This window comes from Martes martes (assembly GCF_963455335.1).
Source record: "Martes martes genome assembly, chromosome: 8".
Taxonomy (NCBI): domain Eukaryota; kingdom Metazoa; phylum Chordata; class Mammalia; order Carnivora; family Mustelidae; genus Martes; species Martes martes.
The window spans coordinates 113,264,228-113,336,316 of NC_137895.1; the positions used below are offsets into that span (position 1 = coordinate 113,264,228).

General features: G+C 37.2%; 1 protein-coding gene across 1 annotated transcript; it reads left to right on the plus strand.

The window, feature by feature from the left end:
• Positions 1-8,036: 8,036 nt before the first annotated feature.
• Positions 8,037-52,574, plus strand: KIF5B (kinesin family member 5B). The gene is made up of 27 exons (XM_080810371.1): positions 8,037-8,262; positions 8,410-8,585; positions 17,108-17,195; positions 23,788-23,861; positions 24,779-24,883; positions 25,552-25,600; positions 26,151-26,206; positions 26,299-26,386; positions 26,551-26,675; positions 27,977-28,081; positions 28,362-28,507; positions 29,257-29,405; positions 29,849-30,042; positions 31,259-31,327; positions 33,020-33,226; positions 35,474-35,617; positions 39,409-39,597; positions 40,177-40,294; positions 40,802-40,863; positions 40,965-41,074; positions 41,965-42,066; positions 43,093-43,153; positions 43,266-43,337; positions 43,510-43,614; positions 44,742-44,958; positions 45,485-45,634; positions 49,690-52,574. Exons 2-26 carry the CDS (start codon positions 8,460-8,462, stop codon positions 45,613-45,615), a joined length of 2,892 nt encoding a protein of 963 aa, XP_080666497.1. The 5' UTR covers positions 8,037-8,262; positions 8,410-8,459; the 3' UTR covers positions 45,616-45,634; positions 49,690-52,574.
• The last annotated feature ends 19,515 nt before the right edge of the window (positions 52,575-72,089 follow it).

Genomic DNA, 72,089 nt, shown 5'->3' on the forward strand with positions numbered 1-72,089 from the left:
ACATGAAAGAATCTTCCAAAGAGAAGAACAAATTCCAGAGATGTCAAATAAGAAAGACATCACATACAGATGATCAGGACCAGAGGGCATCAGACTTTTCAACAATAAGAGAAGAAGACAGTTAAAAAAAAAAAAGTTGCAAAAGAAAGAAAATGTAATTATAATGCACAATTTAGCTAAGCTGTGAATAATAATTACTTAGAATGTAAACACTGGGGGTGCCCAGCTGGCTCAGTCAGTTAAGCAAACAACCGAACACCTACTCTTGATTTCAGCTCATGGTCTCAGGGTCATGGGATGGAGCCCTGCATAGGGCTCTGTACTCAGAGGGGAGTCTGCTTGAGATTTTTCTCCCTCTTCCTGCTCCAGCTCTCTCTCAAAATAAAGAAATAAAATTAAATAATAAAAAAAAGAAGAATGTAATTGCATGCTAATTAACTAACACCGGTGATGGAAATAATGTTGGAAAGATAAGGAGAAGAAAATGTGTATGTTTAGTCAGATGAGGGGCAGTATGAAAGAGTTATAATTTCATTTAAGAAGAATAATAAATCAAAAAGTAGTAGTAAAAAATGTCATTTAGGACATGAAGATAAACATCAGAAAAACTGCTACAAGAGTTAAAGTGATTGCTCTGAAGAATAGAAATGAGGATTGGGGGGGGGCGCGGCAAGAACTTCTGTTTTTCGTTGCTGTAATTTTATTTTTAAAACATGAATGTGCGTTATTTTGATAAAAACATTTTACAAGTATGTTCTAAAGAATTAAAATATGGTAACAAATAGAGTGCATGGGTTTTCTGTCTGATTTGTGAAAGAATTCTAGTCTGGGAAACCAACTGCACAAGGTGAGATTTGGGGAAAGATAATAGGATTTGGATGGACAGAAGGTAAAGAAGTTCAGGGTGGGATCACAGGACCTTGAAATTAGCAAAATAAAAGGGGCAGTGAAAGGGCCAGTTACCAGGTGTCAAGAAAGTAAGATATTCAACAGTATGAAAATCCTACTTAAGTAAGGGAAAGTCAGATGATAAAAGGCATCAAATTCTTCTAAGCAGAAGAATTTGAACTTCTTTAAGTAAGAAAAAAGGTTCTTCTGTAGGTTCTTGAGCAATGAAATGATGTAATAAAAGCAAGGTTTTAGGAAATTTAATGTGAAAATTATTGTACATGAAATAGTGGACATGGGCGGGAATTGTCTGGTTTCTTTCACTATTCTATCCCCAGCACATATCTCAGTGCGTGGCTCAAAGTAGGAGCTTAACCCATACATACTGAATGGTCAAATGGGAAAGAGGCTGGGCACCGTTACAGTTATCCAGGAATGCAGTAGTAAAGGCTGGGACTAGGAAGGGGCAACAGAAATGGAAAGGAACAAGTGTCTCTTGTGCACATTTTTTTTTCTTTTTTCAGAGAGATAGTGCACATGCTTGTATGTGTGCTTGCACATGAGCCAGGGGGAGGGACAGGCATAGAGGGTGAGAGAGAGGGAATCTTAAGCAGGCTCTATGGCCAGCACGAGCTCATGGTGGGGCTCGATCTCATGACCCTGAGATCACGACCTGAGCAGAAAGTGAGTCAGTCTCTTAACTGCCCCTCTTGTGCACATTTCAAAAAACAAGATTATAATTTCCTGTTCTAAATGCCCATTTAAAAAGTCATTTCACATTAAATTAAAAACAAATTTTCTTATAATAATAATGTTATAAACAAGGGTTATAGTCTTAGCCCCCACCAACTATAATTAATCTAAAATATAGTCTCATCTAAGTATATATACTATGTATAAGTAACATTCTATAGAGTCATTTCCAGGAGATAAATTTTTAGCTCTACGTTTGGGTTATTATGCCAGTTGTCTATTGCCATGTAGCAAATTTCAAAACTGAGTTTCTTTAAACAATAACCATTTTATGACATCTCGTGATTTTATGGGTGAGGAATTTGGGCAGGCCTCAGCTGGGTGATTCTTCTGTTCCAAGGTTGTCAGTTGAAATTACTCACTGATATTCATCTGTTGGGTGTGCTGGTTTGGATAGTTCAAGGTGGCCTCCCTTACAAGTCTGGTGCCTGGGTAGATATGGTTGAAAGGCTGCAATAAGATGGGACTATGGGTTAGAGGACCTACATAAGTATGGCCTCTCTAGCATGGCATTCTCAGGGGAGCTGGTCTTTTTATGTTGTGGCTTAGACCTCCCTGAAAGAGTGTTTCAAGAGACCTAAGTGGAAGTTATAAGACTTCTTCTCACTTCGTCTAAGATAGCATGCAGTGTGTCACACTTCTGCCACATTATATGGTTTTAAGTAAGTGAAAAGGCCAGCCTTCAAGGAGAGAGGTCTGAACCCAGACATGCATGGTTTACTGGAGGACCATTTTTGGTGGCTATCTTCCACAATGGAGATTCAGTGTTTGAAATCTGTATAGGAACTTAATTCCTATTCTTCTCAAACTATTCCAAAAAATACAAGAGGAAGGAAAACTTCCAAATTCATTCTATGAGGCCAATATCACACTGATACCCAAACCAGATAAAGACGCCACAAAAAAAGAACTACAGGCCAATATTTCTCATGAACATAGATGGAAAAATCCTCAACAAGATAGTAGCAAACCAAATCCAACAATACATTAAAAAAATCATACACCATGATCAAGTGGGATTTACTCCTGGGATGCAAGGTGGTTCAATATTCCCAAAACAATCAATTTGATACATCACATCAATAAAAGGAAGGCTAAAAACCATATGATCACTTCAAAAGATGTAGAAAAAATCATTTAACAAAGTTCAACATCCATCATGATAAAAATCCTCTGCAAAGTAGGTTAAGAAGGAATATACCTCAGTATAATAAAGGCCTTATATGAAAAACCCATAGCAAACATCATACTCAAACCTCAAACTGAATTTTTTCCCCTAAGGTCAGGAATAAGACAAGGATATCCATGCTAACCACTTTTTTTTTTTTTTAAGATTTATTTATTTTAGAGAGAGAGAGTGCATGTGCCAGCTCACATGTGTGGGGGCGGGGGAGGAGCAGAGGGAGAGGGAGAGAATCTAAAGCAGATTCTCTAATGATCCCAAAGTCAGGCTCAATACCATGACCCTGGGATCATAACCTGAGCTGAAATCAAGAGTTGGACACTCAGCCAATTGAGCCATCCAGGAGCCCCTCTTACCACTTTCATTTAACATAGCACTCAAAGTCCTAGCCATAGCAATCAGACAACAACAACAAGAAAAAAAAATAATTAAAAGGCATCCAATTGACAAGGAAGAAGTAAAACTCTATTTGCAGGTGACATGATACTATATAGAGAAAACCTGAAAGACTAGTAGAACTGAAAAACTACTAGAAAAACTACCAGAACTGATACTTGAATTCAGTAAAGTCATAAGATACAAAATCAATGTACAGAAGAAATCTGTTACAGGACACCTGGGTGGTTCAGTCAGTTAAGCATCTGCCTTTGACTCAGGTCATGATCCCAGGGTCCTGGGATGGAGTCTTGGGTTGGGCTCCTTGCTCAGTGGGGAGCCTGCTTCTCCCTCTGCCTGCCATTCCCCCTGCTTCTGTGCACGCCCGTGCTCTCTCTCTTTCTCTCTCTGACAAGTAAATGAAATCTTAGGAGGAGAAGGAGGAGGAGGGGGAGGTAAGAGGGGGAGGGGGAGGAGGGAAGAGGAGGAGGAGAAAGAATCTGTTACATTCCTGGGCATCTGGTTGGCTTAGTTGGAAGAGCATATGACTCTTGGTCTCAGGGTTATGAGTTAGAGCCCCACATCGGGTATAGAGATTATTTGAAAATAAAATCTTAAGTAAAAAAGAAAAGAAAAAAAGATCTGTTGTGTTCCTATACCAACAATGAAGCAGCAGAAAGTGAAATTAAGAAAACAATCCCATTTACAATTGCATCAAAAACAACAAAAACAATTTGTTATTTGTTATTAACAAATAACAAGTTAATCTAGAAATAAGCTTAACCAAAGAGGAAGACTTTCTTTCTTTAGTGTTTTACATAAGAAATTCACCATGATGTAAAGAAATGGAAAGACATTCCATGCTCATGGGTAGGAAGAGCAAATATTGTTAAAATGTCTATACTACCCACAGCAATCTCCAGATTCAATGCAATCCCTATCAAAATACCAATGTACATTTTCAGAACTAGAAGAAACAATCCCAAAGTTTACATGGAACCATAAAGAACTTGACCAAAGCAATCTTAAAAAAGAAAAACAAAACTGGAGGTATCACAACTTCAGGATTTAAGTTATATTACAAAGCAGTAGTAATTAAAACTGGTACTGGCATAAAAATAAACACATAGATCAATGTAATACAACAGAAAACCCAGAAATAAACTTACAAATATATGGCCAATTAATCTTCAACTAAGGAGGAATGAATATACAATGGGAAAATGACGGTCTCTTCAACAAAAAGTGTTGGGAAGATTAGACTGGATACTTTCTTTCACCATACATAAAAATAAACTCAAAATGGATTAAGGACCTAAATGTGACACATGTAACCACAAAAATCAGAGAGATTGGCCATACCAACATTTTTCTAGATATGTCTCCTGAGGCAAAGGAAATAACAGCAAAAATAAACTATTATCACTACATCAAAATAAAAAGTTTCTGCACAGTGAAGGAACCAATCAACAAAAGTAAAAGGTAACCTACTGAATGGGAGAAGATATTTGCAAATGACATGACAAATGAAAATGATAAAGGGTTAGTATCCAAAATATTTAGAGAACTTATACAACTCAACACCCAAAATACAAACAAGCCAATTTAAAAATGGGCCAAAGACAAGAACAGACATTTCTTCAAAGAAGACATACAGATGGTCAACAGACATATAAAAAGATGTTCAATATCACTTATGATCAGGGAAATGCAAATCAAAACTACAATGAGATTTCATCTCATAACTGTCAGAATGGCTAAAATCAAATATACAAGAAATAACAAGTATTGGTGAGGATGTGGAGAAAAAGGAACCCTTGTGCTCTGTTGGTGGAAATGCAAACTGGTACAGCCACTGTGGAAAACAGCATGGAGTTTCCTCAAAAAGCTGGGATCATACAAATGTAGTGATCCAAAGGGGCATGTACACCTGAATGTTTATAGCAGCAATGTCCACAATAGCCAAACTATGGAAAGAACCTGGATGTCCATCAACAGATGAATGGATAAAGATGTTTTATATATATATATATATATATATATATATATACACACACACACACACACCGTGTATACACACACACACACACACACACACACACACACACACACAATGGAATACTATGCAGCCATCAAAAGAAATGAAATCTTGCCATTTGCAACTACATGGATGGAACTAGAGGGTATTATACTGAGCAAAATAAGTCAATCAGAGAAAGATAATTATCATATAATCTCCCTGATATGAGGAATTTGAGAGGTAGAGTGGGGGGGTTGGGAGATAGGGAAGGAAAAAATGAAATAAGATGGGATTGGGAGGGAGACAAACCGTAAGAGACTCTTAATCTTACGAAACAAACTGAGGGTTGCTGGGGGGAGGGGGATGTGGAGAGGGTGGTTGGGTTATGGACATTGGGGATAGTATGGGATATGGTGAGTGCTGTGAAGTGTATAAACCTGACAATTCACAGACCTGTACCCCTGGGGCAAATAATACATTATATGCTAATAAAAATATATATAAAAAAAAAAGAAAAATAAAAAGCTGACCTGAGCTGACAGCAGCCACTTAACTAAGCCACCCAGGGGAACCTATGAAAATAATTCTTAAAGCCTATTGCTTAAAACCACTATTCCTCACTAATGTGACAGGACAACTTTTAGAAATATTTTGTTTTTCACATAGTATTTTTTTCCTTCTTGGTCCTGTGCAGGGTCAGGCTCTTTATGCTTCCTTGCCCAGAAGAAGTTATGTATGTCATATCTGAAAGCAGAAGACTCTTGCAAGACACTTCCCTTTCTGGATTTTGTTTTCATAAAGTCTGAGCTTCCATATCTGCTGTGCAGAAGGAAGGAAAAGGCAAGAGTTGCAACTGAAGTGCCTTGAACAGCAGATGTTTCCAGAGCCTAATTCCTTGGCCCTTCCATCAATCTCCTTTCCTTCCCCATATCATGAAATCCCGAGTCACATTTTTGGAACCCCTACACCATGGGGAATTTGAAAATCACTGCTCTGGACCAATAATTCCCCAGATCTTCTGAGCTGAAGACACATGGACATGCTGGAATAGAAGCTGAGGGACTTTAGAGACAGACTACCATATTTCTATTCTTCATGTATAGATGATGAAGTAATAGTGGAGTGACAGGTGACTGGAACTGCTTTAACCTGGGAGTGCAGAAGAATGCTGAGGCTGGTAATCAAACTGGAAAATTGAACTGAGTATTGGCAGGAAGAAGAGGATAATTAATTTGGTCTCTGGAACGTCAAATTTGACATTAAGGTAATGCATCCTAAACAAGGTAGCCTGTAAGCAGCTAGAGAGATGGGAATGTCAGGTCTGTAGATAAGAAGATAAGAGAGTCAAGCAATTGTTGAAGAAATGGGCTCAGAGAAAAGAGCATGAGGGAAGAGGAGAGGGTGTTCAAGAGATCCTGCAGCAAAGGTAGAAAACTAGTGGCCCACGTGCCACGACCTCCTTCTTTGAGTAACTGCTATTCTCTTGTTCACTGAAAACTTTGTTCTCTAGAATTACAGACTATCAGAATCACTGTTTGAAACTTTATTGGTATAAACAAAACATCCTACTCTTGCTTGGAGGATCTAAGACCTAGAGAAGCAGCCTTGATTGACTATCAAGCCAGGTGCAGAGCTTTGGGACAGGGGTTTCTCAAGACAACAGTCCACATCTGCCTTACTTTTGTAGTTCTCAGGGAAACAGGACCTAAGGTCCACTTGTAGTCTAGACGTGATGTCAACGCTCTGCTTTATTTAGAGCCTACTGAAACACAACTTCATCAAAATTTTACCCTAACTCCACACTTCCTCCAGAGCTGTGTAACTCCATCTTTTCCTTTGGTGAGCTGCCCCCCAGTTCCTCAGTTGTGAGCTCTCTATTGCAGTGGATCAACAAACCTCTATCTGTTGAGGTATGGGTTAACTTCTTGAGGTATGTCTTGGGCAAAGACAGAGAGCCCTGGAGGTTTTTATAATGCAATCATTCTTTTTACAAACTATAATTGAGACCCAGACGAAGGATTCCTGATTGTCTTTGCAGTTCTCCTTTCACAGTACCTCAGAGCGACTTCCAGTTGAGAACCATTATTGTATCCACCGTTCCAAAAAACCACTTCAACGGCTGAGTGGTTTCCCTTAGACATGTAATCCACAAATTCATCCAGGTCTTTTATCCAGGAATGACTCAGGTCCGTCATTCCTCCGGGGTTGAGTTCCATATATTTATTCCCAGAGAAGTGGGACCTCTGACTGACTGAGGGCCTTCTCCCCGCTCACCCTACTTTTCACCTTTGTTTAGTGATCTTCTTCATGCCTTAGGATAAATTTCCTTTTTCTTTCTTGACTCGCCAGCCCACTCTCTCAGGAAATAGTAACCACTTCAACTGGAGAGCCACGCGTCACCCTTCATTCAAATCTTTTCTCTGGCAAGGCGCTCTAATAAGGTGGACTGGGAACCAATTTTATCTCCAGACCAAATAGAAAGCAAACACTTCCTTATTAGGAATATAGTACTATATTTAAATAAACTATAAAGTAAGTTTTAACAAATCCCTTGACCCCTGAAGAAAAGAAAGCTAAGCGCATCTGCCTTCGTTCTGGGAAATTCTGCGGTCAGGTCGGGCAGCGGGGTAACCGAAGTTACCTCTGGCAGTGAGCGTCCGGTAAAACTTGAATCCGCGACCCCTGGGCGAAGAGTGGCGGCAGGGCGGCGGCGCGGCCGGACGCGGACGCGGATTGGTTGTCAGGGAGTCGGGACCCGCCGCGCTTGCGCCGTGCTCCTCGCGCACCGCCCATCCCGACGCCCAGTCGCCGGTCTGCGGCCTCGGGAGTGATCGGGCGGCTGCCGGCGAGCCGGCGAGCGGACAGCCGGGCGGGCAAACGGTGTGCCCGGCCTGCTGTCTCCGAAGAAGTAGGGGGCGACTTTCCCGGGGTCTGGAATCCTCTCGAGCCCCTGTAGTTTGCCCAGGCCGAGGAGAGAGAAGCTGAGGAGCCGCGGACTCTCCACCCGTGCCGCCGCCGCCATGGCTGCCATGATGGATCGGAAGTGAGCTTCAGGGCGACGGCTACCGGCGCCGGTGCTTCGAGTCCGGGTTTCCCGGCCACTCCCGCCGGGGGAAGCGCGGCGCTGCAGACTGCTGACTCTCTCGGCCTTCGCGACGCTTAGTTTCAGCTCGGGCCCGCTTCTTTCCAGACTGAGCGGCGGGGAGTGGCTCCCGGCCTCCGGCCCCGGCAGCGAGGAAGATGGCGGACCCGGCCGAGTGCAACATCAAAGTGATGTGTCGCTTCAGACCTCTCAACGAGTCTGAGGTGAACCGCGGCGATAAGTACATCGCCAAGTTTCAGGGAGAAGACACGGTCATGATTGCGGTGAGTGATCCCGGTCCCCACCCTCCGTCCCGCTCCTTTGCGCCTGACTGGGCCCGGAGTTCTGGGAAGTGGCGGGGTGCAGAATTGAGAACGAGCAGTGGTGTCCCCAACCCCGCCCCCGGTAGAGTTTGCCGGTTCAAATAACGCTGGTGTGGGGGGGGGGGGGGAGACTGCGCAGCTCCATGGGTGTTCCTGGATCGCCCTCACCGGGTCTTAAGTGCCCAGAGAAGGGAGGTGCCTGGTCTCCGTCTGGGACACTCCCCCACCTGGGGCGCTGGAGGAACTGTCCGGGGAGAGTTTAGTGCATATTTGCGTATGTTTCTGCTTGTGTGTGCGTATTTGCTGTTAGTATTTTGGACTACCCCAAGTTTACCATTTGTAACACGTGCAGGATTAAAGTTCAGCTAGGAATGTTGAGGTTCAAGACCAGCCCTACTGCACCTTAAGTAGTAAACATACCTAGCTGTATAGAAACAGAAGACACAGCTACATGATGAACCATATTTCTCTCGGGAGAAGGAAAAAATGATCGAACGACTACAAATATACCTGTATCTCTTATGTCCACCCACCCGTCCTTAGAGTGATGAATGAATGCTCATGTTAACTATTACAAATTGCGAATCGACGACTGTAAAAAGACTGAGTTCTCTTTTGAAATAGGAGTGATCAATTTTCTTCAGTTTTCTAGCTGATCTGGCCAACTCAGACTGGGTCAAATAGGTGCCCAGAATGACCTCTGCTTTTACTGGGTTTTATGGGGTAGCAGTATAGCAAAGAGTGTTAATTTTGTATTAGGGTATTACAAACGCAAGCTTTAAAAAGAAAATAAATGTGATCAATAAATTGGACTTCTTGTTAGTACTAGATCCCTACTTCTACCTTGAAGAAAAATTGATTTTGATAAATCTCAAGGATGGAGAAATAGTGTCCTTTGTGGTATAAAACATGACCAGAGTTGGTTGATTATTGTCAAGAAAACCAGAATGTAAGGTTGATTTTTTTTTTTAACTTATTTTATTTTATTTTAGGTCTGATCTCTGGTATTGAAAGGTGTCTACAAATATTTTACAACCCCAGTTCAGGAAGATTAAAATGGGTAGTAGGACACTGCCTACAGAACAGTGAATTGTGACTAAAATAATTAAATTTATCTTTTTTGGTAATGCCATTGTGGCAGAATTTTTTTCTATGTTGCTATCATGGTACAAAATCTAAAATGTTAGTGTTTTTTTCTCTGATGGCCTTCCGTATTTAGCAGATTGTTTGCACAGTTTAGTTTGGAAAAACAACAAAGGGGGTCATAGGAGATGGGACATTGATGGTGAAGAGCATTGACATACAAGACAGGATTGAAGTTCTTTTAAGAATTTTTATGTGAAAGTTTGCAAAGGTCAGCTTTAGAAATTGAATATCATAGCTCTTTGTTGCTCTGTAGGCTTTTGGCAAAGAAGTCATTAGATTACCAACAGCTGCCAGCTACTACTGTGTGAAGACTGTGGGCTGGTTTTTTGTTAACAAGTTCATGAGAAAAACGATAAATGACATTGGTAACACTACGAAGTTAAGCACAGTAGTCATCCTTTTCCTTTAGGCTATCTCTGACATGGAATCAGGAAGCTTGCAAGGCCTGGGTTAGTTGGCAAACTGGCTACTAGTTTCTCATAGTTTTTGTGATTATTCAGCTGCTCAACAGTGATTGACACATCAAAACAATTTTCCTTTTAGACTTGTATAAAGAATGTCTTATTTTTGGAGATTTTAGTGTGTGTTTAAGCAAATCTATAAGTATTACCAAGATTCGTTTGTTGGAATGATAGGATTCACAAAATATATTGAGAAGGCAGCTTTCTCCACTAATAAGACAAAGGAGGAAAGAGTTAAAAGAAAAGAGTTACCACAGTAAGCACACTCGTATTCTAGGTTGTTTCCTTTGGATAAAGTTCTTATAAGTTCTTATTTAAGTTTCCTAAACAATGTAAATAAATGTAAATGATAATAGAAATAATGGATAGGTGATTGAGTTTTGAATCCGTAATAAACAGTTGGTCTTTAGGTAAACTGGTAAGCATTTTTAGTCCTTTTTTTTTTTATAAGTTTAAGCAGAAATACAGCAGAGTCACATAGCCTTAAGAAATGTAAGGCAGCATGTTTACTTCATTATTTTCAAAAGCTAATCTTCTGTACATACTAAGTCATTGGTTACAAGACGTCTCAGTTTTTTTTAATGAAATTTTTCAAAGGCTTGAAAATTTTATGAGGGATAGCTGGGAGAGTGAAATTTTAAAATTTTAAAAATCTCTAGATTTGTTTTGTTCATTTTACTGGATCCTGATTCAAAATGAACAGTTTTAAGAAAATTGCTGCAATGCAGCATTTAAAACTAAATTATTCTAAATGTGATCTTAAAACATTTTGTATACCGATTGTATACAATCTTCTGGTTAAATCAAAATGTAAAAGGGTAGGTATTTTAGTTTATAATGTGATTGAATTATAGATATACTCTGTGCTCCCGTAGAAAATAATTTCTAAGGATTCTCATTTTCATCTAACTTCACTTTTGTCCAAACTTTTTTTTCCTGTTACATCAGTGACTTTAATATGATCCTGTGGCAGGCAAATCTTGTAATCCTACAGTGTTTCTCTATGTCTTACAGTCTTTATACAGATTTTTTTGGTAATTAAGTGCTTGTTGAAGAGGTATAAATATCACATCACAAAAATGAAATAAGTGAATTATTTAAGGAAAACCTTTACTTGATAAAAATAGAATTTGCTTTAAAGAAGAGAACTTGTTATCCACAAAAGAGGACAAGGGTAACACCTTATGTAGTTGAAATAAGCCTGCCGAAAACTCCAGAAAAAAAAAATCAATAGAAAAAGTTACTGTTTTATGCATCGTAAAAGTGGAACGTGCATATTTGTATTGTTGAGTATCTTGACCAATCATGGTTCCTTATATGGTATACCGTAGAGACCGTCAGAACCAACAACAGGCTGTTGTAGTTCATTGAAATTAAAGTAAAACCTAATTAGATCATCTTGTCCAGTTCCTTGCCTATAGCTCAACACGATTTCTCTTTTCAAATAAATGATGTTATGGTGTTTGATCCTCATTACCATAAGAGTGAAAATTAAAAGAGAAGAAGCCAGCCTAGCTGGCTCTTGTTTTCAGCTCAGGTCGTGATCTCCTGGGTCCCAAGATTGAGCTCTGCCTCAGACTCCACAAGGTTCTCTCCCCCTGCCCCTCCCCCCGGGTTTCATGAGCATTCGCACATGTACATGCATGCACAGGCGTGCTCTCTGTCTCTCAAATAAATAAATTTTAGAGAGAGAAGAAGCCCTCATCACATACCTGTACAATAGTGGTATGTTAACTAACAATCATTGTCAGACTAAGCAAAGTCTGGTAAGATACAATCCCATGTGATGGGAGAGTCACTATTCAGAATTCCAGAGAAAGGTATATTCCTGCTAGGAGGGTGACCTTTATAACCAGATTTGGTGTTCAGCCTGGTCTTTCCAGATATAAACAGGAACCACTTCACTTTTTTTAGATTTCTTAAAAATCTAAGATATAGGGTCCCTGGCTGGCTCAGTCAGTGGATCTTGTAACTCTTAACCTTAGGGTTGTGAGTTCAAGCCCTGTGTTGGGCGTAGAGACTACTTAAAAATAAAATCTTAAAAGAAAAAAAAATCTAAGTTATGGTTGCAGTTCAAATAAGCTTATTCCTCTTTGGTTTTGTCCCCTTGAAGCTTGTCAGATGTGATTGTATTTTATGAGTTGGAGTATCTTTGAAGGTTCATAGAAATAAGACGACATAATATACATTTCAAGGCCAAGAACCAGGTTTTTAAGATACGGATGTCCAGATCATGAGTTTCCCTTTCTTTAATTTATTTGAAAAGTTTTGGTTAAGAGATGTCACTTAATTGTAGACTATTAGAAGTAATTTTTTTATTTCACAAGTCTTGTTTTTCATTCCAGGAAGCTATTATCAGTTAGTAATTTCATGACTAGATCTCTAATTAAACATTTACCTTACATAACAAAATTATAGTTTAGTTTTGGAATTAAAAAATTTTTGTCAACTTAATGCTGAGCACTTAATTTTTGATTCAACAGTGATATAACATACAAAGATATCACTTACTCCTAGCTTAGTTATTTTTTAGTTTGCATATTTGCCGTAAGGAATGCCATAGTAAACACCTGCATAAAGTACTTTTTAGGCAGGTTTTACTGTTACCCTCTTTTTTTTTTATTATTTATTTGTCAGAGAATGTGCACAAGCAGGGGGTGCCTCAGGCTGAGGGAGAAGCAGGCTCCCCGCTGAGCATGAAGCCTGATGTGGGACTCGATCCCAGTATCCTGGGATCATGACCTGAACCGAAGGCAGATGCTTAATTGACTGAGCTTCCTGGGTGTCCCTATTACTCATTATTCTTGGTATATTTCTTTCTAAATTGTTTATGACCACTGTTTTCACTGATGTAATAATGGGATAACTTCAAGCTCAGTAGTGTTCTTTATATTTTTTAAATGTTTATATTAGTATGTTATTACTTCTTTTGGAAAGATGCAGTTGTCTTCATGCTGTTGCCTATTTTCTATTGATTAATTTGCTTCTTGCAAACCCAGTTTGAGTTAATCATTGTTTAATTTTTGTTTTCATAGTATACTTTTATACATTTTTATTAAATGTGTATTTTGGCTAGTTGCAGTCTGTTCTTGACTCTGCGAGATTATGAGTTCCTTAATGCTAGAGGTTGTTTCCATTTCAGTTCTGTTAACATTACTCAAGCACTTGTATTAGATCCTATATTATACAGTTTCTTAGCTTTATATTCAAGATTTTTTTCTTTTTTCTTTTTTTTTTTAATTTTTTAAAGATTTTATTTATTTATTTTACAGACAGAGATCCAAAGTAGGCAGAAAGGCAGGCAGAGAGAAAGGAAGAAGCAGGCTCCCCGCCGAGCAGAGAGCCCGATGCGGGGCTCGATCCCAGGACCCTGAGACCATGACCTGAGCCGAAGGCAGAGGCTTTAACCCACTGAGCCACCCAGGCGCCCCAAGATTTTTTTCTTTTTTAAGATTTTATTTATTTATTTGAGAGAGAGAAAGCACAAGCAGGGGGAGGGGTAGAGGAAGAAGCAGACTCCCTGTCAAGCAGGGAGCCTGATGCAGGGCTTGATTCCAGGGACACAGGACTTGATCCCAGGACCCTGGGATCATGACCTGAGCCAAAGGCAGATGCTTAACTGACTGAGCCACCCAGGAGCCATATATTCTAAGATTCTACCCAGTCTTATTTTCTGTTCTTTGAACCCTGTAGTCTGTACTAATTAAATAACATTTCTAAAATTCTTTTACTCATTTACAATGTCTGATACCTTACAGGTGCTAAATAAATGTTTGCTGGGTACATGAAGAGGAAAATTTATTTTCTTTTCACATGGAAAAAATTAGTGTGGTTTATCTCGGGCTGGTGATTGTTATTTTGAATATACTTGTGTTTTAAAAATTGTTTATCACAAATACGTCTTGTATAATCACTAAAAGAATAGATTGTCTCTTTTTTAGTTGCACCTATAAAATTGAAGGTTAATGTCTTTGTAGAATTTTAGCAAAAGGACACTTTTAGGGGTGCCTGGGTGGCTCAGTCGTTAAGCAGCTGCCTTCGGCTCAGGTCTTGATCCCAGGGTTCTGGGATCGAGTCCCACATTGGGCTCCCCGAGCGGTGGGGAGTCTGCTTCTCCCTCTCTGGCTCCTCCTGCTTGTGTTCTCTGTATGTGTGTGTGTGTCTGTCTGTCTCTCTCTCTCTCTCTGCCAAATAAATAAATAAATAAATCTTTTTTTTTTTTTTTAAAGGACACTTTTATGTTTGTCTCACAGGCAAAGAATAGTCAGACATTAAGATGCCAACTTTTAATTGATGCCAAAGTGAAGTCATCATAGTATATCCTTTAAGAATGCTTTCTGCTACAGAGGACAAACAAACAACAAATAGTGGTTTAAATAAGAGATTATTATTCTCACATGTTAAAAGTCTGGAGATAGGCCCCTAGTGCTGCTGCTTACTGACTCTGTTATCTTTTGTCATCTTTAAGCTATTGATTTTTCTTCATGTTTTTCATCATTCCAGAAAGGAGAAAGGGCAGCTACACTGAGATGGTCCTTTTTATCAAAAAAACAAAACACTTTTCCAAGACCCCTCAGCATACCATCACTTAGTTTGTAGTATCCAGAAATGGGTCATGTGGCCACTGGTTGCAAAGAAACTAGGCTATCAGGTAGTTAGCTTCCCAGCCTGTGTAATGGGAAGCTGCAAGGGGAAGGAGAATTATTAATGATTTTGGATAGCCATTTAGGAGTATCTGTTCCATTGTACTTTTCATTGTAATTGTTATTCCAAGTTTTGGGGAAGGAAATTTTGAAGCATAGTTCCTAAAAAGTAAGGTCTTTTTAGCAGAGGCCTAGGAAGTCTTCTATGAAGTTAAGGATTTTTTGAATGGTCATGATTGTGTTGTATTTAAGGTCTAGCTTCCTTCCTTTCCTTTAAGAAAGGGTAGAGAGCAAGCTTTCAAATACTAGACGACCTTGCTCTCCTCTCACATCTGTATGTTATTTTTTCTTTTAGTTTCCTAGATTGTTCTGGCCAACATTTAAACTTGCTCAAATCTTGTCCTTAAAAAAAAAGTCTTTAGACCCACAGCCAGATTTCTCTTAGTTACTTCCCATTTTTTTCTTTTTTTAGGATTTTATTTATTTATTTGTCAGAGAGAGACACAGCAAGAGAGGAAATGAACAAGCAGGGGGACTAGGAGAGGGAGAAGGAGGCTTCCCTCTGAGCAGGGAGCCCAATGGGGCTTGATCCCAGGACTCTGGGATCATGACCTGAGGTGAAGGCAGATGCTTAAGGACTGAGCCACCCAGGCGCCCCTACTTGCCATTCTTTTTTAATCTCTTTCCACTCTAATCTTTGTTAATGGGTATTTTTCAATTTTGCCTTGACCTCACAGCTATATTTGACACAGCCACTCCCTCAATAATTTTTCCTTGACTTGCATGGATGCTAAACTCTAATTTTTTTCATTCCATCCCTCTGGCTCATGCTTCAGACTGTGTCAGTTCTCTAAATGAGTCCCCAGGATCCTTTCAGGGGACCCACAAGGTCAGAAATTTTCAAAATAATATTAATATATTATTTGCCTTTTTCACTGTGTTGTCACATTGGAGCTTTGCTCCATAACTTCCAACTTAACTTTTAGTTTATTGCATTCTGCAGCCTCATTTCTGCCTTAGGATTTTTTTTTTTTAAGGTTTTATTTATTTGACAGAGAGAGAGCGTGCACAAGTAGGGGGAGGAGCAGGCTCCCCGCTGAGCAGGGAGCCCGATCCTGGGCTCCATCCCTGGACCCTGGGATCATGACCTGAGCAGAAGCAGCCACTTAACCTACTTAGGATTTATGCGTCCAATACCTAGGGTACTTCCTGCACTCACCCTCCCCTGACTAGTATTGAAGAGGCAAGCAATGAGCTAGGTGCTACTCTTTCTTTTTTTCAGTTCTTAAATATCCCTTCTCCAGAGTGGTTCCCTGGCATTCTTCTGCCTTCTCCCAGATTCAGGTTCCTCTCTTATATACTCTCATAGCATTCTGTTGCTGAGTCAGAATTCTAGTCACTTAATTATTTGTCTAATGTCTGTCCCACTATTACTTAACCTCCACTAAAGCATGTCTGTCTTGGTCATCATTCTAGCGAGATGTATGTCTAGTATATCGGGCATCCCATAGGTATTTGTTACATGAATGAAATGATTGAAAAGCTATTGCAGTAAAATGGAAAGCCTAATGGGAGTAGTGGAGGGAGCTCTGAATTGGTTGGAGATTTGAATTTAAATTTTAATTTTGTCATTAACACCTTTTGTACATTTCAGGATTCTAGCTTCTTTATCAGCAAAATGATATTATTATTGAAAATATAGCCTTAGTACTTGCCAGAGTAGACAGTCATTAAATAAAATTCACTCAGCAATGTATGAGTGCCTATTATAGTAGTGGTAAGACCTGGAAATACAACAAAGACAAAAATAGACATTTTTGGTTTTGTGGAGTTTATTCTAGTGGATTTGTACTTTGTGATCCTTAAGGTCCTTTCCACAAGATTCTGTGACACGAAGTAATGTATAGTAGGTACCCTATTTAGAAGGTTAAATATATGATGACATCTTTTTTTTTTTTTTAAAGATTTTATTTATTTATTTGACAGACAGAGATCACAAGTAGGCAGAGAGGCAGGCAGAGAGAGAGAGAGGAGGAAGCAGGCTCCCCGCCGAGCAGAGCGCCCGATGCGGGGCTCGATCCCAGGACCCTGGGATCATGACCCGAGCCAAAGGCAGAGGCTTTAACCCACTGAGCCACCCAGGGGCCCCTATATGATGGCATCTTTAAAGGAACTTAGAAATGTCCGTTCACCTTTACTTTGTGTAGTTGAAATCTTTGTTTCTGTTTTTCAGTCCAAGCCGTATGCATTTGACCGAGTGTTCCAGTCAAACACCTCTCAAGAGCAAGTATATAATGACTGTGCAAAGAAGATTGTTAAAGGTAAATATATTTAACATGCTGTTGTCTCAACAATAAGTAAAATTTTGTGATCTTTCCCATTACCCAGTTTTTTCATTTTAATGCACTCCTTTTTTTAGTTAATTGCAGAAGACAGTTGTTTAAATAATGAAAAGATGAGATAAAATTAGTAAACACATTATTGCTCAAATTCCATGATCTAATTTTTTTTTTAAGATTTTATTTATTTGACAGAGAGAGCACAAGTAGGCAGAGTTGCATACAGAGGGAGAGGGAGAAGCAGGCTCTCTCCGCTGGGCAGGGAGCCCAACGTGGGGCTTGATCCCAGGATCCTGGGATCCTGACCTGAGCCGAAGGCAGCTGACTAACTGACTGAGCCATCCAGGCACCCCTCCACGATGTAATTTATATACAATACCTAGTGAAAGGTAGTATAAGAATATTAGCATTACATACTTGCTCTTGGAAGATGCAGTTCTGTTAGATATTCCCAAGAGAGTTTTTAAGGTAGCAGTTCTGGAAATGCAGCAGCATGAGAATGATTACAAAATGGTTAGATGGGTTTCTAAAAAGTAGTAGAAAATGGTAGCAATTGGTCATTCTTCCATTCCATTGTTCTTTCTTCCCCCAAAGACTCCTCTTGTGTTCAACAGAAAAACACTTGAACAATTTAACAGAGGTTACCAAGGGTGAGAAAAGTGCGTACGTTCCAGTTAATACTATTAATTGATACTAAGCTTTTTCAAGTTTATATTTTCTAAAACCATAGAACCCTGGAGCCGAGAGGGTGTGAGTGATTATCTGGACTTCGAATTACTACATAAATCCCTTTTGTCAAAGGGATCTTAGAGTTAAATAGCCATTACTTTGTCATATAATTTATTCTACTTTTTGTCAGCTCTAATTGTTAGAAAGTACTTCTTAGATTGTGGCAAAAACCTGTCTTGTAGCATTCCCTGGAGTGGAGAGGATGGAATTCAATATAAAGGTGGACAGGTTAGGGTTAAGTAGGAGCACAAACAGTTCATCCAGTAAGAGGAGAAAAGGTAGAGTTTTGGGGCAGAACTAAGTCTATAGGTGTGATGGAAGAAAATACAGATACTCTCTTTATATTCCATTTTTTCTGTGATCACGGGTACAAAGTTAGCCCAGAGTGAAGATGGGGTAAGCAGTTCTAGGAGAAGGAGTGAAGTTGTCTGGCAGTAGAAGGGAATGGATTAAAGAAATGTGGCAGTATTGCCAGGCAGCATTGCCAAGGGCCCACTTGAGGTTAGCTGCCAGAAGAGCTGAATTTACCTAGTTGGGGTATTGCCAGGTGATTATAAAAGAGGGGGAGAAGGGCAAAAGAATTGAGGATGAATCAAGAGAATGATGATAATAGTGAACGATGGAATCTAATGTGAATGAGAGGAAGGAGAATACAGGTGTGGGGAATGGGTTTGAGGGACAGTGAAAGGAAGTGGTAAGATTAGTTTGTTACAGTCTTAATGGGCTCGAATGTTTTTTGAAATCAGGGTGCTAGAAGGAATAATAGGCGGTAGGTACTTAATTAACATTAGGAAGGCAGTGTAGGTAGTAATGAAAAGGTCTAGAGGTTAGTTGGCATCTGGAGAAAACGAGGTATTTTAGTAGGATCTTCTACTACATGGACACTGGAACCACCAAGAATTAAAACAGGAATGGTTTTTTGTTTTTTTTTTGTTTTTTTAGATTTTATTGGACAGAGAGAGATCAGAAGTAGGCAGAGCAGCAGGGAGAGAGGGGGGGGGGGAAGCAGGCTCCCCGCTGAGCAGAGAGCCCAATGCGGGACTCAGTCTCAGGACCCTGAGATCATGACCTGAGCCGAAGGCAGAGGCTTAACCCACTGAGCCACCAAGCGCCCCTAACAGGAATGGTATTAATGAGAGACAGTGGACTGGATGCTGAAAAACTCAGAGAAGCTGTTGGAGAATTAACTTGATTCTATAAATGATTGCAACAAAGAGGAACAGGCAGTGTCATCTTTTGTTTGTAGGCATCAAATAGTTTTCCAAGTGGATCTGTTACAGAACACAATTATGTTACATTCTTCGTATTTCAATGTAATTTTTTCATCAGTACAGGCTAAGATTTTACATTACTTTTTTTAAAATACTAAGGTATTGATTCATGAGCTCAAGAGCAATTTAAGTGTATAAGGTCTTTTTCACATCTGCTGGAGCCAACATTAAATCCCATTCTATACTTGAATATTGGAGTTTTTAAAATTTGACTGTAAGCTTTTATTTTTTTTAATTTTATTTATTTATTTGACAGAAAGACAGTGAGAGAGGGAAACAGCAGGGGGAGTGGGAGAGGGAGAAGCAGGCTTCCCATAGAGCGGGGAGCCCAGTATGGCGCTTGCTCAATCCCAGGAACCCGGAATCATGACCTGAGCTGAAAGCAGGCGTGTAACAGTTGAGCCACCCAGGCACCCTTGACTATAAGCTTTTAAAGTGTGGATTCCCTGTTCGTTTTAGCTCTTGATTATATTTTGAGTTTTGTTTTTATGGTTATCTTATTAGGGATATGTGTTGGCTCTCAGCATATTTGGATTGTTGGAATTAATCCAAATCCAGCAGAATTTTGAAATTCTGCTAAACTCCTTATTTATAGACATTGTTGTTTGAAAAATATTACTCTAAATCATTTATAAGGTGCTTAATGGGCTGTGGTCCTTAGCCTTCTAAAAACTCAGTAAAGTTTTTGGGAGTTAATTAAGTCACACTGGGTAGTCAGCCAACTTCAGATTCTCTTGTACAGTTCTCTGGTTTTTAGTTTGTCAACAAGAATATGATGAAAAAGTTGGGTCCTCTTACGAAGTCATGGTACAGGAAATGAATTTAGTTCATCTGTAGGTTTTCTTCAGTGAAATTTTGGTGTACCAAAAATAATCTATCATTTTTCCTTTTTGAAAATGAGTATAACATTTACAAGTTAGTCATCTTCTGTTGCTTTTGTTCTCCGTGGCTTTTAAAAATCAACTATGGTAGCTGTGAAATTTTCATCTATGAAATATTCTCTTATAACTAGAAACTTGAGCTCACTTAAAACCATTCTTTTCATTGTCTTACCCACCTCAGCCTTGAAGTCTCTCTTGACAGTGTTTATTCTGTTGTTTCATTTTGAGGATAATATTGTAGAAGGTGGTAATAAAATGGGAATACCCTCTGTCTTATATTGTCTGTTAACATTTTATTTTCTGGGCCGTGTAGGTCTACTCAGACATTAGTCGTCTTCTGAATATTTTAAAAAGCTCTTTTTTAGGGGCTTGGTTTCTGTTTTGTTTGTTTTGGTTAGACTTACTTATTCTGGACTTTTATTTTTCTCATGCTTGCTGTTACAGAAACATTATCTCTTGCACATCCTTGGTTATATAGTCTTTTTTTTTTTTTTAAGGTGTTGTTTACTTATTTGAGAGAGACCGTGAGCATGAGCAGTAGGGAGAGGGAGAGAGAGAATCTGAAGCAGATTCTGCACTGAGCGCAGAGCCTGTCATAGGGCTTGGTCCCACAACTGAGAGATCACCCTGAGCCGAAACTAAGAGTCAGATGATTAATTGACTGAGCTACCCGGGTGCCCCATAGTCTCTTAAAAATGGTCTCATATCTACCTTTCTTAGAACTCTTTGAAATATGTTGTCCTAAAGTCCTAAGGTACATGTTTCTATTACCTTCTGTTCTGTTTCTTTACTGTTTACAGTTTTTAAGATGACATCATTCATTTAGTGAAATTTCCCTCCTCAAAATTTAGGTCCTTTTATTTTACTTCACAGCAAATTCCTGCTTTACTGTTTGGAACTGAATTCTGAATAGCAGTTCTTTTTTTTTTTTTTTTTAATTTTTAATTTATTTATTTGACAGACAAAGATCACAAGTAGTCAGAGAGGCAGACTGAGAGAGGAGGAGGCAGGCTCCTTGCTGAGCAGAGAGCCTGATTCAGGGCTCCATCCCAGGACCCTGGGATCATGACCTGCGCCAAAGGCAGAGGCTTAATCCACTGAGCCACCTAGGCGCCCCAATGAATAGCAGTTCCTTTATTTGCTGTTTGGATAAGAACACAGGCTTTGGAATTAGACAAACCTATATTGAAATTTAGGTTCTGCCACTTCCTAGCTGTGTGACTTTTGGGAAGTTACTTAACCTTTCTATGTCCGTGTTTCTTATTTTGCAAAATAAGGGTCTATGAAAATTTAAAAAGAGGATTCATGAAAAAGAACTTTACCTGGGGCCTGGTATGAAGAAGCAAGCACAACAGATACCATTTGCTGCTTGTTTCCTCTCTTCTGGGAGAAGAAATTACTTTCTTGATTTAGTCAACAATAATTGTGCTTGGGATAATTCATAGCCTACGGTGTTTTCACTCTACAAAATTAGACTTAAAGTAACTATTGTAGTAGAAAGCTCTGTCACTGTCTCCAGCTTCTATGCCAGTTTTGCAGTTTGTATTACAAAAGTATTACCTGACTGACTCCTTTATCTCCGTCCAAATGCTCTCTACCACTTCGGAGGAGACTGGATGTAGTAGGTAGTGGGCGTTGCCTAGGACAAGATTATGAATGTGGAGGAGTTACCAGTAAATAAACATAGATTTAAGGAAAGAAGTGAGGTAAGTGGTGGGTTCCTGGCGAGGTCTGAGGATGGGAAACCAATTAAATACATGGCAGGGTGGAGTTGGGACAGTCACTTGCAAACAAATCTGATGGAAGACTGTGGTTAGAAACTTCTGGTAGACAGCGATCAGCAAAATGATGGGTGAGTAGGTATTTCTTCTGGGATGCAGATTTGATGAGCAAGCTGCCAAGGGTGACCTGAAGCAACTGGTACTATCTGGGCTCCTGTCAGTTGGCTGAAGCACTATTTCATAAATTTCTGTAAAAGTTTGTGTGTGTGTGAATATATATATATGTTCACACATACATATAACTTTATTATGTACAGAGCTATTCCTTTTTTCCTTTCTGTAGATTCATTAGATAAGTTTTCTTTATTTTGAATGAGGCTAACCCACTGATACTCTAGTGAATTCCAAATCTGAGTGATATCTTTTTACTTCATGTATGAAGTAGTTGTCACTTACTCAATACTTGCTGTATGCTGCCCATCATACCAGGTCTTCATAGATTTCCTACCATAGCTTCCTGACCTGAACTGGCTGCCACAGCATTTACTTTTAATTTTTACAGATGTGGCCTGCCATATATTTATTTTAGTTCCTGTGTTCCTTGATAGTACAGTGCAGTGGTTAAGAGTATGTCCTTAAAACCAAGATTGTCTAGGTTTGCATCCCACCTCCATCTTGCTAGTTGTGGAAGTAGAGCAAATTAATCTCTCTTTTCTCAGTTTCATCATCTATAAAGTGGGACTACAAATAGTACCTTTCATAGAGTTTTGTGAGGATTTAATATATTAATATATGAAAAATTATAAGAGCCTGGCACATTGTGTGCTCTCAAATGTTAGCAGTAATAATTTTATATGAGGACTTCTAATTTTCGTAGCCTTCTCTTAATTAAGCCTTCCCCTTTGCTGATGAGGACGTTTCCTCATGAGGAAGTTCAGAGAGAGGTGACTTTTCGAAGGTGTTATGCTGTTGTCTTGCTTACTAAATGTTTTTCTTTTTTACAAAGTATGAGAGAAGTAATACATACCCATAGTTGTCCATCTCTGTTTCTCACAAGAACAGCAAAAGTATATTTTAAAGAGGGAGGGAGGCTTTAGAAAGATGCGCTGTGTTAGTAATGGCAATAATCATTCAGCAAGCATTTGAGTTCCTACTAAGTGCCAGGCACTGTGCTGGGAGGTAAGCACAGTCCTGGCCTCAAGGAGTTTAAAAGCTGGTGAAGAAGGCAGGTAAGTAAATTGACAGTTGCAATAGGCAGCTATAAGTATAATGTTTAAATATAGATGCTGTAAGAACACACAGAATGAGATGACTGGTTTATATAGTTGGATTGGAGGAAAAAGCAAAGCCTAAGCTAGTCTTAAAGGATGCACAGAGTAAGAAGGAAAGGAGGTTGCCTTCCAGGTAGAGATGACACATGGACCAAAGCATACCCACATGAGAAGAGTATCACAGTGTGGGGAACAGTATACATTATGGTGTAACTGAAGTTGAACCATGTGAAATTGTCAGATTTGATCATTTTGACCAACACAAAACAGCAGTGTGAGAGGAAGGATAAGTGGGAGGTGGCAAACAAGAGTCAGGACAAAAAGTGTCTTAATTTTACCTAATTACACATGGTATGCTCTCTAGGATTTTCAAATAGATGAATATAATTTTTTTTAAAGATCCATGCTTAAGAGAGGTATATAAATTTCATTGTATATAAATTTTATAATTTCATTGTATATAAATTTTACCTCAGGAATAAAACTGGAAAATGGAATAAAACTGGAAAGTGAATCCTAATTAAAGATACCTGCATGGTGAAGTATTTAGGTGAAAGTGTACTGAAGTCTGTAGTTTACTTTGAAATACATTAAAACATGAATTTTTTCAGTGTTTTCTAAGACTCTTAAGTAATTTCTTATGACTCTATTTTAGAGGGAAAAAAAAATCACCTGAGGTATAAAATCTTATTTTCTCATAGATGTACTTGAAGGATACAATGGAACAATATTTGCATATGGACAGACATCCTCTGGGAAGACACACACAATGGAGGTAACATTTTGTAATCTGTACTTGCATGTAGTTTGCAGAATAGAGTGTGCATTCATTCATTATTTGTGAAATTATTTTATCATGCTTAAACATATTTATTTACTCTTTATTGGATTCTCTGGTACAAATAATATACAGATAACCTCATTGTTGGAATCTAATCAGTCCTGGAGTTCAAATAATGACGTTATATACTTGAAATCCTATCTTAACTTTGTTTTATTAGCATAACCACAAAAGATGAGTGTTTTAGAATTAATGGGAATTTCCTGTTACTTTATAATGGAAATTTGAAATTTTAAATGTTTCATATGTTTTCATTTCTATTCAGAGCAATTAATTCTCTCCAAATATCTGCAACTCTTTTTAATAAGAATGTCTCCACAGTTTTTGGTGCTGTTCTTAGTAAGATGTGGTCCTGCCTAAACTTTCATCTAGAAACAGCCTATTTGTTATCTTACGCTGCTGCTACAAAGCATCTGCTTTTATCATTTATCTGAGCATTCTGTCTAAAATGACTGCTTATTTTAGTGTAATTCATATTACTCCATAAAGTTACAGAGAACAAAGACATTTCTAGCATTTATGTTGATTTGACTTGAAGGAACAATAAAGACATATGTGGGAAGAAACAGACTAAAACCTCTTCGAAAATAAGTTTATTGCACAAGCATGGATAATCTAAATCCAAAAAGGCTTAGAACCGTTGGTAACCCTTATTGTTCACATTCAGTATTTATGCATAAATTACCAATGTGTAATAGTTGAATTGGATTTTTTTTGGGTATTTGTAGAGCTGTTTTCACCAAAAAAATGGCCACAGTTACAACTACTGTCCCTTGTTATGGCAAATTGTAGATTGAAAATTTTTACTTTTAATTCATATTTCTTTGAGTCTCATTTTGTTTTCTGTTTAGGGTAAACTTCATGATCCAGAAGGCATGGGGATTATTCCAAGAATAGTGCAAGATATTTTTAATTACATTTACTCCATGGACGAAAATTTGGAATTTCATATTAAGGTATAAGACTTGGGAAAGATTGTGTTCTGTTTTACACCTAGAATAATTTTACTCCTAGAAATAATAAATGTTCTTCCTTTTTAAAAAATATTTTAAAAGTTCTTTGGACAGTTACAGTGGAAAGATCATTAGGGTTAGTAAACTGGGGTTCTTCATACCATTAGATGACCTTAAACAGGGTCACAAAATCTCTTTTTGTCTTCACCTCCTTCTCTATAAAAGTGAAGGAGTTTGTTACTAAACTCAAAGGTTTTTGTTGTTGTTGTTGTTCTGGTAAAGCTTTTATTTTTGAGAGAGAGAGTGAGAGACTGCAAGGGGGGTGGGCGGGGAGGCAGAGGTAGAAGCAGACACCCTGCTGAGGCCCTGGGATCATGCATGGCCTGAGCCAAAGGCAGCTGCTTAACTGACTGAGCCACCCAGGTGCCCTAAACTCAAAGGTTCTTACTGTTCTCATGAGTCTAATTCATTTTAGATGAAGATACATAATGGAAATTGCTATTTAGTTACATGAGCAGTTTAGAGAGTTCATATCTTCCTGGTAGAACATGAGCTGTGGCTGAGTTGTTGATAACTCTGCCCCCTAGTCTGGACCCCAATAACTTTAATGAACAAGTGAATAAATTATTTTAAAATTTTAATCTTTTTTTCCTTCATTTTTTTACCTTCAGGTTTCATATTTTGAAATTTATTTGGATAAGATAAGGGACCTGTTAGATGGTAAGTTACAGTTTTGCTCTTAGCATTTTAAAATAGCATATTACCTTTTTTTTAATAGTAGATATGAAATCATTTCTAAGAGACCTATATGAAATTGACTTAAATTGTAGGAAACAGGTATATTTAAAGTTCTTTTAAAGTTAGTTGAATGCTTTTGACTTGTTGAATAACTTACTTAAAGCACATATTTATGGGTGTTTGTGTTTCTTAGGTAGTAATTAGAGAATTGAATTACAGTTAGAGGTAGTGAGTCCTTGTCTTCAGATTCACTGCCCTCAGACAGACTATTAAACCATTCTGGGTTATTATTATTTTCAAATGTGTGTGGTAGAGGTTGCATTGGACCTAAAATTCTATATTGCTGAATTAGTTTCTATTTAAATCTCCTACTGTTTCTGCAGTCTTTTTTAAATAGTGATATGTTGTATTTTTAAAATTTATCTATTATTAGGTCACTTGGGAAAGGAAACAATCAATTGAATAAGCTATTTCATAACTAGTTTTAGAGTTGAGGAGAATCTTGCTGATACTCTTCATTTTTCTTTTTCAGTTTCAAAGACCAATCTTTCAGTTCATGAAGATAAAAATCGAGTTCCCTATGTAAAGGTACTTATAAAATGATATAGAATGCTTGTTTAGAAAAGCCCTGTGATAAACAATTTTAAAGCTATTGACATACTTCAAAAAATACTTTATAGGGGTGCACAGAGCGTTTTGTATGTAGTCCAGATGAAGTTATGGATACCATTGACGAAGGAAAGTCCAACAGACATGTAGCAGTTACAAGTAAGTAGGATGTTTATTAACACTAGTTAAGGTACAAAGCTGCCTTAAAATGTCTTTATGAAATTGATTAACTGTATTAGATTTCTATGTAAAGAATTGCTTTAGAAATTATTAGTAAGGGAAAGCCATGTTTGTTTATAGTTGTTTGTGTTATTTCATTGCAGATATGAATGAACATAGCTCTAGGAGTCACAGTATATTTCTTATTAATGTAAAACAAGAGAACACGCAAACAGAACAAAAGCTGAGTGGAAAACTTTATCTGGTTGATTTAGCTGGTAGTGAAAAGGTAAAATCTTTATATTCTGGTAGATACTTAAGCATTTTAAAAAACTTTTGCTTGAATTTGGACTTTGACATTATTCATTGTTAACATGTTAAAAACTATAAAATTGGATTTGCTAATATTTCTGAGAGTTAAAAGCTTTGATGACAATGCTTATGACTACTTAAACTGAAAAACCAGTTCCAAATTACTGTCATTTGTGCCATAGTCCAGTTCAGTCAATAGGTGTTACCTTTGACTTAAGGTGTATGATTTTATTGAGAATTTTGTTTAGTATATTGTTATAAACTTTTTTTTTTTTAAGATTTTATTTATTTATTTATTTGACAGGCAGAGATCACAAGTAGGCAGAGAGGCAGGCAGAGAGAGAGAGAGGGAAGCAGGCTCCCCACTGAGCAGAGAACCTGATGTGGGACTCAATCCCAGGACCCCGAGATCATGACCTGAGCCAAAGGCAGCGGCTAAACCCGCTGAGCCACCCAGGCGCCCTATTGTTATAAACTTTATTAGGTATCCTTTTCCTTAATTTTGATACCTGTTACCATACTGGCTGTGGGCTCCCTGTGAAAACTGGTAACTATCCATTAATCTTCTCTGGTTTGGTTGTACCCCTTTCTTTCCTTGGTTGATTATTTAATAATTACAGACTATACCATATACTAATCTGATTGTAGTTTATGCAAAAATTAAAATAAGTTCAAATATTTTAATAATTGATCTCTGTAACCATTTTGGCCATTTTGCTAATTTTTCTTCTGATTAAAATGACATGCCTGTTCCCTTTTACTTAAGTCTTAAACACATCTTGTCTTTGATTTTTGTGAATTCTGAGAGGTGTTTCTTCGGCCAGTATTGTTAACATACTATTTTATTCTGTCTTTAACATATGCATTTCACATCTTCTTAAAAGAAGTTTGCTTTTATATTTAAATTCAGTCTGTAATAGTTACAGTATCAATATTATACTTCAGCAAATGTTAAAAGCTTCCCCTTTTTTAATGAAGCAAAGGGGGTTAACAAATAGTAAATGGCAAATGTACATGAGATTTGTTATTTTCAAGAGCACAAACTTGAAATAAAATTTGTTATCTCCTTAATGACATTCTTGTCATGCACCTAGTTACTTGACCAAGTTCTCAGAAGTTTAATGCTCAAGAAATAGTGATAGCTTAGAATAAATACTTGGCAGATAAAATAATGGAGGTTTTTGTGTTGTTGTTTGTTGGCTATTGATGACCTGAACTTTTTAGAAAATTTGAAGAAGCTTAAAATTTTATTTCATTCTTTTGAAATCGTATGTGTAGGTTAGTAAAACTGGAGCTGAAGGCGCTGTGCTGGATGAAGCGAAGAACATCAACAAGTCCCTTTCTGCTCTTGGCAATGTCATTTCTGCTCTGGCTGAGGGGAGTGTGAGTGCACATCTTCTCTTTCCTTGTTGTTGTCTTCTGGGGATCCATGTGTGTAGATGCACGGATGTTTGAAAGATTCGGTGTGTTTGAATCAGTGTGTGTGAATTAGTTGTCTTACAGGAATTTATAGTATTAGTATGTAGATCTTAGTTCTCCTCTTAATATTAATCCGTTAAAATAACCAAAATCCTTTTGTAACTTACTGAAAGTGTAACATATTTCTGTAACAAATTTTATTCCTTAGAAGCCCATTGGTCTTCTATGTTTTTTATGTTCATAGACATATGTTCCATATCGAGATAGTAAAATGACAAGAATCCTTCAAGACTCATTAGGTGGCAACTGTAGAACCACTATTGTAATTTGCTGCTCTCCATCATCATACAATGAATCTGAAACAAAATCTACACTCCTGTTTGGTCAAAGGTTAGTTGTTAAAATACAAAGTCTAAATGACAGGTCTTTTGTTTATTAAGTCTAGAAAAATGTGGGTAGGTATTATTCAAATCAGTGCATTTTGTAATATGCTAGACAGCTTTTTAATTGAGAGATAATATAAACAAGGTCCATTTTTAAAGCTGCTTGGATTTGAATTGTTTTAGTACATATCAAAGTCATATGTTAACTTCAGTCAAATTTATATGAGAAGCTTTAATTCAGCATTAAAGAAAGTAAGCATTTAAATCAGATAATAAAGAAAAGCTTGGCAAATATAATCCTGTATTAGCCTGTTGACATATGTGATAGGTTCACATAATGAGATAGCCAAATATGAATTGCTTAACCTAGGAAAGTCGGTAGTGGTGATTTATCTTTGACTTTCAACAGTAATTTTTTTTTATTATTAATTTATCCTTGCAAATGAATTGGGAAAATAGGGGCCCTTGTTTTTTTATCCTCATCAGGTTATTTTTGTTTTTGTTTGTTGTTTTTTTTTTTAAGCTATTCACAAATTTGAGAACTGACACAAATTTATTTAGCTTGTAAATAAGTACTATAGTAATTATGGTTCTTTGTATTTAGTTATAAAGATAATTAACAAGAATAGTCAAGTTGCATAACCAAAAATACATATATATACACACACCCCTTCATATATATGTAACACGTATGGATATCAATTGAAAGTAATTAATTCTAGTTACATTTTTTTTTCCTGCAATTACTTCTCTTAGGGCCAAAACAATTAAGAACACAGTTTGTGTAAATGTAGAATTAACTGCAGAACAGTGGAAAAAGAAATATGAAAGAGAAAAGGAAAAAAATAAGACCCTGCGGAATACCATTCAGTGGCTTGAAAATGAACTCAACCGATGGCGTAATGGTAATAATTTATGAATATGTCATTTGGAGTTTGTTGAATATGAATGTAAAGCTATTTTATAAATTTGAGACTAATAACAAATATAAATAAAATTAACAAACCATATCCATTTTTACTTTTTAAGCATTGGGGTCATCAATTAAAAATTAATAAAATCTTTTAAATCCTAATTTTATCTGTAATGATAAATAGAGGCACAGAGGCCATCTTGGAAGCTATAGTCGTCACAGATGGCAAGGTTCCTACAGTAGGGTGGAAGCAATAAAATTTATAAGATTTGGTGACTGGATTTAGAAGATGGAGGTGAGTTAAAAGTAATTGCAGCTTCTCAAATCTCAGACTGAGCTGATAAGAAAGTTGGTGAGAGCTGTTGAAATTGAATAAAATTGTAATTCATTTTAGACAGGTGGATAGTTTACTAACTATGCTTTCTCTTGTTTTAGGAGAAACAGTGCCTATTGATGAGCAGTTTGACAAAGAGAAAGCCAACTTGGAAGCTTTTGCCGTAGATAAGGATATTACTATTACCAATGATAAACCAGCAGCTACAATTGGAGTTACTGGAAACTTTACTGATGCTGAAAGAAGAAAGTGTGAAGAAGAAATTGCTAAATTGTACAAACAACTTGATGACAAGGTAGGTATTGTTCATGTTCTAGTTTGTTTTAGAATGTTATGGCATAGGTATTTTTATTTTTAATTTTAATGCTATAGGTCCAGGGGACCTTTATACATCTTCTTTGGTTTCTGTTAACTTTATGAAAATCGTTGTGAAGTTGACCCTCAAATAACACTGGTTTGAGCTGCATGGATCCACTTAGATATGGATTTTTACAATAAATACAGTAATATAAATATATTTTTCTTATGATTTTAATGACATTTCTCTAGCTTGCTATACTAAAAATATGAATTATATTTAAATATAAAATAAAAATTTTATATAAAATATATAATTAACTATAAATATAAAATATAAATGTAAAATTAAAAATAACAGTAATTTAAAAATATATACAATACATTAACAAAAATATGTATTAGTTGTTCATTGGTAAGCTTTCCATTCAATAGCAGGCTAGTAAGAGTTAAGTTTTTGGTAAGTCAGAAGTTATATGTGGATCTTTAACTCTCTTGTGGGGGGGCACAGTCAGCGTCACTAACCCTCACATTGTTTGAGGGTCATCTGTATTAATAAAAATAACAAAATCACAGTTTCTGTTTTAGTGCAGAAACTGTGAGACATAATTATTTTTTCCCTTTAAAAGAATTTTCAAACGGAAATTCGGCATTGGGTCATTGGAGAGCCTTAATAAAACGATTTCTTAGAATCAGGGATCTAAGGACTCAAAGGTGATGCAGGAGATTAGAGAGGGAACAAAATAAAGTGGAAATAGTGTTTTCCTGTTTTGATTATGTCCGTTAGTAGTGTGAAAAACAAATTATGAACCAGAAAAAGAAGGGGAAAACAAGAGCAGTGGAGAGACTAGAAGTAAATAGTTCTGATTTTGGTTTTAGGTGATATTTTATATGTATCTTAACCATATACGGCAGTTTTGGAATAGCTGCCTGGCCATAATTTTCAGTAATAGATTTAAACGTTTATTGTTTTTGCATTTAAACTATTTTTTTTTATAAACAAGCCTTTTTAAATTTGGGTGATGTCACAATTACTAATTGAAAGAAATTCCATCTATTTCAGCTTTTTTCTAGGAGATTGAAATAAGCTATGCTGAATTTAGAGAAACAGTTTTGAAATATTTTGATCAGGGGAATAGTAATCTTACTATTTGTATTAGAAAATAGAATCCGGTTGTGAGCTACTTCGTTAACTTACTACTTTAAAATTCTAGGATGAAGAAATTAATCAACAGAGCCAATTGGTAGAGAAACTGAAGACACAAATGTTGGATCAAGAAGAAGTAAGTTGAATACCTTACATACTGCTTTCAGAAAAGCTTTATAGTTTGTCACTATTATTTAAACATAAAAGAACCTACAGAGCTTAGAATATACTGGAGTACATCAACAAGTTTTTTTAATATTTCCGTGCTTCACTGTGCATATGATACATCATTGGATTAAAGCAAAGATTCACTTCCTCTTAAGGTTTTTCTGTTTTTCCAGTTTGAGTTCTAACTGGAGGGGAGAGGAAACTTTTCAGTATTCTTTTCTTATAGTTCTACTGGAGTTTTTAACTCTGTCTTCTACTTTCCTTGCTTGACATACAGTGCTGTTTTACGTCTTTATTCTCCCCCAAAACATGTCTTATTAATTCTTGAGAAAGACTTATTACACTGGGCTGGGATAACTTTAGACTGTTCCTCCCTTTATGGAGAGTATTTCCACATGTAAATGAAGGAAGAAATATTAAAAACACAATGTTGTATTGTCATTCCTCACTTAAACACACAGATACAGGTTTAAAGGGCTAATTAAAGAAAGAAAATAACTGATCTCTGAATTGCTTGGACCTGTCTTTAATAATTGTATAATTTAAGGTATGACTTACTGTGGGATTGAGAATATCATTGAATGAAACATGTTTTACTCCTCTCTCACCATGTCTGCCTTCATCAAACCTGTTCATTTTTGCCTTCTTTACTTTAATAATAGTTCTTTCAAGTTCTTCTTCTCTAGTTTGTCACCTAGTTCAGACCCTCAGTTTATCTTACCTGGCAGAGCAGGGGGATAATTAAAAAAATGGTACTTCATTCAAGGTTTGTTTTGGAGATGGGGCCAAAGATTATATAGCTTCAGTAAAGAAGAGATAGCCACCATCAGTCAACTTAGTCCTGGTCACATCATCTTTGTACTTCAGTTATGGCATGTTTTCTCAGAAAGGTCACTAGTAAACATCTACACAATTCTTCATTATAATATTCTGTGCTGTGTGTTATAGGACATTTAGCATGCATGGCCCCACTTCTAAGTACCATTAGCATTCTGCACCATTAGAAATACTCCTACAAATTTCCAGATGCCTCTCCCTACTTAAAAGCCACTGACCATAGACGTTTGCAATATTCTGCTAACTAGCCTCTTGGCTTCTCTGCAGTTCAAATTTTGTATGTTGATGCTAAGTTTTCCTGAGGCATAGCTCAGGTGCCATCCCTTTTTGACCAAAGAAAATCTAAACTTTAAAGCATGTTTTCTAAACATTTACTAATTTCTTTTTCTATGCTCATTATTCATGAACCTAGTATGCCTTTTCCTTTCCATTAAAGTAATTTGCACATGACTAAAATTGGCCAATTCTTGCCACCTTCTTCATGAATAACCTGCAGAAATACTCTACCAAGCATAAATAAATACATACATACGTACTGCCAAGCACTTTGTCACGTCCTCTCCCTCCTTTATGGCTCTTAGTTAACATTCTGTCATGTATTGCATCTATTTATGTACCTTTTTTTCTTCTACTAGATTCTTCAAAGACAAAGTCTTTTTAATTTTCTTACTGTCTCCCACAGTGTCTATCACAGTGCCTGCATATAGTAGTCAGTAAATCTGTTGAATGAATAAGTGTTCACACAGTTAATAGCATCCACATTTTATTCTTTGTTAAACTTGTATACCTTTTTATATCTGTATACTTTTACTCTTTCATGTAGCTTTTGGCATCTACGAGAAGGGATCAAGATAACATGCAGGCTGAACTGAATCGCCTGCAAGCAGAAAATGATGCCTCTAAAGAAGAAGTAAAAGAAGTTTTGCAAGCCTTAGAGGAGCTTGCTGTCAATTATGATCAGAAATCTCAGGAAGTTGAAGATAAAACCAAGGAATATGAATTGCTTAGTGATGAACTAAATCAGAAATCGGTAGGTTATCATTCTGTTTTCTTAATATTGTAGTAAAAGTATTCTTAATTGAAATTAACTAGCTTCTTTCTAGTAAGCTTAATACTGATAGTATCTGTTCTTAAGGCATTCCAAGCCTCAACTTCAGTTCCTCCTTTATATAAAACCTTAGAGGTGAAGGAAGAGAGTTATCTTTTAGTTCCTGAAGATCTGTTAAAAGATAATTAAAATGCCATTTGAAGAATTGTTGGCTATTCCTAATAGTCTAATGTTAAAGGAAAAATAAGTTTAACTTCTAATTGTTCAATAATGTTATTAGATGACTGTTAAGTAAGAAATGTGCACATAAAAGAAGGAGATACAACTTTCTATAACCTGGGTTTTGTTTACTGTTACATTCCCAGCCCCTGGCACAGAGCCTACCTAGCACAGTGAAGGCTCTTCCTTGGGATTCTGCAATAAATAAGGATCTTTATTTGTTATCATTGCTATAAGACAGGATTTGCCACCCTCCTAGAGTGATGTCAAAGGTAGTATATAACTGTGATTGTGACTACTATACTTGCAGTGGCATCATGGAAGAGCTCTCTTACCAACATTTTATTACTGTCAATACCAACTTCTTGTCCAGAAACCACATCTAGAGTTGAACTCAGTGTCAGTGTTCACTACTTATTTCCCTATCCTTGTTCACCTATTTAAAGAAAAGCAGTCAATACTATTTTTAAAGGTTTCATGCCCCTGATGAGAAATTCATTTTTCCCTGTTAATCTCCAAAGTTACAATTTAATAGCATGGAGGTCAAGGTGCCCTTATAACTCTTACTGAGTTTGCATTATTAGCACATCTAATTACTGTTTGGAAGAACAACAGGAATTTCTTACAATTCGAAGCTGTAGTTGGTCTTCAGTCACCAGTTTCAGTCTTTATGACAGTTCTGTCTGTGTCTCAGTTACAAAGCTGAATCTGTCAGCACTACATTGGTAGTAGAAGTTAGAAACCTTACAGTGTTCTGTATCTTTTTATATGTGTACAACATTGCTACTCAATTGTTAGAGAAAATACCTGGTGATTTAGAAATTAATGCATGCTACCTTATGAGACTTGAAAGGTATGCCTGGTATTTTAGATTAAACTGGGTGGACACACTACTGGTACTCAGAAACTTAGGGAAATGTCCAGAAGAAACAAGAAACCAAAATAATGGCATCTTTATTAAAAGCAACTGCATTTTAAAAAAAGATTTTATTTACTTATTTCACAGATAGAGATCACAAGTAGGCAGAGAGGCACACAGAGGGGGTGGGTGAAGCAGCCTCCCCACTGAGCAGAGAGCCCAATACAGGCTCCATCCCAGGACCCTGGGATCATGACCTGAGCCAAAGGCAGAGGCTTTAACCCACTGAGCCACCCAGGCGCCCCAAGCAACTGCAGTTTTTAATGCAACTTACTGACTTTTAGTATCTGACCTGTGGTATAATGATTAGTTTTAATGTGGCCAAATTGAGTTGGACTTTTCGAAATTATAGTGACTTTGTTGCTGGTAAAGCAGCTATTATTTTAAACTTAATTAAACTCAGTAATGCTGCTTCATCACTATCTCCTAGATAATTGCTTATGTCATAGTATCAAAGAAGCAGTAATTATCAAGTGGACTTTTCCAGGGACTATGTATATAGAAAATAGATAAAACATACAAACCGTCTAGAAAGTTCAGTTCTATTCTAACATTATTTTGCTCAGACTCTGTTTCCAAAGATAAGACATACTATGGTAATAAAAGAAAATTCAATCTAATTATTTTGGAAGTTTCTCACTTCTAGGTAGGAAACATAACCCAGTCTCAAAAATTAGTGAAATGGGGGGATGCTTGGGTGGCTCGGTTGGTTGGGCAACTGCCTTCAGCTCTGGGACAGAGCCCCATGCTGGGTTCCTCCCTCTGCTTCCACCGCTCCCCCTGCCTGTGTTCTCCTGCTCTTTCATTCTCAAATAAATAAAATCTTTAAAAAAATATATAGTGAAATGGTACAAACTATCTGGTTTTCAAAGAGCATAATCTGGCTACTTTACAGCGTCTGTTAGGTCTAAAATATTTTCTAAGCTTAAACTGGGAGCTATCCCAGAATTCAGTAGATCAGTTAGTTCAAAAAACTGAAAGTAGAAAATAATGCTTTTGTGAGTCCTGGGTGAACTGAAATACCTGTCAATATTTGAAGTAATCTTTCACTTACTAGGTTTAACTGTGCCTTTTGTTTTGGGTTCTGTTAGGCAACTTTAGCAAGTATAGATGCTGAACTTCAGAAACTTAAGGAAATGACCAACCACCAGAAGAAACGAGCTGCTGAGATGATGGCATCTTTACTAAAAGACCTTGCAGAAATCGGAATTGCTGTAGGAAATAATGACGTAAAGGTAAATATACTAACCAAATACTAAGTATGATTATCAGTAGAGAACTCATACTTCTGTTTACTACTTAACTTTTACAAAGTTCTTTTCATACCCATTATCTCATTCAAAACAACAATGTGTAGTAGATGTAGGTATTAATTTCATTTTAAATAGGTGAGGAAAGAGGAAGAGAATAAGAGATGCTCAAAAGCAGTATCATTTATTTGGATCCCATGTTTGGTTCTTTTCTCTACCATGTAAAGATTTTCCATTTAGAGATTATGTTAATAAATTACTGTACATGAAAGTATGTAACTGGGGCAACAGTGAAGATTAGCTCAGGGAGTTAACTCATAAATGAATTGGCCTGTGGTTGCTTTTAAATATTTGAGAAGATAAAAAAGATGAGTACTACTAATTTTAAAGTTCTACTATGAAAAATTTCAGACATGTAACAGTAGAGAGAATAATACCTTGAATTTCAGAGTTACTAGTAATCAAAATGTTGCAGTACCTATATGCCTTTTATTCTTTTTAATCTTTTTTAGAATACTAACATTGGTTATGTTAGCACTAGGCATGTGATAAGAAGAAAAGATTAGTGACCTGGTAAATTTTAAAACTTAGACCAAAAAAAGCAAACTAAAACTCTTAATTGCAAACACATGTACATGATATGAAAGATTCATATGTTGCAGTAGGTATTTGTTTGGACTTTTTCTTCTTGATTGAAACTTAATTATGTAACAAAGAACAAACTTACACTAGGGTTTATTATGACAGCCTACTAAGAATAAGATGCCTAGTTTAACAAGATTTGAAAATGAAATAAAAGTTTCCAATATGGAGTACACATTTCTTCTGTTAGTTGTTATTCAAAGCTGCTGTGTGTTGATGGAGACAAGGATTTGTCTCCTAATACATCATTTTTTAATGTTGGCTCATGCTGTTGAGACCAAAAAAAAAAAAATGTTAAATACTGGGTGACTTGACTTACTCTTTCTTCTCTCCAGAATGTTCCATCTGAACATTGAGGGTGAACTAATGTGATAGAGCTATGTGGGACTCTTCAGTGATGGGAAAGTAAATTTATTTCATATCACTAAACACGAGATAGGTGTTCAAAATTTGTTCTATAGATTTGTGTCTTCTTTTTATTTTTTAATTTTTTTTAAAGATTTTCTTTCATTTGAGGGACAGAGAGAATGAGCAGGGCGAAAGGGAGAAGCAGGCTCCCCACTGAGCCAGGAGCCTGACATGGGGCTCGATCCCAGAACCCAGGGATATGACCTCAACCAAAGGCAAATGTTTAGCTTTCTGAACCACTGATGCACCCTGCAGCTTCTTTTTAGAAAAGTCTTTCCATTTTATGTTCAACTAAGTCTTAATTTAAGTGAAAAAGTGGTAAAAAGAGAGAAAAGAGAAGAAATTGTTTATTTTCAGTGGCAGTGCCAGTGATAAAATACAGGTTCCTTGACTCCCTACACTTTTTTTTTCACTATGCCATTATAGCATTTTGATCCAAGTCAGCCTTGCAAATAGGTTCTTAAAAAAAAAAAAAAGGATTCTCAGTACTTTTGTCATTTGTATGTAATTCTTTTCCTCTTAACATCATCATTAAGCATTGCTGAGCTTTATTAACTTTGTGGTTTTTACATTGTGATTCACTCTTTGTGTCGTATGGTTAATGGATTTTGACAGATGGATGATACAGAACCACCATTACAGTATAGTTATATATATAGAACAGTTTCACCTCCTTTACAAATCCCTTGTGCTTACCGTATTAACCCCTCTCCCCTGAACAACAGCCAGTGTGATCTTTTCAGGTATAGTTTTGCCTTTTTCAAAATACCATATAGTTGGAATCATACAGTATTTTTCATTTTAAACTGGCTTTTCTTAGCAACATGCAGTTAAGTTATTTCATGGCTTGATAGCTCATTTCTTTTATCACCAGATACTCCACTGTGTGGATATACCAGTTTATCCATTCCTCTATCAAGGGCCATCTTGGTTACTTGAGGTCTTTGGCAATTACACATAAAGCTGCTATAAACATTCATATGCAAATTTTCCTGTAAACATAACTTTTCAATTCAGTTGGATTAAAATACCTAGGAGCATAATTGCTGGAACATATGTTAAGAGTTGGCTTTATAAGAAACCCCCAAAGTGGCTGTAGCATTTTGTATTCCAGTCAGCAGTGAATGAGCACTCTTGTTACTTCACATGCTGACAAGTGTTTGATGTTGTCACTTTTTTGGTTTGAGATGTATATAGTGTTATCTTATTGTTTTAATTTGCAGTGGGATTGTTTGTTTTCTTATCTTGAGTTTTAAAGAGATCTCTCTATGTTTTGGGTAGAGTCCTTTACAGGTAAGTGTTTTGCACATATTCCTCCCAATTTGTGGCTTATCTTTTCATTCTCTTAACAGTGTCTTTTACAGAGCAGAAGTTTTTAATTTTAATAAAGTTTAGCTTACAAATTTTTCTTTCAGGATTGAGTTTTTGGCATTGTATCTAAAACTCATGTCCATACCCAAGGTCACCTAGATTTTTTCCTGTTTTGGAGATTTTTGGTTTTATATAATTTACATTTAGGTCTGTGATCCATTTGGAGGTTTCTTTTTTCTGATAGGTATAAGGTCTGTCAAGCTTTGTTATTTTACGTCTGGATTGATAGTTTTTCTGTGACAGCTCATTGAAAAATCTGTTCTTTGTCCACTGAATTGCCTTTGCCCCTTTGTCAGAGATCAAATGACTGTATTTGTGTGTGTCTGTTCCTGGGCTCTATTCTGTTCCAGTTACCATCTGTTCTTTTGCCAGTCCCACACCATCTTGATTACTCTAGCTTTATAATAAGTCTTGAAGTTGAGTAGTATCAATCCTCTGACTTTGTTCTTTAGTAGTGTTTGGCTCTTCAGGTTTTTTGCCTTTCCCTTTAAAACTTTAGTGTCTGTTGATAAACTTGCAGGGATTGTTATTAAGATTATGTTAAATCCATAGATCAAGTTGGGAAGAACTGACATCTTACTATTGAGTCTTTCTATCCATGAATATGGAATATCTCCCATTTTGTTTAGTTCTTCATTGATTTGTCATATTGATTTTATACTTGCTATATTACATTTATGCCTAAGTATTACTTTTTTCTTTTCATTCTAATGTCTGTGCCACTGTTTTTTTAATTTCACATTCCCTTCTTCATTGCTGGTATAAGAATGTGACTTTCATAAGTTAATCTTGTATTCTGCTATATTAACTATAATGGCTTACTATTTCTAGACATTGTTGTGTGTTTTTTAAATAATCCTACCCTCTACAAACAAAGGCAGTCTTATTTCTTCTCAAGCTCCACTTAATTTTGACACTGAATACTGTACTGGAATTTTTAATGAAACCCATGAAACTTAGGGAATGTACAGTCACCACGGTTCTTCTTTATTGAACTTAAAAGTCATCCTGTCTCTGCCCCTAAACATCATTACTAAGTTTTATACTGGGCTTACATATGATTATCAATGAAGAAGAAATCTAAAAATTGAAAGAAGCAGTGTCTTCAGTTTGTTTTTAGGTTGCATTTGTTGTTTTCCCTTGTAAGCATGTATTAACATTAAGTTTTAGAAAACAAGGAAGGTAAAAATTAAGCTAAGTTTACTTGCCCTTTATTAAGAACAATATTTAATGAAAGAAAAACTCCATACTTTTTATGAATATTGGGTAATACTTATTTTGTTAAAAGATTTTAGAGTCTAATTAGGTAACCACAAACTGGACATTTTTGTTTTTAATTTTTTTTTTTCTTACAGCAGCCTGAAGGAACTGGCATGATAGATGAAGAGTTCACTGTTGCAAGGCTCTACATTAGCAAAATGAAATCAGAAGTAAAAACAATGGTAAAACGCTGCAAACAGTTAGAAAGTACACAAACTGAAAGCAACAAAAAAATGGAAGAAAATGAAAAGGAATTAGCAGCATGCCAGCTTCGTATCTCTCAAGTATGTATAACAGAACAAAGTTTCTTCACTTTTTGAACAGCCATGTATACATTTTATTGATTATAAAAATTTTAAGGAAAATGACCTTCTGTGGGTTATTTTGGGTAACAATAAAAAGGTCAGTTAGTTTTTCCTGCGAGTGAATTTAACTGGGTTATATTTAGTGACATGTATGTATATGTTATATATAGAAATTTGCTAGGAAAATGTGACTGATTTGGCTTTTGAAAAATCTAGAAGAATTCTGGGGTACACAACTGCAGAACCAGTTTTCTGGCTTTGGCAACTGAATGGATGAGGCCATTCACCAAGATAGGAGTTGTAGAAGTAGGGAAAAAAGAGAGTAATGTTAGATGAAGATACTAGTAAGGATATTGCATAGTTCAGCGATCAATACCATAGTTTGCAAGTGTTGTAAGCTATACTGGGGACCATTTCCTTAATTAAATTATCATTGTAATATTACATGTTTAGATACACAGAGAAAACCTGCTAACTTTCAGATTATCCCTAAGAACAAAATGTGTGCATGAGACTTTATTCTTTTGGCACTTCATATCAGTATATTTTTCCCAAAAGCATGAAGCCAAAATCAAATCATTGACTGAATACCTTCAAAATGTGGAGCAAAAGAAAAGACAGCTTGAGGAATCGGTTGATTCCCTCAGTGAAGAACTAGTCCAGCTTCGAGCACAAGGTATTAACTTTTGATTTTTTTATTTCTTTAGTATAATTGTAGTAAATTAAATTTACACTGAAAATAGTGGGAATATGGATAACTTGGAACAGAAATAATATATTTTAAAATGGTTTTGAAACCTATTTTTAAAATTGTGTTTGAATATGGAAGTGGCCAATCTAGGAATTTCCCACAAAGTTATGAGGGGCATGTGTGGCTGGGGGCGGGGTATGTATAAATCTTAACATAGGGGATAGAGAAAGCTGTCTTAGCTCCTACCATGCCCTAACCCATCTGTTCCAGGATTAGGCAAAGAAAATAAACTATAATATCAACATAAAGGATATAAATATATTATTAGTAAACATGTTCTGAGGCCGGAGAGCAAGATTTACTATGTAGCATTTAGATAATTTAAAGTCAAGTACTGCCAAGCAACAGATCCTTCATAAAACCTTTGGCTCCTTGGTTTATAGGAAGAACTTTAAGGCTTATTTCTTCCCTGTTTTCTCTCTACCCAAACAGAGAAAGTACATGAGATGGAAAAGGAGCACTTAAATAAGGTTCAGACTGCAAATGAAGTTAAGGCAAGTTTGCTGTAATGTTGGATTCTAATGACTTTAATCCATTGTTCTTATTCTTAGTCTTGATTAATCTGATTTAAACCCTTTTCTCCCAATAATTTCAGCAAGCGGTTGAACAGCAGATCCAAAGCCACAGAGAAACACATCAAAAACAGATCAGTAGTTTGAGAGATGAAGTTGAGGCAAAAGAAAAACTCATCACTGATCTTCAAGAGTAAGTATACTTTTCTTCTCTCTGAGATATTAGAAGCTAACTCAGAAAGATTGACTGTCTAGCAAGAGGAAATAATATCCTTTCAGAAGTCTCCATTTTTCATTGAAAATTTTCATTTTGCCTTGCATGTAAAGAATCTTTTTAGTTAAGAGCATAACTTCTAAGTTCTGGGTGAAATTTTTAAAAATTGGGTACCTGGGTGGTTCAGTTGGTTGAGCATCTGCCTTTGACTTGGGTCATGATCTCAGGATTGTGGGATTGAGCCCCATGTCAAGGCTCCCTGCTCAGTGGGGAGTCTGCTTCTCCCTCTCAATCTCCCTCTCTCAAATAAATAAAATCTTAAAAAAGAAAAAAGGATTTTTAAAAATAAACTTCCTTCTTAAATATTCCCTAACAGAGAAAAACTTCTGGAAATGTGGGTTTTAGAAGGTTGGGGTTTTTTTAAAGTTTTTATTTTATTTTAATTCAAGAACTTTGAAAAAAATAATTGTATTCTTGGTTTTTCATTTTCTCTGTTTCCATAGCTGTATGTATACATAGCCTAGAATTTATAAAAATTGGAGGTCTGCAACTAAGTCACGATTTTAGTAGGAACCAGAGGAGAGTAACAAAAAATGATGACAAATTTTGATATGTGGGTCTTAATGATAATGCCTTAATGATAAATACAGAATGAGATTCATGGCTTCAAACCAAAATATGAAAAATATTTCATTACTGAAAGTAGCCAGGTCCTCTTCCTTCCCTTGTGGGGGACTTGTGGGTCTTGAGTATCTCAGTAGTGAAATGATGGAATTTAAGAATTTGAAAGAATTTTAATGGTGCCGTTCAGAAAATTGATACTGTGTTTTTTTGATATTGATATTGTGTTACATATTTTCTTTTGTCAGCCAAAACCAGAAAATGATGTTAGAGCAGGAACGTCTAAGAGTAGAGCATGAGAAGTTGAAAGCTACAGATCAGGAAAAGAGTAGAAAACTACATGAACTTACGTGAGTAAATGTTTTAATTCAAATTTAAAAACTAACAGCTGTGGGCATGTGATTGGTTCAGTCAGTTAAGTGTCTGCCTTCATCTTAGGTCGTTACTGTGCTTGAGCCCTGTGTCAGGCTCCCTCTGCTCACCCAGGAGTCTGCTACTTTGCTCTCGCGTGCTTTCTCACTCTTCTCTCACTGTCTCTCTCTCAAATAAGTAAATAAATGAAATCTAAAGAAAAAACAAAATCAAAAGTAAATTAGAGGACTGCAGGCATTGCTCTTGGATGTATCCAGTGGACACATTTTTAAGTTTTTATCGGCTAAAGGATATTTTTCTTAAACCTTCTGAGTTTTAATATATACCTTAAAATTTGCAAGGTCCTGTATTCTTCACTGATGGCAGGCTCAGACTTCTGTCAGGATTTCGTTATAAAAATATATCTTAAATATCATTAAGTCATTTAGAAGATTTCAGGATCTGCCACAAAAGCCTTCTGTGAAATTTAAAAAGAAGTGTTCATCATTTACTTTACCTGGTGTACTGAGAGTATACTCAGTACGCAGTTTTCTAGAATCTCAGCAGGTAGAAAACTCATGACTATAACTTCTCACTTCTTGAATTTATGACAGATGATTTACAAATGGAACTTCTCTTATTAGTACAGTCACATGTCAGGACCAGCTTTCAGAATTGGTGTTACACAAACTGCCGAATCTCAACCATAGTTCTGTTTAGAATAATTTTAATACGAAATACGTAAAATGTTTTAGTCTTCAGTAATTTATAATTGCCAGTTTAATCAGAATTATTTTGGAAAAATAGTAGTTAGTGTGTTCTATGTGGTGTATTCTAAAATATAAGAACCATTCCTTTCTAATTCTTTGAATTCTGCTACATTTTATTTCATCTCTACACTGCTGTAGTTTTTTTTCTAATAAACTATAGATTTAGAAGGAGATTGTGAGGCATGTAAAATTTATTTGAAAATAAAACTAACTTTATGGAATCAGAGTTGAAAATATGTATATTCTGCTGTTTAGAGTCATGCAAGATAGACGAGAACAAGCAAGACAAGATTTGAAGGGTTTGGAAGAGACAGTGGTAAGAAAAGCTCGAAAATAAATAAGATGGTGGGATGTTTAATGGGTTTCCCCTTGGTTATACTAAATATGTAAAGACCAAATTCCAAAAACATTGCTGTTCTTAATTCAAGGCAAAAGAACTTCAGACTTTGCACAACCTGCGGAAACTCTTTGTTCAGGACCTTGCCACCAGAGTTAAAAAGGTAATAAGATAATACTGAGGTGGGTATTTATATAAATGGTGCTTACTATATTTAATTATTTATATCTGTAAGTGAGGTAATTTTACGTTGTCATAACAATTTTTGTATAGTTACGGTTAGAACTTATTAACTTTTAATGTTTTCATAGTATTCATTGACCTTCTTTTCTTAGAGTGCCGAGATCGATTCTGATGACACTGGAGGCAGTGCTGCTCAAAAGCAAAAGATCTCCTTTCTTGAAAATAACCTTGAACAACTCACTAAAGTGCACAAACAGGTAACAAACAATCTATTTTATAAGTAACTGCAAAATTATAAGAAAAAAATTGAGGAATGGCAAGTGTTTGAGTATTTCCGAGGCCTAAGGAATTTTCATGCCCTGAGCTGTTTCCATTGCTTTATCTAGCAATTATGTAAATAAATCGCTAGCAATTTTTAGGGAAGTTAATGTTTTTAACAACCCTGTTACCAAGAGGCCAATGAAAATGGGCATTATTTATTTTCTAGGATTTCAGGCCTGTCAGTTTTTCGCACTTATTCATGACAATTTTTAAATCTTTAGTAGATAGGACTTTGCAGTTAAAATATAGTATTTTTTGTCTGTCATTTAATGCCCCAGAGTGTGAACTATATGAAATAATGAAGCAGTTCATTTTTTTTTCAATTGTGCTTATTGTGTGGGTCTTTGTTTTTGTTGTTTTGCTTTTTTGTGGCTTGATATGTGATTTAATTATTTTTAAAGTTTCTTAGCATACGGAATTGCACATCTTTGTTCATATAAGTGTGATGTTTGTACTAGAGTAAAGGGAATTTTAGCCGTTTTGCTTTCCACACTTATTTTAACACTTAAAATGGTGTTTACCAGATTTAGTACCTTATTAAAGAGACCTAACACTGTGTTACACCTATTGTCATTGCCTAGTGAGGAGACAGAATAATTTCCCCTTGTCCCCCCCAAAATTGAGTGAAATTATATCTGTGAGAAATACATATATAGATGATATGCATGGATGTATGTATTCTTTGCATGTTGCTGCCTAAGTTAAGTTAGCTAAATGGAAAATGTTAATATAAAATGTAGTTTTACTTTTTTTTCTAAAGAGAAATTATTGGGCACCTGGGTGGCTCAGTGGTTTAGGCCTCTGCCTTCGGCTCAGGTCATGATCTCAGGGTCCTGGGATCGAGCCCCGCATCGGCCTCTCTGCTCGGCAGGGAGCCTGCTTCCCCCTCTCTCTCTGCCTGCCTCTCTGCCTACTTGTGATCTCTATCTGTTAGATGAATAAATAAAATCTTTAAAAAATATAAATAAATAAATAAATAAATAAATAGAAATTATGAAATGTTTGTATTTTCTCAAATCATCTTGTTAAAGCTAAACTGCTTATTTTCTTTATGTACCTGTAGTTGGTACGTGATAATGCAGATCTTCGCTGTGAACTTCCTAAGTTGGAAAAGCGACTTAGAGCTACAGCCGAAAGAGTGAAAGCTTTAGAGTCAGCACTGAAAGAAGCCAAAGAAAATGCATCTCGTGATCGCAAACGCTATCAGCAAGAAGTAGATCGTATAAAGGAAGCAGTCAGGTCAAAAAATATGGCCAGAAGAGGACATTCTGCACAAATTGGTTAGTAGAACACATTAAAACCTTTTAAACTTTGCTTGGTTTGAATGTTTTTATTTACTTGAAAACATAATCTGATTGATTGATTATGTGTTGTCATGGAGGTATTTGTATTTCTAATTTACCAAAGAGTGGCATTGTTGGGCATGAAGAGCAGATTGAGGGGTAGCTACATTCACAGGACAAGAAAATAAACAAGAACTAGTTGGACATGCAAGAGTGGTCAGACGAAGTGAAACTATATAGAGAGCATTCCTAAAGCAAAGAGAGACTTGCAAGAAAGTAAGTTGTTAGTAATAATATTACATGCTTTAGAGTAATCATTCATACAGGAATAAGGTTTTTAAAGAGGCTGGGGATTATATAGGTCCTGGTGAAAAGGTTATAATCAAAAAGAAAATTTTCTGAGGAACAGAATGGCAAAGAAAAACCACATTTGGGAATTGTGAATGAAGAGAAGAGACCTAAACTGTCACTACAGTCATATGCTAAGATTTATTCTAAAGTCAGTTCTTCTTTTTCATATTAGCTAAGCCTATTCGTCCCGGGCAACATCCAGCAGCTTCTCCAACTCATCCAAGTGCAATTCGTGGAGGAGGTGCATTTGTTCAGAACAGCCAGCCAGTAGCAGTTCGAGGTGGAGGAGGCAAACAAGTGTAATCTTTACACATTACTACAGGTGTGTAGTTTAAATCTGGCTTTTAAATTATAGCTCTAAATGGAAATGTTCAGCCTTTGGTTATTAAATACTACTTTTTTTGGATTTTCATATTAGTTGGGTTTTTTTTTTTAATGTGTAAGATACTAAGATACTGGATTGTTTTTAAAAGCTCTTATATTCTGTCTAATGGATATACCATGGTTTTAACTATTCCCTTTTATTGGACATTTAATTAAGTTGATTTTTTCCTATATTATCAAATGTCTCACATTTCAAATTTCATATATGGAAATTTCTATTTGGAAAATTTCAAGTGTGAAATACCTTTTTGTGTCCCCTCACCTTTTAGATTATTTTCAGAAGATTCCCAGAAGTGGAATTACAAGAAAGTGAGAACTTTTTTTTTTTTTTAAGATTTTATTTATTTGACAGCAAGAGAGATCACAAGTAGACAGGCAGGCAAAGAGAGAGGGAGAAGCAGGCTCCCTGCTCTGCAGAGAGCCCAATGCAGGGCTTGATCCCACGACCCTGAGATCAAGACCTGAGCTGAAGGTAGAGGCTTAACCCACTGAGCCACCCAGGCATCCCAAGAAAGTGTGAACCTTTTTAAGGCTCTCGATACATTTTAATAACATGGCTCGCCAGAAAGATTAGGCCAAATTGCATCTTAGCCAAGGATACTGTCCATTTTGTTGCATCTTCGCCAGCATGAAATATTAATAGTTTTTTGTCTTTTTTTAAAGATTTTATTTATTTAAGAGAGAAAAGGGAGAGGGAGAGAGAGTGCACGCACATGAGTGGTGGGAAGGGGCAGAAGGAGAGGGAGAAGCAGGCTCCTGCTGAGCAGGGAGCCCGATGTGGGGCTCAATCCCAGAACCATGGGATCATGACTGGAGCCGAAGGCAGATGCTTAACTGATAGAGCCACCCAGGTGCCCCTGAATATTAATAGTTTTTAAGCTTCTGTTTTAATAGTCCAAAATAAACATCTTGTTGATTTATTAAGAACTCAGATTGTTTTGGGGGTGCCTGGGTGGCTCAGTGGGTTAATAAGCCTCTGCCTTTGGCTCAGGTCACCATCTCAGGGTGCTCTGCTCAGCACGGAGCCTGCTTCCCCACTCTCTCTGCCTGCCTCTCTGCCTACTTGTGATCTCTCTCTCTCTGTCAAATAAAATCTTTAAAAAAAGGTAAGAATTTGGATTTTTTTATATATTTATTGGTTTGTTTATATTTTCTTTTTTTTTAAAGTTATTTCTTTGTCCTTTCCATTTATCTGTTGCAAATGATTTTCCTAACAGATTCATCTTAATCTGTTTCTGATCACCTCCTTGTAGGAGGATAAAGACTTAACGGCAGAGTAGGATATATGTGTGTGTGTGTGTGTGTGTGTGTGTATATATATATATATATATGTATGTATGTATATATAAAATCCAGAGATACTATCCAATACATTGTATCTTTCTGGTGCTTTCTTTGCATATTAGAATGTTTAAATTAATTTTAAGGGACACCTGGGTGGCTCAGGTGGGGAGCCTGCTTCTCCCTCTGGCTGCTGCTCCCCCTGCTTGTGCTCTCTCTCTCACAAATAAATAAGATCTTTTAAAAATTAATTAATTTTAAACTGTTGATGAATACTCTTCTACTACTCTTAGTACATATGTTTCTTTGTAGCCTGCTCTTTTTTTTTTTTTTTTTTTAGGATTTTATTTATTTGGCAGAGAGAGAGAGAGACAATGAAAAAGGGAACACAAGCGGGGGAGTGGGAGAGGGAGAAGCAGGCTCCCCACTGAGCAGGGAGCCTGATGTGGGGCTCAGTCCCAGGGACCCTGGGATCATGACCTGAGCTGAAGGCAGACGCTTAACGACTGAGTCACCCAGACGCCCTTGTAACCTGCTTTTTTAACTTAGTAATATGTTCTGAACATTTTCTTGTACAACACAACTAGGTAATAAGCTGCTAGTATTCCATCATATAGCAGAAACTCCAATTTTTTGTTGTTTAGAAAAGTCACAGTTTGAATCCCAACTTTCCTATTTTTATGAACTTCAACATATTACTTTTCATAGTATTTAATTTCTTTACTTTTTTTTACTCCTTTAAATTTCTTAAGCATGAACATAAATTACGTATTTATGGTCTAAAACTAATGTACCTATAAAACAATATTTTTTCCATAACCACAGTAACATTGCATGCAACAAAATATTTTTAATATTAACTAATGCCAGTCCATATTCAAATTTCTCTAATTATTTTTTCCCCACTAGGTCCTTTATAGCTGGTTTATCTAAACCACGGTATAATCCATGACCACTGTTTACATTCATTTAGATCTCTGAAGTCTCTTTTAATCTAGAAAAATCCTCCCTTTTTAATGACATTGGTTTACTGAGGAGACTAGGCCAGTTATCTTGAGCATATGCCTCCTCTGGATGTATTTCTATGTGTGATAGCCTTATTTCTCTATTCCTTATATAATGAAAGCATTTATGAGGTGGGGCATAAGCATCTTTAACAAGACTACCAAATAAAGTAGGGCGCCTGGGTGGCTCAGTTGGTTGGGCAACTGCCTTTGGCTCGGGTTGTGATCCTGGAGTCCTGGGATCGAGTCCCACATCGGGCTCCCTGCTCAGCGGGGAGTCTGCTCCCGCTGACCTCTCTCCTCTCATGTTCTCTCTCTCTCTCTCTCTCTCTCAAATAAATAAATAAATAAAAATGTTTAAATTTTTAAAAAAAGACTGCTAAATAAAGTAATATGTGTTTAATATTGTGTCACATCCATAGACATACAGTAGATTGCTTTCCTGCCAATTAGAGACAGCCTCTGTTTTTCCGTTTGGAGTAATGACTTGCTGAGCCCCTTTGTTAGTGAAATGAAAGTCACTTTTGAGAATTATGCAAGTTAAAATTTTACCTAGTACAGAGCAGCTGTTCAGTAATAGGCAGGCTGCCTTTTCTGGAAGTGTAGGTGGGCAAAGGGATTTTCACAGCATAAATAGAGATGCAGATAAAAGTTTATTCCTTTTGGGTATTGTCTTCACATTAGAATTCATGTGTAAACTTTGAACTCCTATTTTGTTTGCAGAGAGGATAGACCAGGGCCTTTGTTAAATATAACTTAAGTTTTAGCTAGAAAGTAGAATGCTGATCCCAGTGTAATGACAGCAGTTTAGCACATGAGGGAGATAGCTAACCTAGCCAGACTAGGTTTTGAAGACTTGAAGTAGTAATTATAGAAGTATAGTTGATTACAGGATTATTTCATTGCTGGTCCAAAAGGATAGTGGTTTTTATTTTTTAAGGCCTTGGATCATTCAGTCTTAAACCATGATTGTGGAGTATATGAGCTTCGTAAGTGATAAACTGTTGAAAAGTTGAATAATATGTAGAGAAATTTTAAAATTATTTTTACTTATTAAGCAAAACATTTCAGAACACTGGTTTTATTTCTGGGGAAGACAACAATGTGTTAATAATACTGATTCTGTTAGAACCCAAGTTTACATGTCTGGTTGTCTTTCTTGCATAATACTGTCAACAAGTTGAGTTTTCCTAAACACACAAGTAAATAGGTGGCTTAATACAAGAATGCCTCCAGGTAACAACAGCTGGAATTGTTTATTTCACTGCTTCTTTTCCTACTCTATCTATCCTGTTTTTACCTATCCCTCTCCCTGACCCACACTTCTTGTTTGTTTTTGTTTTTTTTTTTTTACAGCTACCATGAATATAACATCTTGGTCTTTGGCTTAAGAATCTCACTGACACTGTCCACTGACTTCCATCTTATTAACCATCTTTTTTTTTTTTAAATGTAATTCCTACATATGCTCACTGATAACTCTCTTGGGGAGATAAAAACAAAGAGCTTCTTCCAAACAGAAGCTAATTAAAAAGAAAAGCGATCAAATCATTTAATTATTGCCATATTTTTAATTGGGGGGAAGTGGTCTAAGCTATTGGCTAAAATGTTTTTAAATATATTGGTATGTTTTATTTACTTGTTTCATTCTTTTCATGATTATTTTAAACTAATTTTATATAAATAATTTTTTTGCATCTATTTTCAGGTGTTGAAAATAATTGAAGATTGAAGAGGACATAATATCAAGCAAAGTCATTCACTGACTATAACCTCTACCCCCTGGGAATTGTAGAATTATAACCTTTTTTTTAATGTATAAATTATACCTGGCCTGTACAGCCGTTTCCTACCCACTCTTCTTATAAACTCTGCTGCTTCCCAACACAACTAGAGTGCAATTTTGGCGTCTTAGGAGGGGAAAAGATGACAGTTTACAACTGTGGTTCTATTTATTACACAGTTTGTCTTTTGTGTCTTAAATTTAGTCTTCACTGTGCCAAGCTAATTGTACCATATAGGATTGTGCTTTTTGTACTTGTTTTTTGTTTGTTTGTTTGTTTGTGTTTACTTTTTAATCTCAGTTTAAGTTACCTAGCTGCTACTGCTTCTTACTTTTCTTTTCTTAATAAAATGTCTTCCTTACTTTAGGGAAAATGGAACATTTAGATTAAATGTCTTTAATTTCACCACCTAAAACACTACATGCCCACAAAATATATCAGGTCAGTACTGTACTTTAAAAATCCCTTGAAATGATTTCAGAGTTAAAATTATTTGTACTGTGTCTGAAGTTTGCTTCTGAAAACTACTGTTTGAGCACTGAAACCTTAAAACTGCGTAACAAGGCATTTGAGACTGAGCACGGCTAATTAATTGTCTTCATGAAATGCCTGTTGCTGAATTATCTTGGATAGAAATATTTTATAATATCAGAAGCAAATCTCCATTTAAGAAAGAGGATTTGGAGAGGGAATTCTATTTCTCTTCCCAGTTCTATAATCAACATGGTGTGATGGAATGTAAACACTCTGCTTCATTCTGGTGAGCCTGCTAATTAATGTAAGAATTGGACAAATACTAATTTGTCATCTTCATGAAATGAAGTAAGATACTACAGGATTAAACAGCATTTATATTCTTAACTACTGTATTGGTTGATCTAAATTTATAGCCAATGGAAATTGAGAAAAATTTTGGAGAACTTAATGGTGAGCTTATAAATCTGTAGGTGAATTTTGGTCTGAAATCCCTGAGGTATTTTTAACCTGCTACATTAAGTCATATACTATAATTTATTTCTTATTTAGTTAGTCTAGAAATAGCAAAGTGCAAGCACTAATAATCCTCAAAGAAATTTTGTTGGCTATAGCCCATAATTTGGTAATTTGTACTAAGTGTATCTATCCATATTTGCCACTTCTTCCTCAGCTTATCAAACGACGTCAAAAGCTTATTTTCAGAAGTTCAAAATGTAGTAGGGAGGGAGATTTAAATATTTGCTTCATCTGTGTGTGGGGTGACTACACCTATATTAGCAGAAATTTGAAGATAATGATGATCTAAGGTGATTCAATCAATAGAGAAAGTTGGAAAATTCTGTGTTAGGATCTGGCTGGCAGAATTAACTTTTTGAAAAAGTTTTATACACAGATATTTGTATTAAATTTGGAGCCATAGTCAGAAGACTCAGATCATAATTGGCTTATTTTTCTATTTAACTATTGTAATTTCCACTTTTATAGTAGTTTTGATTTAAAAGATAAATTTATTTATTTATTTTTTTAACAGTCAAAAGTCCTTGCTGTTGTAGTCTGCAACCTTCAAAATGATGGTGTTGCTTTTCAGATTGTCAAAAGAAACACTCCAGAAATTGAGATGAAAACTTGATGTGCAGCAAGATTGAAGTAATACAGTTAACTTAAAAAAAAAAAAAAAAAGTGCTATAGCCTGTTTATGGTGATAGTTTTCTAAATGGAGAACTGTTGGGCTGCATTTACATAGACATTTGTATTTTGTTTCAAAAGAAAGCTTGCTTCTTTGGCAGTATTCTTAAATGAAGCAGAATTTTTTTTCTCTTTTATCTGAACATTATGGTAGTTCATTCTTGTAAGATGTATCACGGGTATTGGTGCTGTGTAACAAACAATTGTAATTAGCATGTGGTTCAGAATTCACAATGTTAGGGTTTTTTAAAATATTGAAATGGTTCTTTTCTATTTATAATTTCAGACTTTCACAAAGTGTACAAAGAATTTCATAAATTAGTTTTCAGTGAACTGCTCTTTTTGCTATGGTAGGTCATTAAACAACATTTACTCTTATAAAATTTCTGATCATCTAGAACATTGACACTTGTTTCGATTTGCGGTGTCTTTTTTTTTTTTTTTTGGACTAACTAGTAACGTTCCTCTGAATGGTATTGATAAATGGTTCAGGAGAGAAACTCAATGAAATAAAAGAGTAATATTTATTCATGGTGATCAATTAAATTATTTGTCTAATTTAAGCAAGCTACTGTTCATAACTTTCAATTTGATATAAGGTGACAGAAAATCTGAATATACCTGTGGAATATGTTGGTTTATTTTCAGTGCTTGAAGATACACTCAAAGATAACTGGTTTGGGAAGACGCCATATAATCTTTAAGTTAACCTGCATGCTGTAAATGTGTTTTATGTTTAAATAAAGAGGAAAAATTTTTTGAAATGTAGTAACTTTCTTAAAACTTATTTGGTGAAGTATTAGGTTGATTTCATATGACTGAGTGGCCTTTGTCTTGCAGGTGGTGACTAAAATGTTGTTATATTCGTGTATATTTTGTTTCCTAATGTATTGCATATTCTTTGGACAGTGGGTATTAAGTTTGCAGGCTAAAAAATTAAGAACCAGAAATGAATCCTCAATCTCACCTGTTACTTTACTGTAGCCTTACCTGTTACTTTTAGTGTAGCCTTCCTGCATGGTTCTGTTCATCTGAGCCGGATTGTTTTATTAACCTGTATAAGAAGTGTTTGTTTTTCAATACTTACTCAGTGTTCCTTAATGGTCATTCAGGCCTAGCTGGAGAAAACTAAAGAAAGACTATTCATGAATTCTAGTGGTGATTTGGCCTTTTGTTGGGGGTGGGGGAGAGGGATAATAATCTTAAATTCTTCGTTATAGAAATGTTTAATCACATATAAAAGCATGTAGTAAATGATGAAGATCCAAGTACCTATCACTCCATTTCAGCAGTTAATTGGCTCGTGGCTAATCTTGTTCCATCCATAACCACACTTGTGTGTCCCCTCCCCCTATTATTTTGACGCAATCCCAAATGTCATATGCATTTATTCATAAGTATTTCAGTGTATATATTAAAATACATACTCTTTAAAACACAAAAAATTTTTGTAAACAAAATTTCAATGTATAAACTGTTTGAATCAAGACCCAATTATAATCCATATACTACAGTAGTGTCCCCTCCATTTCTCTTTCTCATTTTTCCCCCTTGTAATTAGTTTATGAGGAAAACAGGTTATTTGTCCTGTAGAAATTCCCATATTTTGCTGATTGCATTCCTTTGATACTAACTCCTCCGTCCTTTGTATTTCCTTGGAAAGTAAATTTATCCTGGATCCAGAGACTTCAGATTCAGATTGTTGTTTTTGTTGGCGTAGGGGGCAGCATTATTTCATAGGTGGTGGTATTCCATCAGGTGGCACATAATATCTAGTCTCTTGCTGGATTATTAACTGCCATTGATGATTAATCCCTTTATCAATTTATTAGGGGTTACAGAACGGCAGTATTCTAATTTGATAATTGTTAGTTGTCATAGAGAACTTTGCCTTCATCTACTATTTGGTTAACCAGTGGTATAGTTTGTATAGGAAAAACGGGGTAAATGATTCTTTTCCTTTACTTGAAAGTTTCAAAATTTTCATTTCATTATCATCTGATATTTGCGACCAGTTGTGCCTTTTTTCCTTGTTTTTTGTATGTTTTGTTACTATCTTTTAAGAGCGCTCTATGAGCCTCAAGTCATTTTTCCCTTTCATGGAGAGATTTAAATGGAAACAGATTCTTAATAAGGTTTATCTCCCACACTGGGTGCTGAGACAGTCTGTCTTATCAGGGCCTCAGTGTGCTAGCCACTTCTGTCTCATCCAGCTCAATAAGCTTAACAGTGTCGATGTGACGTTCTGTGGAATGATCAGATACTCAGATTGCTTCAAACTTAGGATAGAGGGTAGGAGAGTTAACATGGGCCTGGAGCAAAATTGTACATGCATGTTGTCTGCTACATGTGAATGTAAACTGCTTTTGGTCCTCTTGTAATCTGAAAGGAGCACATTGCATACTGATTTTGGCTGGTAGGTGTGGGAAGGGAGGGCACAGCAGATTCAGAGGCTTCTGTTGGGCTTCTGGCATAGCCAGTGTCCAGGCCAAAGTTGCATGTGGGGAGTCCTGCCACTTATGGGATATGTCAGTTCTAGTTACAATTGCAGAAACGGAAATGACCCAAGGGTGGAGTCTGCAGAGCATATGCTTTTTTTTTTTTTTTTTTAACTATTCTGTACATTACTCTCTTCCTCTTGATAAGTGTACTCTTTAATCCCCATCACTCTCATTAACCTCCCCTCTGGTAGCCATCAATTTGTTCTCTGTAGTTTAGAGTCTATTACTTGCCTTGTCTCACTCTAATATTTCCTTGTTTCATTAGTTTTCTTAAGTTCCACATGAGTGAAATTGTATTTGTCTTTCTCTGACTGATTGATTTCATTTAGCATTATACTTTCTAGGTCCATCCATGTTGCAAATGGCATTTCATTCTTTTTTTATGGATTGGTAATACTCTTTATACGTACATACATACACGGTATCTTCTTTATCCATTCATCTGTTATTGGACACAGGCTGTTTCCATTCTTTCACCATTGTAAATAGTGCTGTAATCCATAATAGGGGAGCATGTATCCCTTTGAATTATTTTTTTTTGTAATTTGGGGATAAAAACAAACAGTACAATTACTGGGTGATAGCACAGTACTATTTTTTAACATTTTGAGGAACCTCCATACTGTGTTCTACCATGGCTGCACCAATTTGCATTCCTACCTACAGTACAAGAGCATTCCCTTTTCTCCACAACCTCACCAATACCTGTTTTCTTCTGTCTTTGAATTTAGCCATTCTAATAGTTGTGGGGTGATCCCTCATTGTGCTTTTGATTTGTATTTCCCTGATGATGAGGGATTTGAGCATCTTTTCATGGGTCTGTTGGCCATTTGGATGTCGTCTTCAGAGAAATGTCTTCTGTGTGTTTTTAAGTTGGATTATTTAAGTGTTACATAGTTATATAGTTTTTTTAGTTATATAGGTTTCTTTGTTTGTTTGTTTTTTTAAGATTTATTTTTAGAACAAGTAAGTGGGAGGAAAGTGGCAGAGGGAAAGAATCTCAAGCAGATTCTCCACGAGCATGGAGCCCAGTGCGGTGTGTGATCTCAAGATCCTGATATGACATGAGCCGAAATCAAGAGTCAGACACTTAACTGAGCCACCCAGGTGCCCTGTGTTGATTCTTTATATATTTTGGATGCTAACCCTCTATCAGATATATAATTAGCAAATACCCTCTTCCCATTCAGTGAACTGTCTTTTAGTTTTGTTGACTGTTTTCCTGTGCAGAAGATTATTTTGACATAGTGCTAAAAGGTTTTTATTTCCCTTGCTTAGGAAGGGAGACAACTCCCTTGGGAGACTTAACTAGAAAGATGTTGTTATGGCCAATGTCAAATTACTGACTGTGCTCTCTTCTAGGGTTTTTATGGTTTCATGTCTCACATTTAGACCCTTAATCCATTTTTTTTATTAACATATAATGTATTATTTGTTTCAGGGGTACAGGTCTGTGAATTGTCAGTCCTCCACAATTCACAGCACTCACCATAGCACATACCCTCTCCATTGTCCATCACCCAGCTGCCTTATCCTTCCCACCTGCCTCCTTTCCAGCAACCCTCAGTTTGTTTCCTGAGATTAAGAGTCTCTAATGGTTTGTCTCGCTCCCTGGTCCCATCTTGTTTCATTTTTCCCTCCCTTCCCCCACCCAGGACCCCCTGCCCTGCCTTTTAAATTCCTCGTATCAGAGAGAGCATATAATCGTTCTCTTTCTCTGATTGACTAAATTCACTTAGCGTAATACCCTCTAGTCCTAGCCATGTCATTGCAAATGGCAAGATTTCGGGGTTTTGATGACTGCATAGTATTCCATTGTGTGTGTGTGTGCACACCACATCTTTTTCCATTCATCTGTTGATGGCCATCTAGGCTCTTTCCATAGTTTGGCTATTGTGGACATTGCTGCTATAAACATTGGGGTTCATGTGTCTCTTCTGATCACTACATTTGTTTCTTTAGGGTAAATACCCAGTAATGCAATTGCTGGGTCGTAGGGTAGCTCTATTTTCAACGTTTAGAGGAACCTCCATACTGTTTTCCAAAGTGGCTGCACCAGCTTGCATTTCCACTGACAGTGTATGAGGGTTTCCCTTTTTCTGCATCCTTTCCAACACCTATCATTTTCTGACTGGTTAATTTTAGCCATTCTGATTAGTGTGAAGTGGTATCACTGTGGTCTTGATTTGTATTTCCGTGATGGCAAATGATGTTGAGCACTTTTTCATGTGTCTGTTGGCTATTTGGATGTTTTTGCAGAAATATCTGTTCATGTCTTCTGCCAATTTCTTGGATAATTTGTTCTTTGGGTGTTGAGTTTGATAAGTTCTTTCTAGATTTTGGACACTAGCCCTTTATCTGAGGTCATTTGCAAAAATCTTCTCCCATTCTGTCAGTTGTCTTTTGGTTTTGCTGACTGTTTCCTTTGCTGTGCAGAAGCTTTTTATTTTGATGAAGTCCCAAGAGTTCATTTTTGCCCTTGCTTCTCTTGTGTTGGCAATATTTCTAGGAAGAAGTTGCTGTAGCTGAGGTCGAAGAGGTTGCTACCTATGTTCTCCTCAAGATCTCACATTGAGATCTTTCATCCATTTTGAGTCTATTTTTGGGTGTGGTGTAAGGAAATGGTCTAGTTTCATTCTTCTGCCTGTGGCTGTCCAATTTTCCCAACACCATTTGTTGAGGACGCTGTCTTTTTTCCATTCAACATTCTTTCCTGCTCTGTCGAAGATTAGTTGACCATAGAGTTGAGGTTCTATTTCTGGACTCTCTATTCTGTTCCATTGATCTATGTATCTGTTTTTGTGCCAGTACCATACTGTCTTGATGATTACAGCTTTGCCTTAGAGCTTGAAGTCTGAAATGGTTATGCCACCAACTTTGGTTTTCTTTTTCAACATTCCTCTAGGTATTTGGGGTCTTATTCCATATAAGTTTAAGCATTATTTGTTCCATTTCTTAAAAGTTGATGGTATTTTGATAGGTATTGATTTAAATGTGTAGATTGCTCTAGGTAGCATAGACAGTTTCACAATATTTGTCCTTCTAATCCATGAGCATGGAAAGTTTTTCCATTTCTTTGTGTCTTCCTCAATTTCTTTCATGAGCACTTTATAGTTTTCTGAGTACAGATTCTTTGCCTCTTTGGTTAGATTGATTCCTAGATATCTTACAGTTTGGGGTACAGTTGTAAATGGGATTGACTCCTTAATTTCTCTTTCTTCTGTCTTATTGGTGGTGTATAGAAATGCAACTGGTTCTGTGCATTTTATATCCTGACATTTTACTGAATTTTTGTATGAGTTCTAGCAGTTTTGGAGTGCAGTCTTTGGGGTTTTCCACATAAAGTATCTTATCATCTGCAAAGACTAAGAGTTTGACTTCTTCATTGCCAGTTTGGATGCCTTTTATTTCTTTTTGTTGTCTAATTGCTGAGGCTAGGACTTCTACTACTATGTTGAATAGCGCTGGTGATAGTGGACAGCCCTGCTGTGTTCCTGACCTTAGGGGAAAAGCTCTCAGTTTTTCCCCATTGAGCATGATATTTGCTGTTGGTTTTTCATAGATGGCTTTTATGATATTGAGGTATGTACCCTCTATCCCTACGCTGTGTAGAGTTTTGATCAAGTTTTGTCAAACCCTTTTTCAGCATCTTCTGGGAGTATCATATGGTCCTTGTTCTTTTATTAATGTATTGTAGCACACTAATTTGTGGGTGTTGAACCAACCTTGCAGCCCAGGAATAAATCCCACTTGATCCTGGTGAATAATCCTTTTAACATACTGTTGTATCCTATTGGCTAGTATTTTGGTGAGAATTTTTGCATCCATGTTCTTCAGGGATATTTGTCTGTAATTCTCCTTTTTGATGGGGTTTGGTTTGGGGATCAAGGTGATGCTGGCCTCATAAAATGAGTTGGGAAGTTTTACTTCCATTTCTATTTTTTGAAACAGTTTCAGGAGCATAGGTATAAATTCTTTAAATGTTTGGTAGAATCCCCCTGGGAAGCCATCTGGCCCTTGGGCTCTTATTTGCTGGGAAATTTTTGAGGACTGCTTCAATCTCCTTACTGGTTATGGGTCTGTTAGTTTTTCTATTTCTTCCTGGTTCAGTTCTGGTAGCTTATACATCTCTAGGAATGCTGCATCCATTTCTTCTAGATTGTCAAATTTGCTGGCGTATTGTTGCTCATAATATGTTCTTACATTTGTTTGTATTTCTTTGGTGTGGATGTTGATCTCTCTTTAATTCATGGTTTTATTAATTTGGGTCTTTTCTCTTTTCTTTTTGATAATCTGGTGAGGGGTTTATCAGTCTTATTAATTTCTTTCAAAGAACCAACTCCTAGTTTCGTTGATCTGTTCTACTGTTCTTTTGGTTTCTATTTCATGGCTTTCTGATCTTTTTTTTTTTTTTTCTTTTAAGATTTTACTCATTCATTTGACAGAGACACAGATAGAGAGGGGGAAGTGGGAGAGAGAAGCAGGCTTCCCACAGAACAGGGAGCCCGATGTGGGGCTCGATCCTAGGATGCCGGGATCATGACCCAAGCTGAAGGCATACACCTAACGACTGAGCCACCCAGGCACCCCTGCTCTCATCTTTTTATTTCTCTTCTCCTGCTGGTCTTAGGCTTTATTTGCTGTTTGTTCTCTAGCTCCTTTAGGTTGTGGTGTTTGAGAACTTTCTTGTTTCTTGAGAAAGGCTTGTATTGCTATATACTTTCATCTCAGGACTGCCTTTGCTGTATCCCAAAGATTTTGAACAGTTGTATTTTCATTTTCATTTGTTTCCATGAATTGATTTTTAATTACTTAATTTCCTGGTTGACCCACTGATGCTTTAGTAGTAGGATGGTCTTCAGTCTCCATGTATTTGAGTTCTTTCCAACTTTCCTCTTACGGTTGAGTTCTAGTTCCAAAGCATTGCAGTCTGAAAATATTCAGGGAATGATTCCAGTCTTTTGGTACTGGTTAAGACCTGATTTGTGACCCAGGATGTAATCTATTCTGGATAATGTTCTATGTGCATGAAAGAAGAATGTATATTCTGTTGCATTAGATGGAATGTTCTGAATATATCTGTAATGTCCATCTGGTCCAGTGTGTCATTTAAAGCCTTTATTTCCTTATTGATCTTTTGCTCTGATGATCTGTCCATTTCAGTGAGAGGGGTGTTAAAGTCCCCTGCTATTATTGTCAATGTGTTTCTTTAATTTTATTATTAATTGGTTTATATAATTGGCTCTCCCATGTTAGGGGCATAGATATTTAAAATTGTTAGATCTTCTTGTTGGACAGAACCTTTAAGTATAATATGGTGTCCTTCCTCATCTCTTATATAGTCTTTGGCTTAAAATCTAATTTATCTGATACAAGAATTGCTCCCCCAGCTTTTGTTCAATGTCCATTAGCATGGTAAATTGTTTTCCACCCCCTCACTTTAAATCTGGAGGTGTCTTTGGGTCTAAAATGAGTTTCTTGTAGACAGCATATTGATGGGTCTTGTTTTTTATCCATTCTGATATCCTGTGTCTTTTGATTGGGGCATTTAGTGCATTTACATCCAGAGTACTATTGAAAGGTATGAATTTAGTGCCATTGTATTGCCTGCCAGGTACCTGTTACTGTCTATTGCCTCTGTTATTTCTGGTCCGTTACTTTTAGTCTCTCTCTTTGCTTAGAGGGCTCCTTTCAATATTTCCTGTAGGGATGGTTTGGTGTTTGCAAATTCCTTTAGTTTTTGTTTGTCCTGGAAGCCTTTTATCTCTCCTTCTATTTTCAATGACAGCCTAGCTGGGTATAGTATTCTTGGCTGCATATTTTTCTCATTTAGTGCTCTGAATATATCACACCAGTCTAATATTTCTACTGTTGTATGTTCTAGACCTCTTGTCCCGAGCTGCTTTCAGGATTTTCTGTTTGTCACCGAGACTTATAAGTTTTACTACTAGGTGATAGGGTGTGGACCTATTTTTATTGATTTTGAGGGGGGTTCTCTGTGCCTCCTTGATTTTGATGCTTGTTTCCTTTGCCAGCTTAAGGAAATTCTCTGCTATAATTTGCTCCAATATACCTTCTGCCCCCCTCTCTCTCTTTTCTTCTTCTGGGATCCCAATTATTCTAATATTGTTTTGTCTTATGGTATCTCTTATCTCTTATCCCTCACGGTCCAGTAGTTGTTTGTCTCTTTTTTTTTCAGCTGCTTTATTCTCCATCATTTGGTCTTCTATATCACTAATTCTCTCTTCTGCCTCATTTATCCTAGCACTAAGAGCCTCCCATTTTTAGTTGCACCTCATTAATAGCTTTTTTAATTTCAACTTAATTATATTGTAGTTCTTTTATTTCTTCAGAAAGGGATTTTATTTTTCCAGAAAGGGATTCTTTAGTGTCTTCTATGGTTTTTTCAAGCCCAGCTAGCATCTTTATAATTACCATTCTGAACTCTAGTTCTGACATCTTACTAATGTCCATATTGATTAGGTCCCTAGCCATTGGTACTGCCTCTTGTTCTTTTTTGTTGTTGTTGAGGTGAGTTTTTCCATCTTGTCATTTTAGCCAGAGAAGAACAGATGAATGAGAGAACAAAATACTAAAAAGGTAGTAATGACCCCTGAAAAATATACCTTAACCAAATCAGAAGAGACCCGAAACCAGGTGGAGAAGAAAGGGGGAGGGGAATATATATATATATATATATATATATATATTTTTTTTTTTTTTTAGACTGTTGAATAGAATGGAGCCACACACTTGATTTTGGGTGTATTTTGGTCTGTTAAAAGAAACTGCCTTCCAAAATTTTAAAGAAAGAAAAACATATATACATACACAAACACACACACACACACACACACACAAATAAGGGTAAACATGACGGAGGGATGTAATATGACTGTAAAGATGAAAATTTAAAAAGACTAAAAAAGGAATTGATAAGTTGTTTGAAAAAAAGAAAAAAAGAGAGATCAGGCTAGAGACTAGAACAAAACCACACACTAGATTTAGGGTATATTTTGATCTGTTAGAAGAAACTGTATCCCAAAATTTTAAAGAAAGAAAAACTTAAGTGCATATAAAAAAATAAGATTAAATACAATGAAGGGATAGAATATGATTATAACAATAACAATTTTAAAAGATTTTTTAAAAGGTATTGACAAGATAAAATAGTTTAAAAGGTTAAAATAGGAAAGAGGAAAAATTAAAAAATAGAATAAGAAAATTTTTTAAAAAAATTTAACTTTGAAATACTGAAAAATCATGGGGAAAAAAAATCCATGAATTCTATGTGCTGAATTCCCCTTGCTCTAAAGTTTTGCAATTCTCATTGATCAGTGAACTTGGTCTTGGCTGGATGTTCTTGTTGACATCTGAGCAACGGGCCTGTTACAGTGATTCTCACATGTCTTTGCCCAAGGCTGAATTGCACTGCCCTTGCCAGGGGCCAGGCTAAGTAATCTGCTCAGTTTTGCTCTCGGTAGCTTTTGTTCCCTGATCACTTTCCGTACAGCTTTGGAGGATGAGAATGAAGATGGTGGCCTCCCATCTCCGGCCATAGAGGAGCCGAGAGTTCAGGGTCCCAACACTTCAGTGAGTCCTCAGAGAAAGCAGTCAATCCTTCCCATCTCCCTGGTCTCTGGCTGCACTCTGCTCATCCAGCCTGTGATTGAGCGTTTCTATCTCTGGTGCACAGCCTCGTTTGGAGTCTTCAAACCCATCCAATTTCTGCAGTGTGCTCCCGCGCCGCTACTCCTGGGGAAGGAAGGTGAGTTTCCCTGTATCTGCCAGTTGTGGGGTTCCTGCTTGAAGAGTAGTGGTCTGACAGTGCCAGGGATCACAGTTTATGGCAACCCCTAGCTGAGAGCTCACTCTTTGGCTCCATCTCTGCAGCCAGCTTCCCCTCTCTGATACCTGGGAGCTCTGTCACACTCAGGCATCCCCGGTCTTCCTGTAACCCTGAGAGTCCTGAGCCACAACTGTCCCTGTGAGGGCTTCCCTCCCCCCCACCCCACCCCTGCTTAGCCTCTGGAGTGAAGTCCCTCAGTGGAGCAGATTTCTAAAAGTTCCGAATTTGTGCTCTGCCACTCTGCCACTTGCTGGGAGCCAGCCCCTACCCCTGCAGTCTCTCTTCCCATATATCACCTCGGATTCACTTCTCTGCATGTCCTACTTTCCAGAAACTGGTCGATTTTCTATTCCTAGAATTGCTGCTCTTCTCTTTGATCTCCTGTTGAGTTTGTAGGTGTTCAGAATGGTTTGATAACTATCAAGCTGAATTCCTGGGACCCCATGAAATTTAGGTCTCCTACTCCTCTGCCATCTTGCTCCTCCCTTAATCCATTTTTTAGTTTATTTTTGTGTGTGGTGAAAAAAAAGTGTCCAGTTTTCCTAACACTGTTAAAGAGACAGTCTTTTTCCAATTGCATATTCTTTCCTCCTTTTTGAAGATTAACTAAACACATAATTATGGATTTATTTCTGGGTTTTCTGTTCTGTTCCATTGATCTGTATGTCTATGCTAGTGCCAAATTGTTTTGATCATTACAGCTTTGTAATATAATTTGAAGTCTGGAATAGTGATATCTCCAGTTTTGTTTTTCTTTTTCAAGATTGCTTCGGCTATTCTAGGTCTTTTGTGGATCCATACAAATTATAGAATTGTTCTAGTTCTGAAAAATGCTGTTAGTATTTTGATAGGGATCACATTACATTTGTAGATTGCTTTCGGTAGCTAGACATTTTCACAATATTCTTCCAATCCATGAGCTTATATGCAGTTATAATATGAGCACTTATATATACATTTATAACTTGGCCAATACTTATGTTTAAGTTATTATTACTGTGCCTATTATTACTTATTATTATTAAGTTATTACTGTGCCTATATATGAACCCCTCCCTCCACCATGATGATGCTTCAGATTTCTGGGTGTCAGTATCAATTCCTACCTGTGTCTGATAGCCCTCCCTCAAAATATGTGGGTATCCCCCTTTCTCCATTGTACAGTTCTGAATAATTCCTTTTAGCGCCCGATAGGCAAGTGTTTTAGTCTGTGCATGCTATGTTGTTGCCAAGTCCTTCTTGCTGGGTTCTCAACCTTTTATTTGTGTGTTCTGAGTTGGAAAACTAACTTGGCTAACTGGGGAAGGGATTGTGACTTCATCAGGGCAACTACCCTCAGCTTCCTTGTCATATTCCATCATTAATATTCTGATGGTAAAAACTGCCCATATATGTTGCCCTACACATATTGTATTCTATTAGTCATATCTATAATTCTCTGTGAGTCCATCTCCTTGGCTGCCAGGCCAGCCCCCTGTTGCACAATATAATTATATCCATCTGACTTATGGTAGGCACCACCACCTGGCATTTATATTGGAGAAGGTGGGGAGAATTTCATCCCCTCCATTGCTACCAGTGAATCTAGTTCTATGACAGGTATCAGTCCTACCCTATAGAAGAGAGCCACCATTGAACTTTTTACCTTAACCAAATGATTGCCAATGATACATGTGGGTATCTTGTACTCCTCATATGTGAGGAGGGCACTTCACCAGTGTTATTCTCCTCCAAAATTCCTAACCCCAGTCTAATTGTGAAAAGAACACCATACAAAGCAGTTAGAGGATCATTCTACAAAATGCCAACCAGTACTCTTCCAAAGTGCCATGGTCATGAAAAGCAAGGAAAGACAAACTGTCACAAATCACAGGAGACTAAGGAGACTTGACAACTAAAAACAGTGTGGTATCCCAAGACTAGATCCTGAAACAAAAAAACATAAGTAGAAAACCTGGTGAATAAGTAACATACCAGTTAATTTCTAGTTTTGATGCACTGCTGATGTAAGATATTAACATTAGGAGAAACTGGGCAAAGGGTACAAGGGAATTCCCTCTATTACCCTTACAACTTCATAAATCTAAAATTTTTCTGATATAAAACCCTTATTTAATAATTTATAAAGCCACAAGATATGGAGATGGCAGCAATAACATTCTAGAAGCTGGAAAGCAAAACTTAGCAGACCCCAGAAACCTGACTCTTAAGCCAACAGTGGGGAATGCCAAGAAGCAACCCAATATCCCCCCATGGAAATCCCAAATGTTCATTAATATGATACCAGGTACCAGCGGAAGGAGCCTGATATAGGATTAGTTGAAAGTATTTAGGACTTTCAGTTTGATCCCCAGATGGGGCCTTCAATACTACACAATTTGGCAACTGCCTCTCCAACATCCCTACACAAGCCTGTGTGTTCATTTAGAAGGGGTGAAATGGAGGGTCTCTATACTAGGAAACACCAGGAAGAGTTGAGGGTAAAGTGACCTACTGAGAAGGAGTAAGGAGCATGCCAGGTATTAAATTATTGCCTCTCATCCCCATATTCACCCTAATTCACCCAATTCCTATGTTAAAGGCCCAACCCGTAGTACCTTAGAATGTGACCTTACTTGGATGATGGGGTCTTTTCAGAGGTAATCAAGTTAAAGGTCACCAGAGTGTCTCTACTCCAATATATCTGGGGTTCTTGTAAAAGACTAATCTGACACAGAGGGAAGATGGTGTGAGGAGACACGGGAAGAACACAGTCATTTACAACCCAAGGAGAGGCCTGGCACAGATCCTTCCCTCAGCTCTCAGAAGGAATCAACTCTGTCAACACCCTGATTTTGAACTTCCAGCCTCCTCAGTTGTGAGACCATAAATTTCTATGAAGTCAGGCTGTGGGACCTTAATTATGGCAGCCATGGCAAACTAATACAACTGGCTACACTACAATATTGAGCTGGGCCCTTTCCACGTTTCTCCTTTTCTCCTTTCTTAGCTGGCATGCCTTAGCTTGCTTTTCCTTGTTAATACCACCCAGTTGTTAGTGGTGTGTTTGCTGTGGTTTTGGGTGGAGACATCCAGTGGCTCGTAGCTGCAGGGTGCACAGTCTCCAAGAGAGCTTGCAGCCCTGACCACATGACTGCCTCTGGCTGGTGGATGGGCTTCCAAAGCCCTGACTCCCTCTGTGAACCTACCCTTCAGCCTCATGGAGAGGCATTTCCTACTCACCTAGCCTCCCAAGTAGGCGTGTTCTAGGCTCACCCCTCTTATATCCCAGTGATACATGGTTCTTCTCAGTCCCAGTCATGGTTCCCTGCTTGCCAGCCCTGTCCTGACTGCAGTCCAGAGGGATGGTTCCTGCTTGCCTGGGAAACCTAGCAAACTTCACCATCCAGTGGGCTACAATCACACCTTCACCAATGAGATCTGAATCCCAGACATGGGGGTGCAGGGAGGCCTTCTAAGTGTGTTTCTTTTTGGGGTACTCTCCCTTAGCCCTAGAGTGTTCTTTAAAGTTGTCTGTACCTGTTTATACTTTGCACCATGACTGATACAGAAAGTAATATGAAAGTTTGTAATCAGAATATTTAGAACCGGGCAACTGAGTGGCTCAGGTCATGATCCCAGGGTCCCGGGATCGAGCCCCGCATTGGACTCCTTGCTCAGAGAGCCTGCTTCTCCCTCTCCCTCTGCCTGCTGCTCCCCCTGCTGTGCTCTCTCTCCTCTCTGTCAGAGAAATAAATAAAATCTTAAAAAGAAAAAAAGGAATATTTAGAACTACAGCCCTCTTCCCCTCACTTGGCTACCTGAATGCTGGCAGCCAGGCTTATGGTCCCCATCCAGAAGATAAGATTCTTCTGTGAAAAATTTGACAGTTGATACGGGGATACCCAAGGAAGCAGTTTTAGAAATGTCAGTCAACAAATCCTAGTTATATGAACCAATTGCTTCCATTCAGCTTCTTTGTGCCCCCATCTTAAATATGTGCAGATGACCGTGGATCATCAGCATTCGAGGAAAGCCTTTAAAGTGAAAGAATGAAAAAAAAATTAAAAATAATAGGGAGAAAAGTGGGTCTATGAGGGGAGAAGAGAACATTCTAAAGAGCTACCACTAATATTCTCAGGTTTTGAAACAGTAAAAAAAGTTTATCTCCACTAAAAAATGAACAAAAAGGGGCACCTGGGTGGCTCAGCAGGTTAAGCCTCTGCCTTCAGTTTAGGTCATCTCAGGGTCCTGGGATGGAGCCCCACATCAGGCTCTCTGCTCAGCAGCGAGCCTGCTTCCTCCTCTCTCTCTGCCTGCCTCTCTGTGTACTTGTGATCTCTGTCTGTCAAATAAATCAATAAAATCTTAAAAAAACACACACAAAACAAAACCAAGGGACCATAAGAAAGAAATAGTCAGGAAACAAAAAGTCTTACCTTACTGAGAGGAAGAGGGCTAGGGTGTGTGTGTGTGGTGATGAAGAGGGTTCATGCCTCATCTTCCATAGTAACAATTGATAATGCTTAACCATGAATTGAATTTCAAGAAGCAGGAATTTGGAGATGAAAAAAATGAAAGTGGCTGCTTCTGGAGAGTGGAAAACAAGAAAGGTGGGGCAGGGACCGCTTTTTAGTTTTATTTTGATTTGGGAATGGGGGAACTACCGCTTTTTGAAACAAGTTTTCTAGAGCATGTTTGACTTTTCAGGGCTCAGCTTGGTATTCTGAGTGGCTTGACCACTCAGAACCAGAATTCTGACCTAACAGAATTTAACTTGCTCATTTGTAGAACAATGAGTTGTCATTTGAAAACCTCAAAGGTGACTCTTCCATCTCTTATTGCTCTAACATTCTTTGATCCCAAGTAACTTTTCCTAGACTTATGAATATAACATCGGGTGCCTGCTTCAGCAGCACATACACTAAAAATTGGAACAATACACTGAAGATTAATACGACCCCCTGCACAGAGATTATATGCAAATTCATGAAGCATTCCATATTTTTAAGTAAGATGTTTCTCTGAGTTCAAATAAATATATTATATATACAAATATAAATAGATATATACATATCTCACATGTGAAGTGTTTATTTCAAATTAAGCCTTCATAATCATGGACTATATGTATAAAAACAAATCCACAAGTTCTCTAAAATGGAAGTAAACATTTATTAAAAGTACTTCCTTATTAAAGAAATGCTTCCAAATTTTGAAAATTTAGAAGTTTTTTTTCATTGTAAAACGCACGTAAAATTTACCATTTTAATCATTTTTAGGTGTACGATTCAGTGGTGTTGGAAGAGAAGTGCTTTTTAAAGAAAATGTATGTAAAAATTAGCTCAGGATTGGAATTGTGTCATGTTCTATACCAAAATATTTATTTAGTATTGCTCATTTCATATTAGCTTCATAAAATAAAGTTAACATTATAAACTTTCAAATGTTCCCACTGTAGGTAAGATTAGATGACAACTATTTAAAATATTCAAGAAATTAACTCATTTTTTTCACCCACTTACCAGTTGGGAGCCATTTGAAAAAAAAATAAAAGTAACGTAACTAAATCTAAGCAATCCCAAATAAATGCCCATTGTCTCTAGAGAGAGAGAGACAAGACATCACCAGTATGAGCTACAGAAAACACCCACATTAACATCTTGGATATATTATTTTCTCGCTGAATAAAAAGTTAGGCACACAGCTTTTCTATACAATAACTGGAATTGTGCACAGTCCCTCTCCACACTGCTCTGAAAATGAACTTTTGTTTTATGCAGATGTAGGCGAATTAGAATGAACAAAAGGCACACATTTGAAGGCTGAGAACATTCAACTGAAAAGGAAAAACGGAATTTTCTTCCATGAGACAGGAGAGCAGACATAACTGGTTTACAGACTGATGTGCAGTGGGCAGGTTAGAAGGTTCCAGCTGTCCTGTCTTTGAAAGTGGCACCCCATCAGCAAGTATTTTCTAACTGCTCCTGCCGAGGTTGATGACAAGGCCTATCTGAAAGAAAAAACAGGAAGAAATGGAACCTCCTTCTGGTCTCTCTGGCCCAGTATTAGTGTCAAGGACCAATATCTTCCCACGGCCACTATCACAATAGCTCTAACCCTAACCTTAACAGGTATGAGCCACAGAGAATGGGGCCCACAGGGAGCTAATGGGGCTGGGAAAGTGCTGCAGACCCTTTCACAGAACATTTATGGGAGAGGAAGCCTGTGTAACCCTTCTTAAGAAGACTGATGGAACGATACTGGGTTGTTAGGAATGTTGAGGCCAGATCGCTGAGCCTGGACACAGAGGCAACCATGAGCCCTTCCCGCCTCATCCCCCACACACAGGCTCCAAAAGGCTAAGTTCACTCTGACACCCAACAATAACTCCACGGAGACTATGAAGTGAGGAAAGAAACTGCACTGTCTTCCGTGGCCACCGTTGCTGGTCACACTCCAGAATGAACGCACCTCTGCTCTGTCCAGTTCCTGCTTGCTTCTCCATGCTTCTTCATTCAGCCCTGAAACACAGATGCCCCCATTGCTTTTCTGGCAAAGCATGGTTTCTGACATGTGCTCTCATGATTCTAATGCAGTCCTCATCCATATGCTGATAAATCCAAAATCTCCTTCTCTAACCCTGATCTTTGTCTTGAATTTTAACTCCTACATCCAACAGCGTGCAGACCTCATCCGGTGGAAGACCTCCCAGGCACTAAAAAAACCCTCGAACATTATGTGTGTAAATAAACTGCCTAATCTTTTAACTTGAAATCCCTGGGGACAACTGTTTCATGGAATTTTGAGTTTTACCAAACTTAGAAAAGGTAATACATAGTACATAAATATCACCACCAGTGAGGTCTAGGCCTGTGCCTTAGAATCAGTTTTTTGCTTCATCAAAATGCACCACTGTTTCCATTAAGTGGAATATACAAAAGCTAACATAGTCTTATGTCAGCTGAGGTCACATTTTGTTATCAAATGAGTTTGCACCAAATTGACAAGAAACTGAAGAGCTTCTTAGATGTTGGAATGAGTGATTATTGAATTTTATATGTCACACATATGACATTGAAGGGCAATTATCCCTAATATACACAGAGCTCTTAGAAATTAATAAGAAAAAGAGAGATGAAACCCAGAAGGAAATTGGACCAAGGACATGAATAGACCATTTAAAGATAACCTTTTTAAAAATGTTCAACCATACTAATTGCAAGTTGCAAAGATACGCAACTTGAAATTGTGAGATATTTTCTGTTTCTCAGATAAGGAGGAATAAATAATAATTTAGCAAAAGTATGGAGAAATATGCATTCGCATATACTATTAGTGAGTTAATATTTGTAAAGACCTTAGAACAGTTGCCTAGCACATAATAAACCTCACATAAGTTCTTGTTAAATAAATATTGGTAGACATTTTTATTGGTAAAAACTCAGGGGAAGACAACTTACCGACAATCGATATTAAAATTTCAAATGTGTATATTTTGATGATATCCAGCACCTCCAATTCTAAGAATTCCACCAAAATACTCAAACAAAGATATATTATGTAGAAAGATGTCTGTTGAATTACTGTAATCATGAAATTTGGAAACATCACTGCCATCTTTGGTGGTGTGTTTCTCCTCAAGCTGGTAAGAAGGCGGCCACGGCAGACCCAGGCATTGCAACCAGACACATCAATATCCAGGGGAAGAGGAGAATGGCTTTCTGGGGCTCACTTCTAGGACTAGTAAAACTTTTCCCGGAAGCTTCCCAGTAGACTTTTCTGTTCTCACTGGACATTTCTGGGGTCCATGAAACCTTCCCACACCAATCCCCAGCAAAGGGAATGACAATACTCCAGGCCAGTGGTTCTCAAACATTTTTTATCTTAGGACCAATTCAGGTGCTTAAAAATTAAGGATTTCAAAGGGCTTTTATTATTATGGGTTGTATCTATTACTAAAATTTCTAAATAATTATTAATTTAAAAACAACAATAAACCCACTGAATGTTAACATAAGTTAACAAAGCTATATTTTCCAAAGCAAAAGCATTTTTAAAATAAAAAGTGTGTGTATTTAAGGTGTACAACATGATGATTTGATATACATGTAAGTGCTTACTACAATCACACTCATTACTTGTCCTCATATAGTTACCGTGTGTGTGATGAGAGCACCTGAAACCTGTTTTCTCAACAAATTTCCAGTATTCAATACAGTATTTTCAACTGTAGTCATGTTGTATGTTAGATCTAGACTTACTTAACCTACATAACTGCAACTTTGTACCCTTTGGCCAACATCTCCCCATTTCCCCCACTCTAGCCCCTGGAAACCCCCTTTCTACTCTCTGCTTCTATGTATTTGACTTTTTTAAAGAGTCAACATAGAAGTGAGATCATGCAGTTTTTTTCTTTCTGTGTCTGACTTATTTCACTCAGCATAATGTGCTCCAGGTTCATCCATGTTGTCACAAATGGCAAAGTTTCCTTTTTTTTTTTTTTCTTTAAGGCTGGAGAATCTGCCATTGAATGTGCATACCACAATTTCTTTACCAATTCATCCATTGACAAAAACTTCGGTTACTTCCATGTCTTGGCTCTTGTGAATAATGCTGCAGTGAAATGGGGATTGCACATTATCTCTTCAAGATACTGATTTCATTTGGGGGGGTGTTATACCCAGAAGAGGAATTTCTGGATCATATGGAAGTTCTGTTGTTAGCCGCAGCAAAAGCACTGAATGACAACAGTGGCCTTGCTTTCCATTTTTGCAAATACCTTACTATTTGGCCTAGTGTTAAGACAGCTGGATTCCCATACATGCTTTTGCATTCATTCAATCTGTTGGAATCTGTTGGTAGAAGTAAGTATTAAAAAAAAAAAATCCAGCCTCATTCAGATATGTAGCCAGAAAAGGGAGAAACTCACAGACCCCTGAAAAGGGTCTCAGAAACCCCAGGGTCTCTGGCTGCATTTTAGGAACTGCTCTGCCTTATCACCAAAGGAGGGGCTGGGTCATTTTCTCCTAGAGCTTCCAGCTGTTAGGAGAGGGAGTGGAAATGTACACTAAGTCATAATCTGCTAGGAAGGAGAGAGGAGAAAGCAGATACTGTCAGGAAGAAGGAGGGTACTGACGGGACAACCAGCCATGCCCCTCTATAAACTTTTATTGAGAACACATCTAGAGTTGGGGTAAATTATACCTAACATAAAAATTTTCCATTTTAACCATTTTTAAGCATATGGCCCTCTTCTCCAACCTCATCTCTGACACTCTCCCCTTGCTCACAACCCTCCAGCACATGAACCTTTCTGTTTTTCAAATAGGCCAAGAGGTTTCCATATATCAGCCTTCGCACAGCCTCCTCCCTCTGCCTGAAAACCCCTGGAAACTCCTACCCTTCCGAAGGCTGGCTCTCTCCCCTCACTCAGGTCCCTGCTTAAATGCAGGTGTTTCCTGAGTGCTGCTCCCAACTGTTATCATATCTTGTTCCAAACTTTTCACAAATACTTCTTGAGCACCTACTATATGACAGGCCCTATTCTAACTGCTGGGGATAGAGTGGTGAACAAAACACGCTAAAATCCTTACTCCTGGAGTGTCTGGGTGGCTCAGTCAGTTAAGTGTCCAACTCTTCATTTCAGCTCAGGTCATGATCTCAGGGTCATGGGATCAAGCTCCATGTAAGGCTCGCACTCAGCTCAGGCTCTGCTTGAGACTCTCTCTCCCTCTCCTGCCCCCTGCTCCTCCCCCCACCCATGCTCACACACACACACACACACACACACTCAAATAAATAAAATCTTTTAAAAAATCCTTATTCCCACGAGGCTTATATTCTGGTGACTGTTTACAAAGCACTAATCACTACTGCAATTACCTTGTTCATTTTTTTCAATGTTTATTTCATCAGCTGGTTATTTCAGCATCGTTTATAAATCAAAAGTTGGAAACAACCCAAATGCCTGACAATGGGAACTGGTTTAAAAAGTTATATCCTTATAATATGAAGCCATATATCTGTTTCGAAGAATGAGTAAGCCTATATGTACCGCCATGAAAAGATGACCAAGATATACTTGTATCAGACACACCAATATATGCCTTCCCAGCTCCCTTGGCTCCAGCCGCCTGTCAGACCCTCAGCTTCCTGTTCTACCTCAGTTCTACCATCAGGACCCAACCTATTCCTGCACCTAGGACAGCAAGGCTCTCTCTTGCTGCCACTACGTGAACAGGCAAACCACATGCCCAGAGTTTCCACCTGCTCCTGCTCCTTCTGGACTCAGATGAGGCCACATGGCAGAGTACTGGGTTCTGACATGCCA

Bases quoted from the DNA above. Each gene is read 5' to 3' on its own strand.
- KIF5B (XM_080810371.1), top strand. From the start codon at position 8,460: ATGGCGGACCCGGCCGAGTGCAACATCAAAGTGATGTGTCGCTTCAGA. The intron at 26,387-26,550 runs GTAAGTAGGATG...ATTTCATTGCAG, and splicing joins CAGACATGTAGCAGTTACAA to ATATGAATGAACATAGCTCT. The intron at 44,959-45,484 runs GTTAGTAGAACA...TTTTCATATTAG, and splicing joins AGGACATTCTGCACAAATTG to CTAAGCCTATTCGTCCCGGG.